The sequence below is a fragment of the Musa acuminata genome, chromosome BXJ1-8 (genome assembly GCF_036884655.1).
Source record: "Musa acuminata AAA Group cultivar baxijiao chromosome BXJ1-8, Cavendish_Baxijiao_AAA, whole genome shotgun sequence".
In the NCBI taxonomy this organism is placed as follows: Eukaryota; Viridiplantae; Streptophyta; class Magnoliopsida; order Zingiberales; family Musaceae; genus Musa; species Musa acuminata.
Window position 1 is genome coordinate 18701576 of NC_088334.1, and position 72089 is coordinate 18773664.

Consider the following 72089-nt stretch of genomic DNA (forward strand, 5'->3'; position numbering starts at 1 on the left):
GCACTAATTCACCCCCCCCCCCTCTTAGTGCTCTCGATCCTAACAATTGGTATCAGAGCCCGGTTAACTCTCAAAAGGATTAAAACCCAAGAGAGATGGCTTACGCCGGAAACCAAGAGGGCCATTCTATTACACGTCCACCCATGTTTAATGGGACGGACTACACCTACTGGAAAACCCGAATGAGGATCTTTCTTATTTCTATGGATTTTGAATTATGGAATCTTGTCGAGAATGGTTTTTCAAAGTCTTCTCTTCCAATGATCGATTGGAATGATTTGGAGAAGAAGGCTTTCGCTCTAATGCAAAGGCTATGAATGCCTTATTTTGTGCACTCGATAAAAACGAGTTTAACCGTGTTTCAACTTGTGAAACTGCATTTGATATTTGGCACACACTCGAAGTGACCCATGAGGGCACAAGTAGAGTAAAAGAGTCAAAAATCAATTTGCTGTTACACTCTTTCGAACTCTTTCGGATGAAACCGAGTGAAACCATTGGCGACATGTTTACCCGTTTCACGGATGTCGTCAACGGTCTAAAAGGACTCGGAAAGAGCTTTTCGGATTTTGAGCTTGTTAATAAGATACTAAGATCCCTTCCTAAGAGTTGGGATCCTAAAGTCACCGCTATTCAAGAGGCAAAAGATCTGCGAAATTTCCCTCTTGAAGAACTAATCGGGTCACTAATGACCTATGAAATGACTTGTAAAGCTCATGAAGAGCAAGAAGACATCCTTCCAAAGAACAGGAAGGATATGGCACTCAAAACGTCAGAATGCCACTTGAGAGAAAACTCAAGTGATGAGGACTGTGATGATGACTTGGCACTTCTAACAAGAAAGTTTAAAAAGTTCTTTAAAAGAAACAAGTTTAAGAATGATGCAAAAAATAAACTTGAACCCAAAAAGGACCAAGTGATCTGCTATGAATGCAAAAAGCCGGGACACTACAAAAGTGATTGTCCCCAAGTCAAGAAAAGAACAACAAAGAAGAAGGCGCTCCAAGCAACATGGGATGATTCGAGCGCATCTGAGGAAGAGGAGTCCAACACCGAGCAAGTTGCTCATTACGCCTTAATGGCCATCGAAGACGAGGTAACAAATTCAATAGATGCTGATTTATCTTTCGATGAATTATTAAATGCTTTCAATGACTTATTTGACGAATGCAAGAGTATAAGTAGAAAATATAAATTGCTGAAAAAGATGCATGATAGTCTTACTTGTGAGTTTGATAAGTTAAAAGTCGAACATCATGATAGTTTAAATTCATGTATCAAATGTCATGATTTAGAAACTATGCAAAAAGAAAACCTGCTACTCAAGGACACCTTGAAGAAATCCGAGGTTGGTAGCAAGTCATTAAACATGATCCTTGCAAACAAGAGTCACATTCCAAAAAGGAGCGGGATTGGATTTGTGAGAAATCCTCACCAAAATCCAACCACCTTCATAAAAGGCTCCATCTTACATGTTCAACACCAAACCAAGTGCAACTTTTGTTGCAAATCTGGACACAAGACACATTGTTGTCCATTCAAGAAAATAAGTCCAAACAAATTAATTTGGTTTCCTAAAGGAACCATGATAAACTCTATGCAACATGATAGAAAATGTAGATCTATTTATGAGGCACCCAAAAGCAAATGGGTACCTAAACATCATCCTTTCTTGTAGAAAACTAAACAATCGCAAGCTAGGAGCAAGAAATGGTACCTTGATAGTGGATGCTCAAGGCATATGACCGGAGATCCATCTCAATTCTCTAAGCTCACTAGCATAGACGAAGGATATGTCACCTTCGGAGACAACAACAAGGGTAAAATCATTGGCAAAGGAACCATAGGTAACAAATCCAACCTCTCTATTGAAGATGTTTTACTAGTTGATGGTTTAAAACATAACCTCTTGAGCATTAGTCAATTATGTGATAAAGGATATATTATAAGATTTGAATCTAATGCTTGCATCATTGAAAAACCACACAAAAATATATCTATGATTGCATTAAAACAAAACAACGTATACACTATTGACATCAATGACTTATGTGATGAAATGTGCCTTGCCGTTATGAATGAGGATGCTTGGCTATGACATAGAAGATTAGGTCATGCTAGCATGAAACTAATCACTCAAGTATCATCTAGAGAACTTGTAAGAGGAATTCCTCATATCAAGTTCATCAAAGATAATGTATGTGATGCTTGCCAATTAGGTAAGCAAATTAAGGGTAGCTTCAAAGCTAAGAATCAAATAAGCACCTCTAGACCCTTGCAATTGATCCATATGGACTTGTTCGGACCAATCTCTACATCGAGTCTAGGAGGTAGCAAATACGCCTTTGTCATTATTGATGACTATAGCAGATATACATGGACCTACTTCTTAAAACAGAAAAATGAATGCTTTAGATATTTTACCAAGTTTTGTAAACTTGTTCAAAATGAAAAGGGATCTATGATTTCGTCAATTAGAAGTGATCATGGTGGAGAATTTCAAAACCATGACTTCCAAGAATTCTGTGAACTCAACGGATATAACCATAATTTCTCTACTCCAAGAAATCCTCAACAAAATGGGGTAGTAGAAAGAAAAAATCGAAATTTACAAGAAATGGCAAGAACAATGTTGAATGAACATAGCCTACCCAAATATTTTTGGGCCGAAGCTGTAAACACTGCATGCTATATTTTAAATAGAGTCCTAGTAAGACCCTTACTCACCAAAACTCCTTATGAGTTATGGAATAACAAAAAACCCAATGTCTCATATTTCAAAGTCTTTGGGTGTAAGTGTTTTATCTTGAATGAAAAGGATAACTTAGGAAAATTCGATGCTAAATCTGATGAAGGAATCTTTCTTGGTTATTCTTCGGTTTCTAAAGCTTTTCGCATCTTCAATAAAAGAACCTTAATTATTGAAGAATCCATCCATGTTGTTTTCAATGAGATTTCAGAAATTAAGAAAAATGATCTTGATGATGATTTTGATTCCTTGAATTTAAACGAAACCCCGTCTCCAACTAGCAACTTGGATGCATCCACTTCCGAAACATCCTTACCCAAGGATTGGAAGTATATAGATGCTCATCTTAAGGAGCTAATCCTAGGAGACACATCAAAGGGGGTTCAAACACGATCTTCTTTTAAAAACTTTTGTGCCAACGCCGCCTTTCTCTCCCAAATTGAACCCAAATGTGTTGATGAAGCCATGAAAGATGATTCATGGATTATCGCAATGCAAGATGAATTAAATCAATTTGAGAGAAATGAGGTGTGGACGCTTGTTCCTAGGCCAAATGACCATTTAGTTATTGGTACTAAATGGGTCTTTAGAAACAAGCAAGATGAAAATGGTATCGTGGTTAGAAACAAGGCTAGATTAGTGGCCAAAGGTTTCAACCAAGAAGAAGGTATCGATTACGAAGAAACCTTCGCACTTGTGGCTCGATTGGAAGCCATAAGGATGCTCCTTGCCTACGCCAGTTGCAATAATTTTAAGTTATTTCAAATGGATGTTAAAAGCGCTTTTCTAAATGGTTTCATTTCCGAAGAAGTTTATGTTGAACAACCCCCTGGATTTGAAAATAATGGCTACCCTAATCATGTGTTTAGACTAACTAAAGCTCTCTATGGTTTAAAACAAGCCCCAAGGGCTTGGTATGAGAGACTTAGTTCTTTTCTCATTGAAAATAATTTCATAAAAGGCAAGGTTGATACTACATTGTTTATCAAGAATTTTGAAAATAATTTTCTCATTGTTCAGATTTATGTTGATGATATCATCTTTGGCTCTACAAATGAATCTCTTTGTGAATCGTTTGGTAAAACTATGAGTCTTGAATTCGAAATGAGCTTAATGGGAGAATTAACATTCTTCTTAGGTTTACAAATCAAACAACTAAGCAATGGCATCTTTATTAGTCAAACTAAATATGCCATGAATTTATTAAAAAGGTTTAACATGAACAACTCAAAGGCCAGTAACACTCCTATGAGCACCTCCACTAAATTAGAAATTGATGAAAGTGGAGAAAGCTTTGATCAAAAAACTTATAGGGGTATGATAGGAAGTTTACTTTACCTCACTGCAACCAGACCAGACATCATGTTCAGTGTAGGACTTTGTGCTAGATTTCAATCAAACCCTAAGATGTCTCATCTCAAAGCAGTTAAAAGAATATTTAGATATCTTAATGGTACCACAAATCTAGGATTATGGTACCCAAAATCAGAAAATTTTGAGTTAATTGCTTATGCTGATGCTGACTTTGCTGGGTGTAGATTAGATAGAAAAAGCACATCAGGATCATGTCAATTTTTAGGACATGCCCTTGTTTCCTGGTCATCAAAGAAACAAAACTCAGTTGCACTATCAACAACCGAAGCTGAATATATTGCAGCAAGTGCATGCTGTGCATAAGTTGTATGGATGAAAAATACCTTAGAAGATTATAAAGTTCATCTCAAAAATATTCCAATTAAATGTGATAACACAAGTGCAATATGCTTAACCAAAAATCCTATACAACACTCAAGAACAAAACATATTGATATTAGACATCACTTTATACGAGATCATGTCACCAATCATGACGTAACCATAGAATTCATTGATACTAAACATCAACTAGCTGACATTTTTACAAAACCTCTAAGTGAAGAACAATTTGATTTCATTAGAAGAGAGTTAGGAATACTCATGTGTCTGAATAAATAAACTTGTTAGAATTATTTTTCGGACTATATTGAATGATCAGATCACATGAATGCCATTTTCTATGATTATATCTGTAACAAAATCTTGTCCAAATGCATCTTAGTTGTTCGAATGCTATAAAACAGATTTATTCGTACACTTTCATGAAAAATGAGTTTTTTGAAATAAATCTGATAAAGTGATTCCTGAATATGTATGTCATTCTGTAATATCTTTACGGGTAAAATGAATTATAACAAAAGGGGGAAGAAGTTTTCAAAGCAATCTATGTAAAATCCCTCTATAAGCTTTCGTCTAAATTGGTCTTCCTTGTATAACAATGCTTTTTGTTGATGACAAAGGGGGAGAAATATATGAATTGATAAACACTGTGATTAGAAATACCTTGAGTGATGCTATAAATAATGTTTGCACAATGCCATCCTTGCATCACCAAGAGATATATGAAACATGTGCTATAGTTTGCATTATGTCTTGAGTTGATATCCTATTTTGTGAAGTAAATGCAAACTTGCTAGAATGATAATATGTGTGCATCATGTAATAGTCCTTCGAGCTTTAAATGATAATGTTCAATTACATGATGAATAGTCACAAACACTATCATACAAACTTGATGATGAATGTCAAGCTTTGACATCATCCTTGAAGAGATACATCATGATAGGTATCATGATGGGAGTATTGATATGTTTAACTGATCTAACTTATCAATACGTCACTTGAATTCTTAGGTCTTGAATTCAAGGTTGACTTATCTCAACTATGGCATATAGACAGGGGGAGTTAAGGATAACTCCATTATCAATTGATTGTCATCATCAAAAAGGGGGAGATTGTTGAATCTCGGATTTTGATGATGAAGTCAATTGTCATTTGTTGTCTAATCTATGTGTTGAGATAAGTGTGCAGGATTAACTACGATGAAAGATAGACAAGCAGCAGGAGTTGCGCCGGAGTCAAGTTCATGATCACGTTGGGAGTTCGAGAGTTCGACGGAAGTACGGACGGTCGTCGGAGGTTCTGCGGGAACAGATCCGAGAAGTCCAGAAGCTTGCCAAGCGAAGCTCGTCGGAACTCGCCAAGTGGATCGTCGCAAAGTCCAGGAGTTTGCCGGAAGTCCGCAGAAGCATCACCGAGGGTTCATCGGATGATCGACGGAAGTTCGCCGGAAACTCGCCGGAAAAAGCAATTGACGTACCGAAGCAAAGCTGCAGAAATTGTCTTAGATTTAATCGTAGTTAGCACGGTGATTAAGTTAGAAATGGGAGGTGATCCCATTAGCTTAATCCTGGGGCAATTGGGCCCCTGAAGAACTCAAGTTGGGTCGAATGGTTCAACCCATTCGAACCCAAGAAGCTGTGGGAGGTGCAACCGCCCAGGCAGGGAGGTGCCACCGCCCAGGCTAAGTCTCCCAGCGAGACTGGGAGGTGCAACCGCTCCAGCCAGGCGGTGCAACCGCCCAGGGCTCAGTCTCCAAGCGAGACTGGGCGGTGCAACCTCCTCTGTCAAGCGGTAGCACCGCCTGAGCTCAAGTTTCGAGCTCTGCCTGGTGATGCAATCACCGAGCTCAGTCTTCGAGCTCTGGAAGAGAAGTACGACCTCTCTGGCCAGGAGATGCACAGCCTAAGCTCAGTCTTCGAGCTCTGGCAGAGAGGTGCAACCACCTCTGGCAGAGAGGTGCAACCACCTCTGGCAGAAAGGGGCGATCACCTCTGGCAGAGAAGAGAAACTTCTCTGGTCAGGAGATGCACCGCCTGAGCTCGGTCTTCGAGCTCTGGCAGGAAGGTGCAACCACCCCTGACAGAGAAGGTGCAACCGTCTGAGCTCAGTCTTCGAGCTCTGCCAGGCGGTGCCACCTCTCCAGTCGAGAGGTGCAACCGCCTGAGCTCAGACTTCGAGCTCTGCCAGGCGGTGCCACCTCTCCAGTCAAGAGGTGCAACCGCCTGATCCCGGAATTTCGGGATTTGATCGTTTTGAGCTCGAAATTTGAATTGGGTTGGGGCCTATAAATACCCCACCCATTCAGCACTGAAAAGAAACAGACCCACACCGAAATCTTGATCTTTTCTGTGATTCTAAGAGCTCAAAAGTGTTGTAAAGCCTTTAAGTCTCCTCCTTCTGTTCTTCAAGTTTTCAGTTGTAAAGTGAGGAGAGAAAGGTCTGTAAAGGTTGTCTCCTGAGCCTGTTAAAAGGAGAGAAACTGTAAAAGGGCAGTTTGGCCTTCGCCCATTGAAGGAAGGCCCCTAGTTGACGTCGGCAACCTCGTCGGTGGAGGAAGCCAAAAGTGGAGTAGGTCAAGGCTGACCGAACCACTCTAAATCTCTGGTTTGCGTTTATTTTTGAGCACTTTATCATTACTGCAAACCTCCTCCATTACTACTGCTCTCTGCGCTTTCACGAACAAGTTCTAAGTGCTGTTCTTCCGAATCTGCATTCAGACGTAAATTCGTATTTTCGTACATTACAGTTTACGTTTACGTTTGATTCTGTAGAACTGTCTTCGGTGCTTTTACGAAAGAGTTTCTTTGCAGTTTACACTTACATTTTGATCCTATTGATAACTGCAAACTGTCCTCTACAATTTTACGAACGAGTTTCAACATTTAGACGTAAAACTGCATTTAGACGTAAATCGGCTTTCCTCTCACAATCATCAGTTCTCAGTTCACGTTTACGTCTTGATTTCAACTGCATACTCCTTTCTGCGAGTATACAAACGAGTTTCAAAGTTTAGACGTAAATCTGCGTCTAGACGTAAAACAGCGTTTAGACGTAAATCTGAGTTTAGACGTAAAACTGCGTTTAGACGTAAATCTGAGTTTAGACGTAAACTGCGCTTAGACGTAAAACTGCGCTTAGACGCAAACTGTGTTTAGACGCAAACTGCGCTTAGACGCAAACTGTGTTTAGACGTAAACTGCGCTTAGACGCAATCTGCGCTTAGACGCAAACTGCACTTAGATACAAACTGAGAATTAGCTTTTGCATCATAATAGTTTTTTTTTTATTGAACGAACGCAGCTTTTGGTTTTTAATCGCTGTAAGATTTCCGCTGCACTAATTCACCCCCCCCCCCTCTTAGTGCTCTCGATCCTAACAGTTATTTGTTGGGTCACTGTTTGGGCCTTTCATTGGGCCCAACACAGTCCATACATGGGCCCAATTGGTCCATAATTAGGTTGGCCCAATTCAAACCTAATTATGTGTTAACTACGAAATTTAAGGCATACAATAAGCTAAATAAGTCTATATGTCTAGGTTTCTTCCGGTGAACTTTCGATGATCTCTCGACAATATTCCAGCGGACTCCCAGCAAGTTCATGGACTTCACAACAATCTTCTTGGTGAGTTCCGATGAGCTTCTCTGGCAAGCTCTTGGACTTCTCGGTCAATTCCGATAGAACTTTTGACGAACGTTCGGACTTTCGACGAACTCTCGAACTCCCAATGAAATCTCATTCTTGACTCCGGGGCTTCATTTGGCTTTATGCCTTAATCACTATCGTAGTTAATCCTACACAAGTAAAATATACTTCGATCTAAACAATTATTATAACGCTTGAATTATATTATCCGGCATGTCATTGGTTCATCGACGCTTTGTTTGATTCTTCGGTGCATCGTCCTCTCTTGCGGTCTATTGTCCAATCGGCCAGTTGACCTCTGTAACTCAGATTTTCTTGGCACAATTTTCGTTCTTCTTGGCCCGATGCTCGAACCCATGGCCCGAAGACTTCTACCGATATGTCGACCGATCCTCCAGCTCGACGTCTAATCTTCTGACATGTTCTATTCCGGCCCAACATGATTCTTCATGCTTTTAATTGTCTTTCCTTGATCGAAACTAATCTTACGTCACTTAAATACAATTAAATCATAAACACTATCAATTAGTTTTATCATCAAAATCCGAAATTCAATACTTTCGCATATAAGTATGAACTACATCGAGCTAATCAAGATGCCAACGATATTTTTTTTCTAACAAACTTATTAATTTGAAACTTTATAAATATAAAAACTAAAGATTTAAACTAGATCAAGGAGAGAGTCAAGCCATCTTAAACTTATTCTCAGGCATCATTGTGGGAAGTACACAACCGTAAAGAGTAAAAATAAAGAATAGGACTATATGGAAAAATTAAAAAACTGAAGCTCTATGCGGAAGTCTCCCTAAAAAATTATTAAATTTAATATACTTTATAAAGCTTATCGTGTAGAGGATAAACGGATAAGCAATCTATTTATAAGGTGTAATTTATAAATAAATTATTGAATTCTTTAAAAAAAAAGACCACTTTTTTTTCCTGCATTAACCATAAGAGAGCGATTAACAGAAGATTAAAAAAATGTAAAAAGAGAGTAATCATTGGGAAAGAAAATGACCACTTTCTTTCTTGCATTAACCATAATATCAAGATTGTTGTATATCTCCTTCAAATAAATAATAAAAAAGATATAAGTTAAGAGCATTTAAATAACTTTAGCTATATTATAAAACTAGATTGGGTTATCCAAAAATGGGGTTGGACAATAAGTTTATTTCAATTTTTTTAAAATAACCGATCAAGTAAGTGAGTTTATTTCATATCAATCGCTAGTTTGATTCCTAATTTTTCAATCCGATCATTCCACTCAATCTAACTTTGATAACTAATTTAAGATTCTCCACATATATTATTGTAGTTAACTTTCATAAAAAAAAGAGAATAAGTTAATCTATTCTAATCAAGATTAATAATAGTTTGTTTGAGTTAAAAGATGTATATAAAAATATAATAAGATGCTTAAAGAACCATCAATATTTTAGCATCAATAGAGTCTTTAATGGTTAAAAAAATGGTATCAAAGTAAATTAGAGTTTTAGCTAACATTTAATTTGCAGTAGTTAGAAGGTTAACTATATAGTAAATATATGAGTGCTGTTCTTACACAAGCAATTATTTACACAATATATATGTATGTATGTATAAAAAAGAAAAATCAGCAGATTCAACACACGATATAGTGAATTTTGTTATGCATACATTTGAAACATTTGGACTCAAATCAATGATTTATTTTTCCTTGATCAAAACATTGAAACAGAACATGAGTGCTGTTTTCACTCTTATTTTCAGTTGACCCAATAAAAATATAATTGAATTTAAGATCGCGTGCATTTTATTTTGAAACACTAAGTAGGAGACATCAGCCCGGCCCGACCCAATCTACTGCTTTTTAGGGGATTAACCCAGCTTGCCCACGGCCAGGGATGACTTGATATAAGGGAAAGGCTAAAACCTAAAGACGAGGGAGAGAGACGACGGAGGCAACGCAGACCTCGTACGATCCTAGCTTTACAATCAGCGACATTCGAATTCCATGTCACGAGCCGTGAGTTTGGAGATGCTGTATCTGAATGCATAGAGATGCAAGTGGCGGCCTTGAAGAACGTGCTCAGGTCACGGGAATGGAGTTCCCTCTCGCCGCCAATCGCTTCCGCGCTGTTCCACTCATCTCCGGTCTCCCTCGCCAAACGCAGCTCCAATTTGGGCCGCGAGGTGGGTGCCCGAATCCCCCTTGTTTCCCTTTCTCCCCTCTCTTTTGTTCTTTCGTCTTTGTTCGCTCGACCTAGAACTGGCATTTCTCTTTTCTTGGTCGGTTGTTGTTGCGGTTACTTCTGGAGATTCACCTGTGGGTTCTTTTTTTATACTTTAGACTATTTTTTTTGTTTGGGTAGGAAAATTGTTGCCTTTTGCCATCATTTCTTTCGTACTTATGGGATAATACAAGATACAAATTTTCACGTCTTTCAATGCTGTTTGATACACGAGGATTTCTTCTCGATGATAGAGTCACGTAAGCAATTGCAGGGGTAGATATGTTTACACCGGTCAGGAGATTTTTTTATGTGCTTATAGTTAAGGAGTAAATTCTGTGATACAATAGTCTTTTTTAATTGCATATGTACCATCTCTTCAGATATTCACCAGGTGATTATATTGATATTTTTTGTGGACTCCTAAAATTATTTACCAGCTTTGCTTCAGTTGCTTCAGTTGCTTTTCTTTTGGGTGTCTTAGGCATATTCATGTGAAATCTGCTAGTTCGATAATTGAAAGAGAAGCATAGCCTACTATGAGAAGCATAACTGACTATATTATCTTCTTAAATTATACAAGTTGGAAGAGAAGCATGACTGACTCCGTGTTATCAAATCTTGTTTCAGAAAAACAAAAAAAGAAAAAGAAAAAGTGTTCTGCTCACTTTGAGTTGGATGGCTACTTTCTTAACATTTATGAGTAAATATGTTGCCTTTTTGTCTCCTCATGAATTGACCATAACTTCTGTGATCAAATTATTTCAGGATGAAAGAAGACATGAAGAACCATCAAAGGTGCGATAAATCTGAACCATCCGTACTTTTCTAATTAACTACGTTGCTCCATTTTCTAGGTCTTTTGTTTTCATATATCATGCCAATGTAAATATCTTTGTTCATTAGTCATGAACATTCATGAGGCCAGGTTGTGTAAATTACAATTTTTTTGAGAGGGATGGTGGAGAAACACCAGCATTCTACATGTTTGCTCATCAGATACAAATCAGTGTACCACGGATTTCAAATGCTTCTTTGTTGACTGCTATATACTTCCTTTTTCCTGCAGGGCTGGTTTCTAAGGAACATAGAATACTGACATGCCGATAGCCATTAGAACAAAGGTCTATATGACACATTATTGAGGGTTAATATCAGAACAGTCAAAACAATGAATAAAAGAGAAATGCCAGGCTTTGAAAAAGAGGAAGGAAAGGAAAGCATGAGGAAATTATTAAGTTTGATTCTAGTTATTGTTGAGTATTTTTGGGTTCGTGGTACTTTCGAAACTGTGCTTTCCTTAACAAAAATGCTGCTGTGATTCACTACCAAGATTCTTCCCTGGGTGATTCCTCTCTCCCAAACATGATGTGTGGGGCCCATATGATTCACCCACCCCCTAAATAGCAGCACACTTTTTGTAAAGGCTCCTTATCGACAATTCAATTAGCATGTAACTATTTTCATATTTGTAAATGCCATATTTACCCAATATGTTGTGACTTTTTAAAAGACTTGATTCATACTAAAAAAAAGGGAAAAGAAAAAAGGTATAATTCATGATGCTTAGTGATGACATATGGTACTATTGTCTGTCTATACAATCTGCTTGCATTCTGTTTGGCATGAGATTACATATTTGTCTTTGGTTGAGTTGGATGTTCGGAGGTAACATTATGTCTAACATCAGATAAGGATTGTCTTTTTGATTGGCACCGGGCTGAAATCTACCATGCCAGCAAGGTATTTGTACAAGATACGTTGATCTATGCTGTGCTGTTCTGTAGCTAGATGGCTTTTGTCCTATGCTGGTTGATACAGTGGCATACCAACTAGCATGATTAACCAATTGTGTTTAGCTAGAAAGGTCCCCTTCCGTGAATCAACAATTCCTGTAATTAAATGAGGATTTGATTGAGGTGAATTTTGGGTTTGTAAAGGAGCAGCAAGCTGGAAAAAGAAAGAAAAAGGAAAAGACTAACTCTAGCATGTTGCCCTCTTTGAGTTTGAATCCTTGGATTAAACTTGGCCTAATACGATTTTCTGTAAAGTAGGGTATTTAATTTGGCTTGGACTTGTACTGGACAGTAGATTGTCTCATTCCTCGTAAACACATTGATTATATTCTCATGGTCAGAACTTTTTCTTTTGACTTCAAGTGCTTCTATCCGAATCCTTGGTCTGCTTCCTTTCCATTTGATATGAAACTTCCTTTGTCTCTTTTTTACCTGTTTTATGTGTGTTGAGCTCGGGAGAGGATGAAAATTTTGTAATTTGATACAAAATGACTTTTTTTCTAGCTTATTCACTTTTTTATGTTTATTCTCTTATACCTGTAATTTTGCTACACTCCGAGTCTCATCACTTTCATTTGGTTTATTAATATCACAAATTTGTTAATAGTTAACAACAGAAAAGGAAAATTAAAATAATGTCACACATTTACATGGAATAGTCCTTGCTGCCTAATGTGCCTGCCATGCAAATCCGAAATTTGTTTTTAAAAAATGCTGAGTCCATCTATAGTTGCCCAATTGTTGATCCTTGGTAACTGTATGTGCTTATTGGAATATGTCTATCTTGGAAAAGCAATGATCCAATTCATGCAATGAATCTGCAGTAATTGGTTGATTGATTGTTTAGCAGTAGTTTAATGATTTATCTTACATTTGCTTGTCTACTTTATGAACAGAATTACATCAGATATTCAGTTCATCAAAAGCGAGCAGATGCAAGGGGTGCTCTTAAAAATATTCTTTTCAATGGAACACACTCCAAGCAGTATTTTCAGGTACAGTTTTCAGTACTTTGTGCCCGATATGCATTATGCATCTCTTTAGTGATTTTTTGGGGCCAGCTTTATAACTGCCATTGTCACCTTTTCTCCTAGCATGTTGAGAGCCACAGGGTATCCTATTGGTACTCACTGAATTTCTCTTGTAAATACAGTTCTATCCTTTGAATATATGTTATTCTTTCTTCGTAAATTCTTGCATTTTTTCCGGGTGCAATTAGTCAAACTTACCTATATTGTGCATGATATTGCTAGGATGAAGATATTACATGGCGTGCTGATAGAAAAAGCAGTACAAATTTCAAAGTAGAAGATAGTTCACATGAATCGGACAAACATCAACGACCAAAATATACGGGTACACCAAAGCATCAGAGAACATCAAACCATCGAAAAAGCAAATGTGGCAGAATCCAACGTGAGTCACTTTTTTACCTTGTTCTTCGTTTAATAGACATTTTAACAACAGTGTCGTTGTGGGATCCATATTATAATAGTTAAATTGTGAGGTGTAGTATGTACAATCACAAGACTCGGTAGACTAATTAGTTTTCTGGAACTACCATGCTACTGCTATTCAGAACAAGGATTTTAATTTCAAATAATACTGCCTATATCGGGTGGTACGTATCGGTCCGTCAGCAGACCGGTACCCGTCGATTGGGGCTATTTCCACCTCGTTACCGTCCTAAATCGGGCGGTGACTGAGGGAGAAGAAAGAAGAGGGAGAAGGGTGGTATTAACCGAGGAAGAAAGAAAACGGAGAAGAAGAGAAGAACTTGGAGATCGGCGCCGCTCTCCCTCCTCGTTTGTCGGTGACTTCTCCTCATCCATGCGAGGAGAAGAATCCTCGGCATCATGGAGAGAAGAGAGGCGACATCGCGGGCAGAAAATAGGAGACGTCGCCTCGGTGAAAACGTTGTTTTCTTCACTTATATATATATATATATATATATATATATATATATATATATATAAAGACGATGTCGCCTCGTTTTCTGCTCGTTTGGGGAGAAGAACCTGAGGTTTCTTTTTCCTATGCGCCAAAAAGGGTGACGAGGCAATTGTCCCTTTTTTTTTACTTATATATATATATACATATATATATATATATGTATATGTATATATGTATATGTATGTATACATACATATACATATATACATATATATATATATATGTATGTATACATACATATATACATATATATTTACATATATATACATACATATACATACATATATATATATATATATATACATATATATATATATATATCGAGCGGGGAGAAGAAACTTTCTTCTTCCTACGTGCCAAAAAGGGCGACAAGGTAGTCGACCTTTTTTTTTTTTTTTTTTAACTTTATATATATATATATATATATATATATATATATATATATATACATACATACATACATACTTTCTTTTCTTCTTGGTGTTGACTAATTAAGTATTAGCAACCTGGCATTTTAGAAAATGTAAAATAATTTACTTAGAGCAATAAAGTTTACAACTATGGTATAGAATGCTTTCAAATAAAGAAAATTAAAGAAAATCAAATAAGGTTGAGGGAGATGAGACTTCCAAGTACCATGTTACTGGTATTTACAATTATCAATGGCATAAGATTCTCTTGTCTCAATCTTATATGGCCTTCTTTATTGTATCAAATGCTAGTGGAGAAATTAAATGTAAAAGTAAGTCTAAGAAAAGTCATATTTAAACTACTAAGTAGTAATTTAAAAATTGCTAGGTGCCAAGGTCTCAAAATACTCGAGGCGCTAGGCGCTTGCTCGGGCATAGTGAGATGCTTTAAATATTGAAATATAAAAAATATATAATTGATAAATATGATTATATAAATAAAATTATGATATCAAATTAAAAAAATCTAGAGTACCAAGTCACATTATCCATCTTCTAATAACAAAAATGCTAGAAGATTCAAAACAATAAAGTTATTACTAAATATACATCAAATTTAATTATCATCATAATTAACATCGTCATTCCTAAATATATCATCTTTTTCTTCCTCTCGTCTATCTTCATCAAAATATGTTAACTCCTCTTCGACAATGGCAAGAGATGAGCTTGAGGCTTTTGCACTTATTTTTTCTTTCATCATTTGTCCTGTATATGCTTATAATTCTCCAATACCTAAGGCTCTTGCCATATCTCCTCATGTCAACTTGTCATCTTCAATTACAAGGTTATCTTTGGCATCTTGTAAGTTCACACTTATTTCCCCCACTAACCACTTATTTGAATCATCAATATCTTGTAATGAGATTAGATTAATATTATTTCGTAAATTATGATGAGTCTTCAATACTTGATTATACTTTATATAAATAAGATCATATAATTGTTGATGCTATAATCGATTTCTTCTCTTTGTATAAATCTGTCATGCTATATAATTTAAAAATATATTAATACATGCATCTAAGAACAATAGGTCAATTGAAACAAAAATATTATGTGATCCTTATATACTCAAAGACACTTCAGTTATGCTCATAACCCGTAAAACTACATGTCAAATTAAGAATTTTGATAGTCATAAGTTTCAAATAGATTTTATCATTTAGTTGCAAAATTTACTTGATTATTAGTAATAATATATTATACATAAAATTAATAATATAAATTTAGTAAAACTTGGGGATGTAGTTGTCCTAGATCGAACTGTCATTGGAATTCCAAAAAGAGCATCAGCATTTTTGTATAAAGATAATTCACGTATGATCTTATCTTGCATCTCAAGGTTTAGAACTAATTTTGCAATGCATTAATATATCCTATTTATAATTTTTGCATCAAACTCAATGGATGTATTTCTATAAAAGAATTCTGGGTTCAAATAATATCTTGCTGTATGTAATGGACGATGAAGTTGACAATTCTATCTTTCGTTAATGATTGTAAATATTTTTTAATACATTTCTTCATTTTCATCAAAAGACTTTTGAATCGTTTCCTTTGCTTTATCCATAGCGGCATAAGTTTATTTCATTGCAAGCTTATTTTCATTATCTACCAACCGAAGGACTCGAATAAGAGGGCCTATTACTTTTAATATATAAATTATAAGATTATAAAAGGATGACATTAAGATGATATCATCGGCCCTCTTGTCTTTCGCGTCTTTTGCTTATATGTTTATAACCCATTTTTTCGAGGTAAACATGTTTCTTAGGTTATGTTTTTGACGATGCACGCTCTGTAATGTTAAGAAGTAGCAAATCGGGTGACACCATATCTCACTAATTCCTTGTTGCCTGTGAATTCTCCCATCATATTCAAAACCCCAATATGATTATAGAGAATCCAACGATAAATATTGCCCTTTTCAAAGTTTTTTTTTATTTTAGAAATCTTTCCAATATCCTTTAACATTAAATCAATATAATTTGCCGCACATAAAGTCCAATATAAGTGTTGCCTTTTTACTTCAAGTAATTTACTCAAGACAAAGGATAATAAAATTGATAAGACAGTCACATTGTTCTTCCATTCAAATTGGAGACATAGAGTAATTAAAAGATTAAAAAATTCAAAAGATAAATCTTACTAACTAACACATAGTTACTTTCATTGTCAGTTATAACTTGGACGATATTTTGTTCCCCAATTTCTTCCACAAACTTGTCAAGCAACTCATATATCTTTTCTATAGATTTTATAAAAGATGATGCATCTATTGACTTACAAACATGATTTCTAAATAACAATTGACCATAAAATTAATTATACTCCTATGTCTCTTGGCGGTTCAAGCATGTGACATAATAGAGCAATTATGCTTTACCTATGATTTTGACATTTAATAAGTTATTTGTATAATCTAACTCTTTTTCTAATAATAGAACTCGCAACTCATAATAATTTGGAGGTTTTAATTTTCCATAATATCTTCCAATAGCTTCAATTATCTCCTTAAAACTATAAACTATATAAACGACGAGTACTAAGGGGAAGGCTAGCTTAATAGAAGAAGCAAGTAATGTGCTGAATTGTTCTCCTTCTTATTTTCTTATCACAACCATTACTTATATTTATTTGTCTTAATTTTGCTCCTACTTGCTCTTGTTGCTTTTGTAATCCTTGAAACTTCTATAAGTCTATCGGTCCCTTTTTACCCTTTTTAATAGCTATGATATTTTTCCTTTTCTGTCCCTTTTTACTCTTTTTTTACTTGAATTGACACCTTCAGAATAATCTTTTTTTTCATCATCTCTAATATGTTTGACATTATCCTTAGGTAAACTTCTATAAGATTCATTCCTTTGCATCTTTTTTTAAGTCATATAAGCCAACGACTCTTCTTTTACATCAGGTGGACACCTTGCATACTGATACATTCTTGAAATTTTTTACTTGATGCTGCTTTGCATGAAAAATATCACCTCTACGAGTCTTATCACAAAAGATATAAGTAACTGTATTAGGATCTTTAGAATCCTTTAGATAATTATATTTCCAAGCAGGATCCTTCTTGAATTTTTTGAAGAATCTTCTGAATTGCTTTGTATACTTGTCATTAATCCTGAAACCTTAGTAATAGTTCTAAACAAATAGAGATTAGCAGTTTAAAGTCTAAATAGTATATTACTAATCTAAATAGAGATTGCTTTGTACAGTAGTTAATAATTTACTATTAACAGTATATTATTTACTACTAACAATAATTAGAGGGGGAGAACAAAACTATTAATAGTAGTTAGAGAGGGAGAAAAGAGTCACCGACAATGGAAAGTGGAGAAGGAGAGGGCAGTGATTGTGGAGGAACTTTCAGATGACGGCGGCGGAGGCAGAGGCAGAGGCGGAGGAAGCTTTGGATGACAATAGAGGCCGCAGAGGAAGTTACAGACACTAGTAGCGGCGACGGAAGTTGTGGACGGTGACGTCGTGGGTGGAGGAAGCTTGAGAGATATCCGTCGATGGTGGATGAAGTTGCAATCCTCTCCCTCGACGGTGGAAGGAGCTGCATACAGAAACAACGACAATAGAAGAAATTGTGCAAGAAAGCTAGATCGTTGGACTCGTCCGTTGACGATAAAGGAAGCCTTGGTCCTATGCATCAGTGACAGAGGCAGTAGCAGAGAAAGCGTCAATGACGGAGGTAGAAGCTATGCTAGGGTTTATGGCTCGGGGTCATGCAGGGGTGCAAGGGGTGGGTTTTGCGGGTACGGTAAAAGAAAGTAGCTAGTTGGTTCAATCAAACCAACTAGCTACTGTTCAATTGAGCCATATTGAAAACTTTGGTTCGGTTGCTTCGTTTGAATCGGACGCTTACTTGAAGCACCCGACGCTTGGGTTTAGGCAAGTGCCCAGGCGATGCTTCACTGAAGTGCGTTGCCTGGTTGAAACTTGAGGTGCTCGGCCCTCGCCTCGCCTTACCTCACGCGAGCTCCTAGGCAAGCGCCTAGGTGCTTATTTAAACCACTGCAACTTAGTAGATTAAGGAAAAAAGAACAATTCAAGGTGCAGCAGTTTTTCTAACTACAAGTTCTACCAGCGCCGATAGGCATATTCAACAAGGATTTGTTCTATATTGTTTTTCATAGTTTGTGCTGTTACTGTAGATAATTGCTTTGAGTCTCATTTCACAAACATAACATCTTTGTTTAGGTAGAAAAAATGGGCAAAGCTTTGATGATGAGGATGATGACTGTGGGCATCCTAAGACAAAATTCTCAGCTAGCTTTGGCGGACAAAGATGTTTTACATGGTCTTTTAATTCTCAGGACAGACTTCATTTTGAGAATTTTACTAATGGATTTGAGTGGAGAGATCATTCACAGCAGGCTAAAGCTAGGACACGAGTGTGGAGCGAAAGCGATATTGAAGAGGAAGATGAATCAAATGATATTGGCCTGCAATCCCATAGATTTGCTCTTGGACTGCCACTCGTGGGTCCCCTAAAATTAGATGATGTGAAATGCGCGTAAGTTATTTTTTGTAGCTGTATGAAAGTTAATGTTATCCTGGACAGCTCAGCTTCAAGATATAATGCTTCTAGCTTTCTAATTTCTTGTTCATCTCTGATTTATTTACCAGTTTCCGCTCATCTGCTTTAAAGTGGCACCCTGACAAGCATGAAGGAACTTCACAGGTCTGCTTTAAACTTTTCTCATTATCTTGTGCTGGTATGTTGAGCTATCATCTCTATAAAATGGGATAGTAAGAGGCCTACTTGATCAAGACTTCATTCACCAGCCATTGGAGAACAAATAAGCAAGTTAATTATTTACTGCAAAAGTCAGGAATGTCCAAGATCAGTTATTGTAGTGGAGAAAATTCTTTCTTGCTTGAACATTATTATAATATACAATCTTTATCCTTTGATTAGGGTTGCAAAAACTGTTTGCAAAACAGCTTGTTTTTTGGCTCGTTAAAGCCTCTCTCAAGCTTGTTTGCCAAAGTTAGTACACCATTTTTTATTCTGACTCAAATTCATTTGTTAAATGAGTGAAGCTAGAGCAAGGCAAACCTTACACATTTAGGCTTAGTAAGCTCGTGAACCAAGGTCTTCAATTCAAATTTATATTTATATTTATATATAAATATAAATAAATATATATATATATATTATAAAAGGTGACGTTGGTCGCCTTTCCCTTCTCCCACATGGGGCGATATCATCTTTTATAAAAATATTTATATATAAATATATATAAGATTTTTTTAATTATATATATATATATATATATATATATATATATATATATATATATATATATATGCGACGTTGCGGAGGCGATGTTGCCTCATTTTTCTACGACGTCGCTTCGGTGGGGAGAAGAGAGGCGACGTCGTCGAATTTTTATTTTATATATATATATATATATATATATATATATATATATATATATATATATATATATATATATATATATATATATATATATATATATATCGAACGGTATATCGCTCGGTATACAGTATCGTACCATACTATACCGTACTGAGCGACAGTCGAAACTCCGGTATGGTACGATATTTCAATCCTTGTCGTGAACAATCCCACTTATTGATTCTTGAACGAGCTTATTTGTTAATGAAAAATTTCAAGGACAAGTTCATAACTTCCAATCATGGGTAGATGAGTGATCATAAGAATACTCTTTTACAATCTGAGACTAAAAATTGACTCCATTAAGTATCAAAGTAGATGAATCCAATACTCTTAAAAAATGAGACTAAAATTAATTTTGTGAAAACTAAACTTGTAACATCTAGGTTAAGGTTTATTTTAGCTCCTGTGGTTTTAGTCGTGGACCTCTTAAGCTCTTATGGTTTGCTCGTGTCTAAAATAACCTTTACGTTTTTAAAAACGTAGTATATAAACCCCTCCCGTCAAGTTTGAGTTAACATATGTTAGAGTTTGCTTACGTAGTATGCTAATTCATAATAAACCATTAATATAATGACACGTGTAATTTATGGTTAAGGTCCATTTTAGCCCTTGTGGTTTTGGTCATGGACCTCTTAAGCCCTTATGGTTTACTTGTGTCTAAAATAATCTATACATTTTAAAAAATATAGCATATTAGCTCCTCCCGTCAAATTTGAGTTAATAGATGTTAGAGTCTACTTACGTGGTATGCTGACTCACAATAAATTATTAATATAATAACACGTGTAATTTAAGTTAAAAAAAAACTGAGACCTTTATCAATGGCGGGAGGAGGCATCATCGTGAAAGCAACCACCAGTAGTAGCACCAAGCTACTGTTGCCTCGTAGGGCGTTGTATGCATGCAGCCTCTCTCGCGCTGATGATGAGCTCAGGAGCTTCTGGTCTTGCCTAAAGTGGATGTGCGTCGATCAATCCGACGCTAAGCACACAGTGGTCTCTTGGTCCCTCTTCCTCCTGGGCATTTTTGTCCCCACCACCTCCCACTTCGGCCTCTCCTGCGCCCCCACCCGCCACCGTGCCTATGATATGGTGGTCCAACTCTCCCTCACCTCTGCTTTCGATCTCTCTTACCTATGCCTCTCCGCCTTCGTCCATCGCTACGACCTTCGTCGCTTTTGCTTCCTCGACAAGCTGGTCAGGGAGAGCGAGCGGGAGCGGGAGGGCTTCATGGACCAGCTCAACCCTTTCGCATGCTCTCTATCTTCGTGATGCCATGTTTCGCAAGGGAGGTGGCTTACAAGGTATGGTGGTACTCATTGGGATCAGAGCAGGTGTTGTTCGCGATGGCGGGCAGCGTCGTGGTGGCATGCGCCCTGGAGCTGGCGAGTGACATTCGGAAACTCCTAAGCTCAACGCGGGAGAGGCTGTGTGCGTATGACGCCTTGCTAGGCAGCAGCGGCTCAGTGCTGTTGCTGGTGGTCGCTTTTATGATGACGTCTCCTCCCGTCATTGATAGATGTCTTAATTTTTTAAAAAACTTAAATTACACGTGTAATATTAATGATTTTTTGTAAGTCAGCATGTCACGTAAGCAAACTCTAACGTCTGTTAACTCAATCTTGATAGGAGGGGCTTATATATTATGTTTTCGAAAATGTAAGAGTTATTTTAGACACGAGTAAACCATAAGGGTTTAAAAGGTCTATAGTCAAAACCATGGGGTCTAAAATGGACCTACAGGGTCTAAAATGGACTTTAATCCTAAATTACATGTGTCATTATATTAATAATTTATTGTGAGTTAGTATGTCATGTAAGTAGATTCTAACGTCTGTTAACTCAAACTTAATAGGAGGGGCTTATATGTTATATTTTTGAAAATATAAGGATTATTTTAGACACGAGTAAACCATAAGGGCTTAAGAAGTCCATGACCAAAACCATAGAGGTTAAAATGAACCTTAACCCTAACATCTAACATGTAAACCTTCTGCCTTGTTAAATAAATTTGTGGTGAACTGAACTTAAACCAAGCTTGAGCCTATAAACACTATAGTTGTCAAGCTCGAACATTATTTCTAGCTTGACTCAAGTATGGAGCTGAGCTTGAGCTCCCCTAATATAAATCTAGTCAAGCTTGTAGAAAGCAAAGCTCGATTTGGCCCAATTGTGACCATCTTTGAATTAGTATATCTACTATCTTGGCCCACTATATCTTCTCCTTGGGTTTGATTTTCTTCTGTGGTTTGTTTCCTTTACCAATTTACTTATCCGCTCAATACCCAAAAGGAAGGACTGGAACCTATTTCTTGTATTGAATTTTGGTTGCCAACTAATGGCTTTGCTGTGTTCTGAGGTGTATGCCCAATTCATGTCCTTTATACCTGTACTCATGAGGTAGATTTTGTTGAATCTCGTATTTTGATGATGAAACCACTTGATATATGTTTATGATTTAATCTGCGTTTTGAGTAACGCAGGATACTTCGATCAGGATGAGACAATTAAAGCAGGAAAATCATGTTGTGCTGGAGGAACATGTCAGAAGATTGGACGTCGGGCCGGTGGATCGATCGACGTATCGACAGAAGGCTTCGGGCCGTGGACTCGGGCATCGGGCCAAGAAGAGCGAGTATTGTGCCAAGGATATCGGAGTTGCAGAGTCAACTGGCCGATTGGGCAATAGGCTGCAGGAAAGGACGATGCGCCGAAGAATCAGACGAAGCGTCGAGGGACCAATGACATGCCGGACAACTTGGTTAATTGCTTAGGATTAATTGTCTCGATCGAAGTTTTTGTTTTAAGTGTGCAGGATTAACTACGATGAAAGTAAGACATGCAGCAGGAGTTGCGCGGGAGTCATGACAATGATCACGTTAGGAGTTCGAGAGCTCGACGGAAGTTCGGACAGTCGTCGGAGGTTCTGCGGGAACAAATCCGAGAAGTCCAGAAGCTTGCCAAAGGAGCTTGTCGGAACTTGCCAAGTGGATCGTCGCAGTCCAGGAGTTTGCCGGAAGTCCGCAAGAGCATCACCGAGGGTTCATCGGATGATCGACGGAAGTTCGCCGGAAGAAGCGAGTGACGCATCGAAGCAAGCTGCAGAATATGTCTTAGGAAATAATCGTAGTTAGCACTTTGATTAAGTTAGAAATGGGAGTTGATCCCATTAGCTTAATCCTGGGGCAATTGGGCCCCTGAAGAACTCAAATTGGGTCGAATGGTTCAACCCATTCGGACCCAGGTTGCTGTGGGAGGTGCAACCGCCCAGGCAGGGAGGTAGCACCGCCCAGGCTATGTCTCCCAGCGAGACTGGGCGGTGCAACCGCCCAGGGCTCAGTCTCCGAGTGAGACTGGGCGGTGCAACCTCCTCTGTCAGGAGGTAGCACCGCCAGAGCTCAAGTTTCGAGCTCTGCCAGGCGGTGCAACCTCTCCAGTCAGGCGGTGCAACCGCCTGAGCTCGGTCTTCGAGCTCTGGCAGAGAGGTGCAACCGCCCCTGACAGAGGTAGCACCGCCCAAAGGCTCAGTCTTCGAGCTCTGCCAGGCGGTGCAACCGCCCCAGTCAGGAGGTGCAACCGCCTGATCCCGGAATTCCGGGATTTGATCGTTTTGAGCTCCAAATTTGAACTGGGTTAGGGCCTATAAATACCCCACCCATTCAGCACTGAAAAGATACAGACCTACACCGAATTCTTGATCTTCTGTGATTCTAAGAGCTCAAATTTGTGTAAAGTCCAAAAGTTCTCCTCTTTTTGTTCTTCAAGTCTTGAGTTGTAAAGAGAGGAGAGAAAGGTTCTGTAAGGGTTGTCTCCTGAGCCCGTCAAAAGGAGTGAAACTGTAAAAGGGCAGTTGGCCTTCGCCTATTGAAGGAAGGCCTCTAGTTGACGTCGGTGACCTCGTCGGTGGAGGAAGCCAAAAGTGGAGTAGGTCAAGACTGACCGAACCACTCTAAATCTCTGGTTTGCTTTTATTTTGAGCACTTTATCATTACTGCAAACCTCCTACATAGCTACTGCTCTTTGCGTTTTTACGAACAAGTTTCTAAGTTCTGATCTTTCCGAATCTGCATTCAGACGTAAATCAGTGTTTTCGTACGATCTTTACATTGCAGTTTACATTTACGTTTTGATTCTATTTATAACTGCAAACTGTGTTTAGACGCAAACTGCGCTTAGATGCAATCTGCGCTTAGAAGCAAACTGCGCTTAGACGCAAACTGCGCTTAGACGCAATCTGAGCTTAGACGCAAACTGCGCTTAGATGCAAACTGCGCTTAGACGCAATCTGCATTTAGACGCAAACTGCATTTAGACGCAAATTGCGTAAACTGCGCTTAGACGCAAACTGTGTTTAGACGTAAACTGCACTTAATCATAAGTAATCTTAGAATCGACTTTTGCATCAAAATAGTTTTTATCGAACGAACGCAGCTTTCGTTTTTAATCACTGAAAGATTTCCGCTGCACTAATTCACCCCCCCCCCTCTTAGTGCTCTCGATCCTAACAATTGGTATCATAGCCCGGTATTTCTCATTTCGGACTTACACCCGAGAGAAATGGCTCTTCATAGCTTTAAAGAGGGCTTTTCGGTCTTTCGTCCACCGTTCTTTAACGGATTGGACTACATTTATTGGAAAACTCGAATGAGAGTTTTCTTGATTTCTCTGAATCTGGATTTATGGAATATCGTTTAAAACGGTTTTCAACTTCCCTCTAAACCGATGAACGAGTGGTCGGATTTGGAGAAGAAGTATTTTTCTTTAAACGCAAAGGCTATGAATGCCTTATTTTGCGCTTTGGACAAAAATGAGTTCAATTGGGTTTCTTTGTGCGAAACGGCTTTCGATATTTGGCGCACTCTTGAAATCACGCATGAGGGAACTAGTAGAGTCAAAGACTCGAAAGTTAATATTTTACTACATGATTTCGAGCTTTTTTATATGAAACCAAGCGAAACCGTTGTTGACATGTACACCCGTTTTACGGATGTCGTCAATGGTTTAAAATCACGTGGTAAAAGCTTTTCGGATTTTGAACTCGTTAACAAAGTTTTGCGCTCACTTTCTAAAACTTGGGATTCAAAAGTAACTGCTATTCAAGAATCGAAAAACTTGAACCAATTTCCACTTGAAGAACTAATTGGTTCATTGATCACATATGAAATGACGTGCAATGCACGTGAAGAACTTGAGAACCACCTTCCAAAGAACAGGAAGGATTTGGGACATAGAACATTTGAAGACCACTCGAGCATAAGCTCAAGTGATAGTGAACTTAAACTACAAATGAAACAAAAATTAAAAAGTAAAAAGAACGGAACTACTTGCTTTGAACGCAAGAAGAAGAAAAAAAATTGGGATGAATCGAGCTCCTTTGAAGACGAGGAGAAAATCAACAAAGGCGAGGTGGCAAACTACGCCTTTACGCCTTTCGACGCTGAGGTAATCAAAATGCCTTTAATTTACTTCGAAATTACATGATGTTTTTCATGATGCATTTTTTTTTTCTTTAAATTTTCTTCAAAATTACATTTTTAATAATTTAATAATGAAAATGCAAAAATATGATCATGCTTGTAATTTTGAAAATGATAATGAAAATTGCATGTCTTATGTTAATGCAAGATAGAAATCTAATGATTGTACACCTAGTGAGATTAAATCTTATTTATGTGCTTGAGAAGCAAGAATGTATATTTTGATGATTTTCATATTGCTTTTCAGTGACGATACATGGCTTTTGTCTGGAAGGCTTGATATTTTTCATTGTCTTTGTTTGTTAAATATGATGTATGGTTTTGACATAAGAATAAAGATTTGAGCATGCTATTATAAAGTCAATCATATAAATTAAAACTAAAGAAGTTTTAGGCATTTATAAGAATAATTCAAAATTATGTTCAATGAAACCTTGCTTAATGTTGCAATGAAAATATTAAAGTTTTGATACTAGGATTTGACGATTTTATGCATGAGATTTTAAAGTTATACATGATGATTTTTGTGATTGATGGTTTTATGATGAAATTCATTTTACGATCCTAAACGTTGATGCATGTTTTCATTTGACATAAATGAAAAGGCATGCTAACATGAAATCGATCACTTAAGATGAAACACTTAAAAAAGGGGAGAAAAATATGAATTGATATGGTTGCTATTACTAATGTTATGATTAGGCCATACCTGCTATCACTGATAATGATATGGTTGCTATTACTGATGTTGATATGGTTGCTATCACTGATGCTATGATTAGGCCATACTTGCATCACCAAGAAATATATGATTGCCATATGCCCTGTATCAAGATATCAAACAAAAATTTGCATCGTACGAACTGATATCTTACCATGTGATGCAATGCTACACTTGCTAAAATATTCGAAATGTGTACATCATGTAATGATAACAAAATCTTGCTTCACAGTTTTACGCATTGATATCTTACCATATGATGAAATGCTACAATTGATGAACACTTAAAATGTAATCCTCTATCTTATTGATTTTTCAATAAATCTATACTTGTCATACATGAATTTATTGAATGTAATTTTGAGGATGATTTCAGATTTGACAAATGCTTGATTCGTATTTACGACATAAGATACACTTTAAATATGAATCATGCTTCAATCATGTTAAATGCTTCAATCATTTTCTATCTCTAGAGTTCTCGATTTTGATGAAATACAAGTGATAAATTCATTTATGATATCTTGTAAATCACTTGAATTATGAATGAGTTTTTTATGATGTGTTAAAAGAATCACTTAAAAAGAAAATGCTTTTCCCATCTTATCGAGATTAATGATTTCATGATATTGTGTGAATCTTGAAATTGATTTTGATGAAATAGTAATAACGTTATTCATGTTATGAATCTTAAAAATGATAATATGCTTCATGTGATAATATGAATACATGAAACACTTATGATATTCCGTGTATTCATAAAATATTTATCTCATCATCCAATAACTCTTCTTGATATTCCTTATGAGATGAAATGAAATAATACATGAAATACAAATGAGGAGTTAATGATCATGCATAATAGGATGTAATGAATTCTGACATTTAGATACCATCGTTTGAATATCTATGATCATGTTGCCAAAATGATATATCATGAATGCTTGAATATCATGGTTGATATGCTCATGATGATGATTGATTTTTCGGTATCAAATGTAATGTTAATGAATTTGTGCATTGAAACTATAATGATGCACAAATAAGAATGATTACTTACCTTTGTCATGATTTAGAAATTGATGTAAAGGGTTTTTCCCTTCTTTTTGACAATGACAAAGGGGGAGATAGATTGCTAGCACAATTCAAGAAAAAGGCAAAAATTACAAAAGAGAAGAAATTGCTATCTTGAACATCACCGATAATTGCTAGCTTGAAATGTCAAGAAAATGCAAAAACTTGTTTATTTTCTTGCACATCTAAAGAGAAGATGCAAATGTAACACTTGCCAAATTGTTTGCTTGCCTCATGTAAAACATTATCTCTTGCTAGTTTGGCATTTTGCTAGCTTGCACTTTGCAAAGAAAGCAAAAATGACACTTCTCAAAAGAGAAGAAAGAGCTTGTTATCTTGAACATCACAAGCTTGCCAAACAAAAATTGCAAAAGTGCTATCTTGCCTATCTCAAGAAGCAAAACTTGCATATCGTAAAAATTTGCTAGCTTGCAATTTGCATATTTCAAGAAGCAAGAGTTGCCTTCTTGAACATCTCTAAATTGCTAGCTTGCAAGTTCTAAAATGTTGCAACATTGCTAGCTTGCATGTTATAAAAGTGCTATCTTGTATGCTGTAAAACTTACATATCTAAAACTTGATAGCTTGAATGTTCTAAGCATGATATAACATTTGCTAAATTTTCTGGCTTCAAAACTGCATGATGATAAAACTTGATATTATGTTTTTCATGCAATGAGTTGAACCAATATCATAAACACTTGATTGTGGTACTTCTCCTTTTTGTTGATGACAAAGGGGGAGAAGTATGTTGATGACATGTTGCTTAGATTTTTGAATCTAAGAGTTTCTATCAATATGGCATATTGATAGGGGGAGTTTGTTTAAACTTCGGGAGTTAAGGTTAACTCCGTCATCAAGTGGTTGTCATCATCAAAAAGGGGGAGATTGTTGAATCTCGTATTTTGATAATGAAACCACTTGATATATGTTTATGATTTAATCTGCGTTTTGAGTAACGCAGGATACTTCGATCAAGATGAGACAATTAAAGCAGGAAAATCATGTTGTGCTGGAGGAACATGTCAGAAGATTGGACGTTGGGCCCGTGGATCGGTCGACGTATCGACAGAAGGCTTCGGGCCGTGGACTCGGGCATCGGGCCAAGAAGAGCGGGTATTGTGCCAAGGATATCGGAGTTGCAGAGTCAACTGGCCGATTGGGCAATAGGCTGCAGGAAAGGACGATGCGCCGAAGAATCGGACGAAGCGTCGAGGGACCAATGACATGCCGGACAACTTGGTTAATTGCTTAGGATTAATTGTCTCGATCGAAGTTTTTGTTTTAAGTGTGCAGGATTAACTACGATGAAAGTAAGACATGCAGCAGGAGTTGCGCCGGAGTCATGACAATGATCACGTTGGGAGTTCGAGAGCTCGACGGAAGTTCGGACAGTCGTCGGAGGTTCTGCGGGAACAAATCCGAGAAGTCCAGAAGCTTGCCAAAGGAGCTCGTCGGAACTTGCCAAGTGGATCGTCACAGTCCAGGAGTTTGCCGGAAGTCCGTAGGAGCATCACCGAGGGTTCATCGGATGATCGACGGAAGTTCGCCGGAAACTCGCCGGAGGAAGCGAGTGACGCACCGAAGCAAGCTGCAGAATATGTCTTAGGAAATAATCGTAGTTAGCACTTTGATTAAGTTAGAAATGGGAGGTGATCCCATTAGCTTAATCCTGGGGCAATTGGGCCCCTGAAGAACTCAAATTGGGTCGAATGGTTCAACCCATTCGGACCCAGGTTGCTGTGGGAGGTGCAACCGCCCAGGCAGGGAGGTAGCACCGCCCAGGCTATGTCTCCCAGCGAGACTGGGCGGTGCAACCGCCCCAGCCAAGAGGTGCAACCGCCTAGGGCTCAGTCTCTGAGCGAGACTGGGCAGTGCAACCTCCTCTGTCAGGAGGTAGCATCGCCAGAGCTCAAGTTTCGAGCTCTGCCAGGCGGTGCAACCTCTCCAGTCAGGCGGTGCAACCGCCTGAGCTCGGTCTTCGAGCTCTGGCAGAGAGGTGCAACCGCCCCTGACAGAGGTAGCACCGCCCAAAGGCTCAGTCTTCGAGCTCTGCTAGGCGGTGCAACCGCCCCAGTCAGGAGGTGCAACCGCCTGATCCCGGAATTCCGGGATTTGATCGTTTTGAGCTCCAAATTTGAACTGGGTTGGGGCCTATAAATACCCCACTCATTCAGCACTGAAAAGATACAGACCTACACCGAATTCTTGATCTTTTCTGTGATTCTAAGAGCTCAAATTTGTGTAAAGTCCAAAAGTTCTCCTCTTTCTGTTCTTCAAGTTTTGAGTTGTAAAGAGAGGAGAGAAAGGTTCTGTAAGGGTTGTCTCCTGAGCCCGTCAAAAGGAGTGAAACTGTAAAAGGGCAGTTGGCCTTCGCCTATTGAAGGAAGGCCTCTAGTTGACGTCGGTGACCTCGTCGGTGGAGGAAGCCAAAAGTGGAGTAGGTCAAGACTGACCGAACCACTCTAAATCTCTGGTTTGCTTTTATTTTGAGCACTTTATCATTACTGCAAACCTCCTACATAGCTACTGCTCTCTGCGCTTTTACGAACAAGTTTCTAAGTTCTGATCTTTCCGAATCTGCATTCAGACGTAAATCAGTGTTTTCGTACGATCTTTACATTGCAGTTTACATTTACGTTTTGATTCTATTTATAACTGCAAACTGTGTTTAGACGCAAACTGCGCTTAGAAGCAAACTGCACTTAGACGCAAACTGCGCTTAGACGCAATCTGAGCTTAGACGCAAACTGCGCTTAGATGCAAACTGCGCTTAGACGCAATCTGCATTTAGATGCAAACTGCATTTAGACGCAAACTGCGTAAACTGCGCTTAGACGCAAACTGTGTTTAGACGTAAACTGCACTTAATCATAAGTAATCTTAGAATCGGCTTTTGCATCAAAATAGTTTTTATCGAACGAACGCAGCTTTCGTTTTTAATCGCTGAAAGATTTCCGCTGCACTAATTCACCCCCCCCCCCCCCCCCCCCCCCCTCTTAGTGCTTCAATAGCAAGATTTCCAAGTCTTACTCTACAATTTAGTGCTAATGACAGAGAGAAAAAGTGAACCCAGTTTGACATGGTGTCACACTTAATCCTGCTGCAACCATGCAACAGTCTTGAATTTGCCTTTTGAATTGAGGAGGGAGAGTTTTCTATCTGAGTTAATGTTTGAAGGAGCGGATTATTAATGTGCTTTAGCCAAGCAGCTGATGTCCATTCTAGGCTTGATATGTTTCCTCCATAAAGTTCTTTTAACGTCTTATTTGTGCAATGGCATGTCATGCTGCACCTGCTCGGCTGTGTAACTGGCCATTTTTCTTGACATCACATGTTTAATAAGCATCTTCTTTTACTGCAGGCAGTAGCAGAGGAAAAATTCAAGCTCTGCGTGGAAGCATACAAAACACTCTGCAAGAGCCTGAAGTCAAGCTAGGGTGTCTACTAGACGAGTCAATTAGGACTAGTATTGGAAATTATACAGAGAAATTTGATGACATTGCGAGTTCTACAAAAAACATGCATTTGTTGATTTATCTGTTCGTTATATGCGTTGTATTCCTTGAAAGATGGGTCTCATTTGTTACCGTCGGAATTCGATTGTCTGAATGCTGAAGGATTTAAAACCTTCAGCATTATAATACAACCTTGAGATCCATATGCTGCAGCTATTAATTTCTGATTACTACCTTTGAAGGATGAACTGAAAATTTTGAATCCTCCAACTTTCATTATTTCTAGTGATTAAGCAATATATGTATATGTATATGTACATATACGTAGGGGGAAGATTGCGTTTGTCAAACATTTCTTCTTCTTCAACCTTTTAACTCAATTTGTGGTTACACTGCTGTGATTAATAGGAATCATATGCTAAAGCATTAATGGGTTGTATAAAGCATCAAGCGAGGAACAAGCATGCTCACGTAGCTTAGGCTCTACCCATAACCTCATTCAATCGAAGATTTAGTACTAACTTAAAAAAGAAAATTACTTTAGATGATCAAATCTTCGTACAAAGAATTTGGAGGCGAATTGCCTCTCCAAAAAAACATTGAAAGATTATTGTCTTACAAAGTTTGTTTAAATTATTTTTTTATAAAGGATAAATGATAAAAATGATATTTGAGTCTCGAACCTTCCGATAAACTATCAAGATCTTATTAAGTTAATTGACACATTAAATACTAACTCTTATAAGTTAACTAACACGCTTAAGAGTAACATAAGTTGTCCCAAATACTAACTCTTATATAGGTTGGGGCTTAAGGCTTTAGTTAACTAGGAAAAATAGGAAGCAGATCTCTTATCTAATGAGATCTCAATATGAAATCCATATCATAAAAAAAAAGGGATTGATTTCAGCCAAACTAAATGGATATACTATTTTCACATCAACTGTAGAAGAACTCAAAAATAAGAATCAATAAATATAATAAGTTCCTACTAATATGGGTCTGCATAAGGTCACAATATAGACAACTTTGACACATGCAAAGGACCAAAACAATTGTTTTTTTTAATTTGAAAAGGAACAATCTAACCATGAGATCAAGTTTCAATCTTACTGGCCTGAGACTTGTCTATCGTCAATGGTACTTTCTAACTTTGCCATCTCAGCTGATACTCCTGTGGATGGTCATTCGCCATCATTTTAATTCATCAAATATTTAACCAGGGATATACTTCTATCACATAAGTTGTATTTTTGCCTTTCCCTATTATATGTGTTAAAACTAAAATTTTCCCCCATTTAATTTAATCACAAACATCTACAACATCAGGCCAAAATCCTGCTAGTTGATACTTGGGAATTTAAAGACTTGAGAAGTCAAACAAATATATTGAAGAATAAATATATAATAAGACCTAACTTATCAAAGTATGATGAGAAAACACAAGTCAGTTTAAAAAAAAAATACAATAAATGCTTTAAATTGGATCTTGGACAACTATGAGAACTTAGGTTCCAATCTACTATATGATAAAAATATTAAAATGATAAGAAATGCTTGGAGCACCATGAACAAACAAACACAATAGCCCTCAAATAAGTCAGAAAAGAAGAATCAAGTTTTAAGCAAGAAGAGCTCATTCAGCTTACGGTCAATTATTATAAATTGACACAAAATTCACCGAACCAAAAGTGAGAGACATTCACATTACTGTTTACTTGATAACTCATTCGGAAAAAAAAAAAACATTTCTGGCGCCTCATACTCAACCTGTGTTTCTGTTATTAACATATCACTCTAAACAATTCTGATGTGTATGTAAACTTTCAAAAAATAAAATTTTTTTTTTGGCAAAAGGGTAAGAAAAAATAAAAAATGTCAATTGAGGTTTTAAACTTCCAGCCTTTGGCAAGTGAATCTGACACCACCACCACCAGACACAGGCCAATGTTTAAAGAGTAACTTTCAAAATATGATTATGCAGTTCCTCTTAGTGAACACAAATACTTTTGCACCTGCACTAGAAGAGAAAATCATCTTCAACAGAAACCATATCATACTTATAATAGTCAAGAACTGGCAACCCTGAGAAAAGCTACCGATCATCTTTACAAGGAAAAGGAGACAGAGAAAAAGAATGAGTCATAAACTCATTCGATCTCCAGGACTGCAGTAACCATTGACTAGCAAAGCTTATCATTAGCTACTTCCTCGAATCAGCAAAGCTTACCATACTGATACTTCCATGGCTTCCTTCAAATAATCTTGCATCACAGTGTTTTCCTTGAAGTAAGATCCAACTCCATTTCCTTCTGCCTTAATTCAAGGGATAGGCGTTCATTCTCAATCTTCATTCGTTCATTTTCCATTCTCATCATATTTAGTTCTCTGTCTTTCTTCTTACTAAACCTTTGCCACTTGTAGCGTTGTTTTTCGAGCTCCAGCATCTGAGCCTGAATATGCAATTTCTTCTCCTCAAGCTGAAGCAGATAATTAACCCAGTGCTGCTGTATCAGTGTTGATTTAGATCCTTCTGAAAATACTTGGTTCATATCTAAGGTTAAGCCTTGAGGTTGAAGGCTTCTAGTAGAATTTTGTAAAGCAGATGTGTCACCAAAAACCGCTTCTTCATGGTTCACCCCATGCCTCATCCTTTTTGGGAAGCATGATGCCACCATATTCCCGTGCACATTATGCTCTTCAGCATCACCTTCCTCGTCATCACCGTCAGCACTTTGATCATCTTCATCAACATCTTCATGTGAGCCTCTCCTTCTGTCATGCTCATCTCTACTTCCGAGTGCCAACTGCAACGATCGTTGAAGAGCTGGGTCAGCAGGTAGATTCAACCGGTTACAATTATGATAGGAGCACATCTCCTCATAGAAAAGATGTTTTGAGCTCAAAATCTTCCTCACATCATCCTTCATCTTTTCTGAGAGATTACTCATACGGTCCAAAAGTGCCGGATTCTCAACCACCTTGCAAGATGTACCCCTACCAAGGATATCGGTGAGCCTCTTGTATCTCTTATTAAGATCATTGAATTTATCTTCACATTGTTGAGGTGACACATAACATCTCCTCTCGGCCATAACTTTTGATATGGCCTTCCACTTCCCCTTTTTCTGCAATATTGCATACTTCCTCCTCCCACCACACTCAGAAGGAGCATCTTCTCCTACGTAAGAGACCGCAGTTATCAAAAGCCTAACCATTGCATCAGTCCACTTCATTCGCTGCCACGGACAGCCCTTCTTCTCTCTGCCAGCCTCATTTTGAGCATCAACTCCATCCTCGGTCAAGATTGGCTCATCGTCATCGCTCATTGAGGTCCTGCCACGCTCTCCTTTATGGTAATCCATGATGGAAACACCTTCTCGGTGATCAGATTCCTGCAAGTGGCTGCCTGATACACCGAAGGCGTCACACACCGGTGGGTGATGGATCATCGAGCCCTGATGCATGTACATGTTTCCTTGCAAAGCCAGCACACCATACGAAGCTCCCGACATCATGCTTCCAGCATTTAAGTTTCCCTCCATGTCGCATCATTCAGAAGCGAAGTCCCCAATCAATTTTGTCCAATTCGGTCCTCGTTAGACTTAACACTTATCAGTAATTCCACAAAACATTCAGAAGCCAAAGGGAATCACATAAAGATTCCACATTTCTTGCAGCTCCTACTGGCTTCTTCACACCAATCCAACCAACCATCTGAAACATAACCAACCCTCTTGTCCTTCAAATGTTTATACTTGGAAGCCAAAATCCAAACCCTAGCGCTCAGCAATCACAGGAAAATCACAAAAAGAACAAAACTTTATGCAAAACCAGACAAGAAATCGATCACAATGACCAGAAAATCTCCTTCCTTGAGCACAGAATCCCCTGGGCCTGACCCCAGATCACGGCACTAAGAAAACCAAGCAACCGGAGGGAAGACGAACTAATCTGGATCGCAAGGAGCCATGTCCACGCCCTTTTGCGAAGCGAGAGAGTCCGGTTGCCTGCGAGGATCCCAAGAATCGTCGACACCCGCGGATCGTGAAAGGAGGAGCGCTTCTTTTATTGGAATGACAGGCGGCGAAAAGGGGGCTCGTTTGGAAGGGGATGGCATTAGTGCGTGAGCGCACGGCCGGCGTTCGGGGAAAATGATCCCCCACGCACAACATTTACGTGCGCAGAGAACCAATCGATGAGGGTGGGACCCCAGCAAGGCAAAATGATGAAACGTGGACCCGTGCGTAACGTCGACGAGTATCAAAGCCATGTAGGGGGATGGCATCATTGGGGGTATCGAAAAAGTAACTTTGATTTCCATTGACCTTTGAGTATAGCTTCTTGATTCAACGATTGATGTGTTCAGCAGGCTTTTAATTGATGACCTGTTTGTAAAATACATCCCGAGAGAAATATTATAAAAAAAAAAATTACACAATATGCAAATACTGACTTTATCTGCTAGAATATCTCCTCAGATATTATTATTAATTATAATACTTGAATATATCTATAATATTATTAAAAAATAATCTATAAAAATATTTGAATAGTTTATTGAAAAAACTTTCATCATTGATTTTTTATCGGATGATCTCATAATTATTTTAGTTATGAGTATTTTTTTTTCTTATTTGGATGAAAACAATCACACTATTTATGTTGAATGATATTAGAATCAAGATAGATAGATATTATAGTCTTTTTTATTTTTATTTTCTGTTGAAATAGTCTAATCTAATTTAAATCATAATGGTGGAGGAAAAGAAGGAGAGGGAGGGCAGAGTAAGTGAAGGAGGGTTTATAGATTTGATCCGAATCGATTCAAAAATTTTGAAAGGATAAAATTGATATTAAAAAAAATACCTCAGGTAAGAATAATTATGAAGCCTATATGATAAAAAAAAATTATGGTGAGCTTTATTTAGTAAATTACTTAAAATATTTTCAATAATCAAATAAAAAAAATCTGGATGCTTCGTTGTACTTAAAACGATTTAATCATGAGAATAAAATATGTCCCCAAACATTAATGAAATGAAACATAATACACATATACATCTCCTATCTTAACCATCATATTTTATTGATTATACTATTTGGCTACACACCAATTTTTTTTTTCCCTATTCTCTTTGCTAGAAATTGGTTTGTAAGCATATGATCTTAATGAATTAGTTGTCTAACTTTTTATTGTTAGGATATACTAAGAGGGAAGGATAAATTAGTGCTATTGTAAATTTTTAATAATTTTAAAATATTACATTCGATAAGACCCGTAACAAAAATACGTTTAAACTTAAAAATGTTCGTAAGAATGCATGCAAAATTAGTAGATAGTTACGTAAAATGGTAATGAAAGTAAACAACAAAAGAAAAAAACACATTAAATTTATAGTGATTCGATCGTTATGACCAATATCCACTCTCGGTTCTTCCTCCGTTGAGGCCACCGGCTTCTACCATCGATCTTCTTTCAATAAACGAAGATCAACTACCCTCTTACAACATTTTTTCCTTTTCATAGGTTTAAGAGATAACCTTTACAAGTCTCATATCTCTCTTAGAATGATCACAAATCTTATGAAAGATGATGATACCTAGCATTTTTTCAAGACTTTTACAATTCAGAATCTCAAAGCTTTTTATTCACTTTTCATGCTTTGTCAAGCAGGAAAGTGTTGGATATTTATAGGTCCTAAATGGCTTAAAAAATAGAAGGTATCTCAATCCCGGATTTCTAGGGTATTGGTGGTACCACCGCTAGTACTAGACGGTACCACCGCTTTATCCCTTGATAACTGGTGGTACTACCGTTAGTATTGGACGATACCATCGCCTGCTCCCTTGACAACTAGTGGTACTACCACCAGTTTGAGCGGTACGACCACTTGATAGAACCTCGGAGACTAGGCTTTGGCAGTATCACCGCTTGACAACATTAACTATCGATGGTACCACCGCCTAGTTTGGGCGGTACCATAGCTTAGACAAGTTCTGGGAGACCGATTCTTAAGCGGTTCCATTGCTAGCCCTAGCGGTGCCACCGCTTGATGTAGCTCCAGGTCGCTAAATAAGTCAAACAGTAGGCCCAATTGGCCCCTATTTGAGTTAGTAGGATTACTCTCAAAACTAACTCAAATTGAAACCTAACTATGATAATTAAGGTTTAAACAATTACAATATAAGCAATCCCAATTGTTTGGTATGTCATTTGTTCATTCGAACTCCCGACGAACTTCTGGTGAACTTCTTACAAACTTCTGATGCATTATCCGAACCTTCGGCGTATCACCCAAGCCATCGACATGTTGATTCCCGTAACATCCGATCTTAGTGCAATGTTTGATTCTTCCGACCCAATGCTTGTTTTCTGACTCTAGCCCAACGTCTGGTTCTTCTTGCTTTAATTGTTTTGTCTTTTCATGGATGTGGTTAGTCCTGTATCACTTTTTTTAAAATATGGATTATATCATAAGCTTATTAATTGATTTCATCATCAAAATTGATTTAACAATCTTCCCTTTTCTTATAATGACAACTAATTGATAATGGAGTTAACCTTAACTCCTCCTATCTATATGCTATATCAAAATAAAGCAAACTTGAATTTAAAAGAAATAATAACCTTTGAATTCAAGTGAAACAATTTTGATCATATGTAACATATCATATCAAAATTTCATACTTTGTGCATCATCATTTAAACATAATTTCAAGTCATAAAAGTATAACATGCATAATTCTAAACCATTACAAATCATCATCACTTTGGGCATGATACCAAAACAATAAATTTTCAAATCATCATTACTTCTCTCCCTTTGTCATCAACAAAAAGGAGAAAAGTGCAACTAGCATGTTTTTGAAATATAATTTCAAATCATTGCATATATCATTGCATAATTTTAAGTTTTTGAAACATCAATGCATATATCATCACTTTAGAATATGCAAACTAGCAAGTTTTAGAGATATGAATGTTAGCAATATTTGCTTCTACTTGAAATGTGCAAGCTAGTAATTCTCTTTCGCGATGTGTAAGTTTGCAAGTTTTGCTTCTTGAGATTGGCAACCTAACACTTTGCTTCTCTTGAGATATGTGAGATAGCACTTCTTTTTCTCCCATTTGTCATTATATAAAAAAAAGAAGAGGGGAAGAATTAAATGGTATAAAAATTTCAATGATTACATGAACAAATGGAAGATCAAGTCATAAATTCGAAAGATCATGAATTAAAGCTTTACTTTTGCAAATAGAAAGAGGAAGGATTCATGATCACCACACGAAAAATAAAAGATCAAATTGTGAATACCAAAAGTTCATGAATAAAATCTCTTCTTTTGTAAATAGCAAAAAGAAGGAATGATAGGAAACGATCTCGATTTAAAAAGAAAACTCTAAGTTATGAAAAATCGAGAAATCCGAAAAATATATAAGTGGAATTCATGCATTAGGAAGATTTAACATGCCTAATTATCTTCTGATAAAATCAAATTATTTCTCATTCAATGATTTTATAAAAAATCAACTAATTGATATTTTGTATCAATAAATTCTAGAGATATATCATAGTTATTAATATGATTTCTAATAAAATGATGCTTAAAATCAATATGTTTAGTTCTCGAGTATTGAATGAAATTTTTTGTTAAACAAATAACATTAGTATTATCATATTTTAAGGAATATTTTTTAAATAAATTTCATAATCTTCTAAAATAATTTTCATCAAAATAACTTATGCACAAAATGCACCTACTGCTACATAATCAGTCTCGGTTGTAGATAATGCAATCGAATTTTATTTCTTGGAAGATCAAGAAACAAGTGAATGGCCTAAGAGTTGATATGTTCCAGATGTAGATTTTCTATTTATTCTACATCCACCAAAGTTCGACATGAGTAATTAATTAAAAAATTTTACATTTTGGATACCATAATCCTAGATTAGGAGTTCCTTTTAGGTATCTAAAAATCATTTTAACAACTTTAAAGTGAGATTACTCGGGATTAGATTGAAATCTAGCATAAACTCTAACACTAAATATAATATCAAGTCTAGTTGTTGTGAGGTATAGTAAACTACTTATCATACCCCTATAAATTTTTTGATCAAAACATTCTCCATCAGTGTCCATATCTAATTTTATAGAAGTGCTTATTGGTGTATTAATAGCCTTATCATAAGTAATAAACTACTTATCATACCCCTATAAATTTTTTGATCAAAACATTCTCCATCAGTGTCCATATCTAATTTTATAGAAGTGCTTATTGGTGTATTAATAGCCTTAGCACTATCTATATTAAATCATTCTAATAGATCTAAAACATACTTAGTTTGATTAATAAAGGCTTCATCACTAAGTTGCTTAATTTATAATCCTAAGAAAAAAAGTTAATTTATCCATTAAACTCATTTCAAATTATTGGCTCATACTATTAGCAAAAGATTCACACAAAGACTCATATATAGAACCAAAAATAATATCATCAATATAAATTTAAATAATAATAAAATTATTTTTAAAATATTTAATAAACAATGTGGTATCGACCTTACCTTTCAAGAAATTATTTTTAATTAGAAAAGAACTAAGTCTCTTATATCAAACCCTTGAGGCTTGTTTCATGGTCACTAGGTCTAAGAACATACTTTCGTACCACATTTCTCTCAAATTGATTTAACTCCTCATGTATTACAAAAACTCATGATTCATCTTTTAGAACATCGGCAATGCATTTTGATTCAATTTGAGACAAAAAGGCTACATTCACATAAAATTTTTTAAAAGAAGAACGAGTTTGAACACCTTTTGATGTAACCTAAATGATTAACTCCTTAGGATAAGCATCTACATACTTTTATTCCTTAAGTAAGAATTCTTTGGAGGTAGATGCATCCAAATTGCTAGGAAGAGGAGAATTTTTATTCAAATTCAAAGTATTAAAATCAAAATTATTATCAAAATTATTTTTTTAAATTTAAAAATCTCATTAAAAATAACATGGATGAATTCCTCAATAACTAATGTTCTTTTATAGAAAACATGAAAACATTTAGAAATTAAGAAATATTTAAGAAAGATACCTTCGGATTTTTCATCAAATTTTTCTAGGGCATCATTTTCATTTAGAATAAAGGATTTACAACCCAAAACTTTGAAATATAAAATATTAAGTCATTTATTATTCCACAATTCATAGGAAGTTTTAGATAGGAGAGGTCTTATAAGAGCCCTATTCATGACATAGCATGCAGTTAATGGCTGTGGCCTAAAAATATTTTGGTAGGCTATGTTCGTTTAATATGATTCTTACCATCTCTTGCAATCTCCTATTTTTTCTCTCAATAACTCCATTTTATTATAAGTTTCTTGGAATAAAGAAGTTATGGTTATACCTATTTAAATCATAAAAATTTTAAAAGTCATAGTTTTAAAATTCAACACCATGATCACTTCGAATAGAAGAAATCATAAAACCCCTTTCATTTTGAACTAGTTTACAAAATTTCAAAAAATATTTAAAGCAATCAAAATATATCCAAGTATATATATTATAATCATCAACTATTATAAAAACGTATTTACTAACTACTAGACTTGTGATATCAATTGTTCCAAATAAATCCATATTGATTAATTGTAGTAGTCTAAAGGTGCTTATTTGATTTTTAGATTTAAAGCTATTTTTTATTTATTTATCTAGTTATCATACATCACAAGCTTTGTCTTTGATAAATTTGATACTAGGCATTCCTCTTACAAGTTTTCTAGTTGAAATATGTAAGATTAGTTTCATGCTAGCATAACCTAGTCTTCTATGCCAAAATCATGCATCATCATTTAAAATCGAAAAACACGTTTCATCACAAAAATCATCTATATCAATAGTATATATATTATTATTTCTTAAGATAATCACAAATCTATTTTTGTGTGATACTTCTATTATGCAAGCATTAGATTAAAATTTGATGATATATCCTTTATCACACAATTGACTAATGCTTAGTAGATTATGTTTTAAACCATCTACTAACATATCTTCAATCATGAGGTTTGATGTATTACCTATGATTCATTTGCTAATAATTTTTTCTTGTTGTTGTTTCCGAAGGTGACATATTCTTCGTTTTGGCTAATGAGTTTAGAGAAATGTGTTGGATCTCCGATCATGTGCCTTGAGTATCCACTATTAAGGTACTATCTCTTGCTTTTACCTTTTGATTGTAAACACATCTATAAGAAAATATATTTTCTTTTAGGTACCCATTTAACTTTGGGTCCCTCATAAATAGATCTACCTATCTTGACTATTGGCATTGGGTTATTTATGATTTCTTTAGGAACCTAAACTAATTTGTGTGAGCTATATTTTTTAATTAAACATTTATAGGCAAAATGTCTATATCTATGATAAAAATTATATTTATTTTTATGAGAAACATGTAACGTGGGTCCTTTAACAAATAAAGTTGGTTTTTGTTGAGTGTTGCTACTTACAAAACTGATTCCTACTTTTCTATGTATATGATATTTGTTAGTAAGGATCATGTTTAAAGATTTGTTTCCAATTTCAAATTTTCTAATATTTATTGTAATACTATATTTTTCTTTTTAAGTGAATCTAACTCTTCACATTTAGTGCAAGGAGTTAACAAGCATTTATCATGCTCATTTTTTAAAATTTTAAATTTATTAGAAAGAGAAGTATAATCTTTTTTTAATAAGTTATATTTTTTACCAATTAATTTATATTTATCAAATAAATCATGAAAAGTATTAAATAATTTATTGTAAGGTAAATGAGTTTGGTTAAGTCATATACCTTATTATTGAGAGCCATTAGTGTGCAATTTGCCACCTCGTCTTCATTGGTTTGCTCCTCGTCTTCAGATGAGTTTGATTCATCCTAAGTTACCTTGAGTACTTTCTTCTTCTTTAGTAGCTTCTTCTTCTTTAATTGAGGATATTCATTTTTAAAATGTCCCAACTTCTTGTATGTAGATGATTGTGTCCTTTTTTAGTTTGCTTTTGTCCTTAGTATCTTATTTTATAAAATTTGTTTTGTATCTTCTTATAATTTTTTTAAATTTTCTTGTTAGAAGTGCCAAGTCTTCATCATCACTTAAGCTTTCGCTCGAGTGGTCTTCTTTAGTTCGGAGTGTCAATTCCTTCCTGTTCTTTGGAAGGGTGTTTTCATGTTCATCATGTGCCTTGCATGTCATTTCATAGGTCATTAAAGACTCGATAAGTTCTTTAAGTGGAAAATTGTTGAAGTTCTTTGCGTCTTGTATTGCCATTATCTTTAGATCCCAATATTTTGGAAGAGATCTTAGTATTTTATTTATAAGTTCAAGGTTAGAAAAGCTTTTACCAAGTGTTTTTAAACCATTGATGATATCCATAAAATGGGTATACATATATCCAATGGTTTCGCTTGGTTTCATTCGAAACAACTCAAAACTATATACCAAAAGATTAATTTTTAACTCTTTAACTCTACTTATGCCTTCGTGTGTGACTTCGAGTATGTGTCAAATATCATTTATAGTTTTGCATATAGAAACACGATTAAATTCATTTTTATCTAAAGCACAAAACAAAGCATTTATCGCTTTAGCATTAAAAAAAAAAAGTCTTCTTCTCCAAATCATTCTATTCGTTCATTGGTTTAGAAGACTTTTGAAAACCACTTTTAACGATATTCCATAAATCAAAATTCATATAAAGCAAAAAAATTCTCATACAAGTTTTTCAATATGTATAGTCCATCCCATTGAACATAGCAGGACGAGTGATAGAGAGACCCTTTTGATTGCTAGTAAAAGCTGTCTCTCTTGAATGTTAAGCCAAACGAATATAAACTTGGCTATGATATGAATTGTTAGGATCATGAATGACACTAAGAGAGGGGGGTGAATTAGTGCTATTGCAAACTTTCGACAATTTTAAAAAATTATGTTCGATAAGGCCCATAAAGAAAATATGTTTAAACTTGAAAATATTTATAAGAGTGCATGCAAAAGTAGAAGATAGTTAAATAAGAAGGCAATGAAGGCAAACAATAAAAGAAAAGAGCATACTGTATTTATAGTGGTTCTATCGGCATGACCTACATCTACTCTCAATTCCTCCTCCGTCAAGGCCACCGGCTTCTACTATCGATATTCTTTCAATGGGCGAAGATCAATTACCCTCTTACAACTCTTTCTCCTTTTCACAAGTTTAGGAGATAACCTTTACAAGTCTCACACATCTCTTAGAATGATCATAAATCTTAAGGAAGAGGAGGAGGACACCTAGCACTTTTTTAACTTTTTTACAACTTAGAATCTCAAAGCTTTTTGTTTACTTTTCATGCTTTGTTAAGTAGAAAAGTGTGAGATATTTATAGGCCCCAAATGACTTAAAACATAAAGCCAAAAAGAGAATCATCCCAGATTTCTAGGGTACTAACAGCACCATTGTCTAGTACTAGTGGTGGTATTGTCGCCTGCTCCCCAAACAACTAGTAGTACTACGATCAGTTTAAGCAGTATGACCGCCTAACAAAGCCTCGGAGACTAGGCTTTGGCGGTACCATCGCCTGACAAGGTGGTACCACTACTTGATAAGGTGGTACCATTGTTTGATAACATTAACTACCAATGGTACCACTGCCCAAACAAGTTCTGAGAGGCTGAGCCTAGGCGGTTCCACTGCCAGTCCTAGCGGTGCCACCACCTGATATGGCTCCAGATCATTGAATAGGCCAAACAGCAAGCCCAATTCAACCCTAATTAAGGCCTAATTGGTCCCTATTTAAGTTAATAGGATTACTCACAAACCTAACTTAAATTAAGACCTAACTATGATAATTAAGGTTTAAACAATTATAATATAAGCAATCTCAGTTGTTTGACGTATTATTTGTTTATCCGAACTCCCGACGAACTTTCGATGCATCATCCGAACCTTTAGTGTATCGCCCAATTCATCGGCATGTTAACTCCTATAATATACGATCTTAGTGCAACATCTAATTCTTTCGACCCGATGCCTGTTTTCTGACTCTAGCCCAACATATGATTCTTTTTTACTTTAATTGATTTACCTTTTTATGATCGTGGTTAGTCCTATATCACTTTTCTCAAAACATGAATTAGATTATAAACTCATTAATTAATTTCATCATTAAAATTTGATATTCAACCCCTCAACTATATCAGTCGAGGATGAAATCTGTGTACATGTAAATAATAAGATATTGAGATCAAATTCCATTTTTCTTACAAGTGGAATCCAACTCAAAAAACATATATTGCAATCCGGACTAATGTAATAATCGTTCAAAATCTATTATAAACGATGTCAGAATATATTATTTATTATGAGAAATTTTATAGAGATTAAGTTTTCTCATTTTTTTAGGAAAGACAACCAGACTATAAATTAATTAGCTTTTTATGTGACAACACTAACCTTATGTGAATCAAGTTCGGTTCGAATTAGAATCGAACCAGATTGAAGTGGGAATCGAATACATCTGATAATCAAATCATAATTTACGATTTCAATTCCAAACTAATAGTTCTAATTCTAAACTAGCTAAATATGGAAAAATAAAAAGAAAACATAAATAAAGTCTTTAGTGTAGCAGTTAACTAATTTAGTTGATAAAAATTTTAATAGTTTATACTTGGCTTTAATTCCATCTTCACCGTTTATGCTTAAAAAACATAGTTTAGATTGATATAGTAGTTTTATTTTTTCAATTGAGAGTAGTGAGTCAAATCAAAATTAGAACTAAATGGATGGTTTTTTAATTTTTGTACTACTATTAAAATGGATTTTAACGATCCCACAGGTGGAAAGGATTTGATCCAACTAAGTCTATTTCTGCAATTGTTGTAAGTAGGTATCTTTCGAATTAAGAATTCGGGTGATGATCCTACAAAATTACATCATAAGCATACTTGACAGAGGCCTGATACTTAATTTAGAGGGGATACTGAGTATTCGAAAATATACTGAAAGAGCTTGGACATAGTTCCTTTCTAGGATATACTAGAGGGAATTTATAGTATGTCACCGTGATAGTTGAACTAATTTAGTGATTAATGCTGAGGATGGTTACACAAGTTACTTGGCTCTTGTTGAGTCATGGGATTATGTGTTAAACCATCCAGACTATGGTTATGAGGTAGTAATTTATCTTGGTATCGAGACTATCAATTGTTGTCTCGAATAGATTGCCTTAATAAAATAGAGTTAGTATCCTTGTCGATACCATGTTGTTAATCTTGTAGGGATTTTATTCACGTATCAACTAGATGATTGCAACTTATCATGAGATAATCTATACGTTATACTCCTGTAAAAAAGAATGATAATTTTCCTTTTTCTCTATAAACAAAGATAAATTAAGTCAAGAATGTAAGTATAAAAAATTATAATTATGCTATTATTATTAAGATTGTAAAGACACTTTCGAGGGTGAATTAGTACTTTCCAAAAGTTGAAACGATTCAAAAAATTTTATTCGATCAAACCCGTATTAGAAATATGTTTAACTTAAAATATGAATAAAAATAATGAACAACTAAATCAGTAAGCAATAAGAATAAAAAGCATAAAGGAAATACAAACCGATTTATAGTAGTTCGATCGTCCCGACCTATGTCTACTCTCGATTCCTTTTCACTCGAGGCTATCGACTTTCACTACCGATCTTCTTTTCAATAGATGAAGATCAACTCTTTCTCCTTTTCATAGGCTCGGGAGAGAAATTTTACCCCTCTCTTTTACAAAAGACCTCACTCCTCCTTTATAAGACTATTAACTCTAGGCGGAAGAGACTTAATAATTCAAGATATATTGTAATACTTTTATCCTCAAGAATTCTTTTTTTCTTTCTACTTTTTTTCTTGTTATCCCAAACAAAAATGATTGGGGTATCTATAGGCCCTAAATAACTTAAGAAAAGGAGCTAAAAATTTAAATCCCAGAGTTTTTGGGATATTGACGGTACCACTGTCTGCACTAGGTGATACCACCACTTGCCACCCAATGCACTAGTAGTACCATCATCCAATCTAGGTGGCACCACCACCTGATATAGTTTGGGAGATTGTATTTGGGTGGTACTATCTCCAGTGTGGATGGTACCATCGCCTAACACTAGGCGGTAACATCGTTGACCCCAGCGGTACCATCGTCAAGTTTTATGAAAAAGTACATTTCGTACTTTCCAACTCGCAGGTGGTTCTACTGCTTAGTCTGGTGGTATCGTCGCTTGGCCCAATTTCAGGTTATTGAATTGACTTTCCAATAGGCCTAATTCAGTCATAATTCAGGCCCAATAAACCCCTAATCAAGTTGGCATGATCACACCCAAAACTAACTTAATTAAATCCTAAACTACTTCAATCAAGATATAACTAATTACAAATATGAATCCTATATTGTTCGGCATGGAATTGGTTCATCCGACACTTAATCTGAACCTTCGATGCATCGTCCTCTCTTTCAATGTATTGTCCAATCCATCGGCATGTTGACCTCCCGTAATATCTAATCTTCTTGGTATAATATCCGATCCTTTTGGCTCAGTGCTTAGACTCATGCCACGAAGTATATCTTCCGGTATGACATCCAATTTTCTAATATGATGCTCTCTGGCCCAACATCTGATTCTCCTGCTTCAATCGATTTGTCTTTCCATGATTAAAGTTAGTCCTATATCACTCAAACACTTATTAAATCATAACTTTATCAATTGATTTCATCATCAAAATCCGATATTCAACAATCTCCCTCTTTTTGATGATGATAACCAATTAATAATGAAGTTTTAGCTATAACTCTCCTTGTCTATATGATATATTGAAATAAACTTGAATTCCGAAAATGATATCTTTTGAGTTCAAGTCGAAACATTTTCAATGATAATGACTTTCACGTCATAGTTAAAATATCATTGCATACATCATAAAATCATGAGTATTACATACATAATTTAAAATCATCAAAATTTTAAAATATCAAAGTATATGCATCATTCTAAAATATTAAAATTTTAAATCATCATTACTTCTCAAATCATCATAACTTCTCCTACTTTGTTATCAACAAAAGGGTAAGTCATTTACTTCTCTTTAAAGTATGCAAGCTAGTAAGTTTTTGTCTCTCTTTGAGATATATGTAAGCTAATAAGTTATTGCTTCTCTTGAGATATGTAAGTTTGTAAGTTTTTGCTTCTTTTTGAAATGTACAAGCTAGTAAATTTTGCTTCCCTTTTGAGATGTGTACGCTAGCAAGTTTTGCTTCTCTTTGAAATATGCAAGCTAGCAAATTTTTTACTTCTCTTTTAAGATATGCAAGCTAGCAATTCTTTCTCTCCCTTTGTCATTGCCAAAAAGATAGAAAGGATATAATGGTGAAAAATTTACATTAATGTTCTAATCATCACATGAAAGATATCAAAGATAAGTTTAAATCATGAAAGATCAATTTGATAATGAGGTATAAATGTCATAAACATAAAGGGGTCATATGAAATAAACAAATCTCAAGTTATAAATATCGAAAGATTGTGACTCATTTTGATAAGTGTCCTCTTTAGTAAAAAAAAAAAAAAATCATACGAGAACAAATATTAAGAAATCTGGGTTCATATAAAAAATCTCGAGTTATAATTTCAAGAAATTAAAAGAAAAATCATGATTCATTTAGATAATTCTCCTTTTTAATAAATAGCAAAAAGAATCATTGGAGATTAAATAGTAAAATATAAGAAACCAGTCTTGAATACTGAGAAATCAAGAAAAAGATCATGATGTATTTAGATAAATCTCATTCAAATTTAATTTGTCAAATCATCAAAATTACTTTCTTAGCTCAAGAGATTAAAAAAATAACATAAATAGATTCATCACTAAGGATCTCTACGATAAAAACTCAATAAGCTTTAGAGATAGAATTTTTTAAAAACATATATATATTCCTTTTTAGTTTCAATTTATGTGATTGATTTCATACTAGCATTCCCTACTCTTCTATACTAGAGTCATGCCATTTAAAACCAAAAAACGAGTTTCGTCATAATAAAGATCAATAGTATAACACATTAAATAATAAAATATCTTCAATCAAAGATTTGATTTTTACTAATAATTCTAATTCTAATGATCTTTTCGTTATTATTATTATTTCAACTAGTGAGCTTTGTGAAGTGTGTTGGATCTTCAGTCATATATCTTAGCATCCATTATCAAAACATTATCTTTTGCTCATAGCTTTTGATTGTAGACATTTCTACAAGAAAAATAAGTTTATTCTAGGTACCCATTTAATTTTAGGTCCTTCATTATTAGATCTACCTTAACTTTTGGCATAAAGACATTTATGGTTTCTTTAGGAACTCAAACTAATTTATGACAGCTATACTTTTTAAATATATATATATATATATATATATATATATGTATATATCTATATATATATGTACATATGTATATATATATATATATATTGTGACCACATCTACTATAAAAATTATGTTTATCTTTAGAGGAAACATGTAATATATGTCCTTTAACAAATGTAGTTGGCTTTTGTTACTCACAAAGCTGATTCATTATATATGACCTTTATTAGCAAGAATCATGATTAATGATTTACTACTAATTTTAATTTTTTCTAATGTTTGTTGTAATAACAAATATTCCTTTTTGCATGACTCTAACTCTTCACATTTAGTACAAGGTATTAATAAGCATTTATCATACTCATTTTTTAATTTATTAAATTCATTGGAGAGACATATATCATCATTTTTTAGCAATTTATATTTTTATTAATTAATTTAAATTTATCATATAAATCATGAAATATATTAAGTAATTCATTATAAGGTAAAGGGGTTTCGGTTGAGTCATATGCCTCGTCGTTGAGAGCCATCAAAGCATAATTTGTCACCTCATCTTCAATGGTTTGCTCTTCATCTTTTGATACACTTAATTCGTCCCAAGTCATATTGAGTGCTTTCTTCTTCTTTTATACTAGCATCTTTTTTTTTTAGTCATGGACACTCACTTTTAAAATGTCCTGGCCTTTTGCATTTATAGCAGGTTATTATGTCTTTTTTAAGTTCATTTTTATTCTTAGATTTTTATTTTATGAACTCTTTAAATTTTCTTATAAGGAGTTCAAAGTTATCATCATCACTTGAGCTTTCACTCGAGTAGTCTTCTTTGGTTTTAAGTGTTATATGCTTACTGTTCTTTGGAAGATTGTTCTCATGTTCATCATGTGTCATGTAAATCATTTCGTAAATCATTAATAACCCTATGGGTTCTTCAAGAGGAAAATTGTTCAAGTTCTTTGCTTCTTCAATAGTAGTTACCTTTGGATCCCAATTTTTTATAAGAGATCATAAAATTTTATTAATAAGTTTAAGATTAATAAAACATTTACCAAGAGCTTTCAAAATATTGATAACATCTATAAAATGGGTGTACATGTCATCAATGGTTTCATTTGGCTTCATTCGAAATAATCCAAAACTATATACTAAAATATTAATCTTAGATTCTTTAACTCTATTTATGTCTTTATGAGTAATTTCAAATATGTGCCAAATATCATATGTAGTTTCATAAGTCGAAATACAATTAACCTCATTTTTGTCCAAAGCACAAAATAAAGCATTCATAACTTTAGCATTTAACAAAAATATTTTCTTCTCAAAATTATTCCATTCATTCATTGGTTTAGAGGGTTTTTGAAAATTAAATTCAATGATATTTCATAAATTAAAATCTATAAAAATTTAAAAAATCCTCATTCGTGTTTTTTAATACATGTAGTTCGTCTTATTGAATATAGGAGGACGAGTGATAGAGTGACCCTCTTGATTAATGGAAAAAGTCATATAATATCTCTTAGGTGTTAGACTAATTGAGAGAGCTTGACTTTGATACCAACTGTTAGGATTGTAAAGGCACTAGAGGGGGGTAAATTAGTGCTTTTGAAAAGTTAAAATGATTTAAAAAATTTTGTTTGATCAAACCTATATTGGAAATATGTTTAACTTGGAATATGAGTAAAGGTATAAAAAAAATCAGTAAGCAATAAGAATGAAAAGTATAAAAAAAATACAAATTGATTTATAGTAATTCGGTCGTTCCGACCTACGTCCACTCCCGATTCATCTTCACTTGAGGTCACTGGCTTTTACTACCGATCTTCGTTTTAACAGGCAAAGATCAACTACTCGTGTTACAACTCTTTCTTCTTTTCATAGGCTCAGGAGAGAATCTTTATATCTCACTCCTCTCTTAGAAGACTTCTGACTTTAGGAGGAAGAGACTCAATAATTCAAGAAAGATTACTGCTAGTCATAGGTGCCCTATAAGCCAATCATGTGAGTGATGACATATGTGACATGACATATACTCTTTTTTATTTATTATATTATTTGGTATTTTATCACTTTATATTGCTTGTTGCATGAATATATTGTGATGTTCATAGATCTATGCAATGGGAATCGGATCGTGATGAGATCACGATAACGAGACCGATTCACCTTTAAACAAAGACCCTAAATAATCATAGCCATAGATTACTCGAGAGGGACATATGCTAGTCATAGGTGCTCTGCAAGCCAATCATATGAGTAATGGCACATGTGACATGACATGCATTCTTTTTTCTTATTATTATTATGGTATTTTCTTACTTTATATTGCTTGATGTATAAATATATTATGATGTCCATAGATCTATGCAATGGGTTACTTGAGAGATACCTCGAGATAACCAAACAGACTAATATGTTATATACCCATCCATATGATGGAGGCGACTGGTCTCATAGCTGCTCATATAGGGATACTAGGGCTATAGTGCAGGTGCTCATTATAGAATGAGTTCATTGATTGATCTGCTCATGGAATTCTAGATAGTTGATGATATCTCATTGTCAGATAGTGATTTCATCATTTCAGTGGTGTACATGGTCCTTCAATTTGAGACACAATAATGTCCTATATGAGTACTACGTTCTTTAATACTAGACTTATAGGTTTGGAAGTTTCAGATTTAGCACAACCGATCATCGGGAGCGACAACTAATCTTATGAGGGTTATTAAGTATCGAAAGAGGATCATCTGCTCTCGGTATCATGAGAGAAATATCCTATATATTCTTGCTCAAACAAATCCTTAACCAAGGTCATTCGGATTGAGAGAGAAAGAGTTCTATGGGAGAATTCGATTAGAGCGAGACTCGAGGAGAAACTATATGGACTTGATAGCACCATGTCTAGTATACGGTCTCTAAGATATTAGATGGATAAGGGACTATAGGTACATGATAACTAAGGATAGATGAGTCCAAATGATTAGATTCCCCCATATCATCTGGGGACTACGACGTAGTGGCCTAGTATATCTCTAGTCAATGAATCGAGTGAATTATTATGGAGATAATAATTCATTGAGCCAGAAGGAGTTCCAATAGGTATAACTAATAGCCAACTCGATATTTGACCTAAAGGGTCACACATATATGGTAAGTATTGCGACAAATAGAAGTTCAAATATGATATATCCGTCGGAGCCCCTATCGTATTGGATATCCATTAAGCCTTTGAATTATTGGATCCTATATATGAGATCCAATAAGAGCTAATAAGAGATTATTGGGTAGAGACTCGCTATGTTAGGATCAAGAGCGGCACTAAGGAGGAAGGGGGGGGGGGGGGGGGGGGGTGAATTAGTGCAGCGGAAAAATCATCAGTTTTGTAAATTTTTCGTTCATTGAAAATCGATCTCGAAAAGTGCTTGACTTTAAAATAAATGAACTAGCAATTAACTTAGAAAGTAATGACAGTAATAAAAGGTAGAAGGGAAATGAGCACACCAAAATTTATAGTCGTTCAGTCGTTGTGATCTACATCCACTTCTGATTCTTCCTCCGTCGAGGTTACCGTCATCCACTAATAGTCTTCCTTCAATAGGCGAAGACCAACCACCTCTTTATAGTACTTTCTCCTTTTCAAAGGTTTAGGAGATAACCCTTACGAGCCTCATACCTCTCTTGAATGATCACAACACTTAGAAAGGGAGGAGGAGGATTCTTTTCAATTTTACAACACATTTAAGATCCTAAGATTTCAAGATATTATTCACACTTTCGTGCCCTTTCATGTAGAAATGGATGGAGTATTTATAACCCCCAATAGCTTCAAAATTTCACATCCCCAGATTTCAAGGTATTGATAGTACCACCGTTATTACTGGGCTATACTATAGCCTGCAGATTGACATTAGGCAGTACTATCGCTCAGTCTGGGCGATACCACCGCTTAACAAAGCTTCGGAGACCGAGCTCTAACGGTACCACCACCTGACAACATTAACTACCGGCGGTACCACCACCCAGACCACCTGAGAGATTGTATCCTAAGTAGTGCCACCGTTGGCCATTACTTCAAGTGCTGAATGGGCTTGTTCAACCGACCCAATTCAACCCTTTTAAAGGCCTAGTTGACCCCTAATTGAGTTAGTAGGATTACCTCTTAATCCTAACTCATCTTAAGGTCTAACTATGATAATTAAGATATTTAACAAAGCATTCTTGGTCCAGTATGTCAATTGTTCTTCCAACAAGCTTCTGGTGATCTTCCAACGAACTTCCGATGATCTCTCGTTAATATTCCAGCGGACTTCCAACAAGCTCCTGGACTTCACAATGATCTTCTTGGTGAATTCCGACAAGCTTCTCTGGCAAGCTCCTAGACTTCATGATGATCTTCTTGGTGAGTTCCGACGAACTTCTTTGGCAAGCTCTTGGACTTCTCGGTTAATTCCGGCAGAACTTCCGATGAACGTCTGGACTTTCGACGAACTCTCGAACTCCCAACGAAATCTTGATCTTGACTCTGGCATAATATTTGCTTTATGTCTTACTGCTATCGTAGGTAATCCTGTATACTTTTCTCAACATATAGATTATATCAAACAATTTACCAATTGATTTCATCATCAAAATTCGAGATTCAACAATCTCCCCCTTTTTGATGATGACAATCAATTGATGATGGAGTTAACTTTAACTCCCCCTATCTATATGCCATACTTGAGAAAAGATATTTTTTGAATTCAAGGCTTTTGAATTCAAGCATCAACACGATAAATTATATTCATTTAAACTTATTAACATGCATATCATGATATCAATCATGATTTACCATCTCAAAATACGAAATCACATATTTATCAATAATGATGCCAAGGCATAATATACATTTTCAAGTCCAATGATGATAGACAATCATCATTTTCAAATATGATGCAAATTTCAAATATAAAATTTAGCAAGATTTAAGTTTCAATAAAAATGATGATTCATCAATCCACGACATGATTCCATTTGTAAATACGAAATAAAGCATAGTAATTTAGATACTTCATTATAATGATATACATTTATCATTTTGATACGAAATCAAGCATGATACTAAAATATTTACAAGTAATCATACCACATTCTGATACGTTTCAAGCAAACATCTTTATATTTTTTCAAGTATGTATTTGATGTTACCAATCATATTTACTCATATTTTAAGTATTTGTAAGACATTCAAGCATTTACATACATTTATCTAAGACATCAATACATTTTATGCATTTATCTAAGATATTCATTTTGTCATCAAATTGTCACATTTCTCCCCCTTTGTCATCAAGAAAAAGGAGAACAATTTGACAATTCAAGTGTGGTAAAAATTCAAGCAAGTTTCACACCAATGTATCCAAGCAATAAATGAAGGTAAGCAAAAACTTTGCATGATAACTTCTAATATTTTTACTCAAGAGCTTTTTTATTTTTTTTTAAATGTGCAAGTTTCTTTCTTCCTTTATCATAAGAATAAGAAGAGGAAGAAGGGTAAGGAAAGAATCCATGAAGATCCAAATTTATGAAAGGATTTGAACCAAGTCAAATTTAAAATAATAAATGAGTTTCATTAAATCATGCTTTAATTTTAATAAGGAGACGAGATTCATGAAGAGGATCAAGATATCCATACGAAATCAAATCCTCATTCTTGCAAGTGATCATCACACACTAAAAATTCATAAAAATTCTTCTTTCATGAGAAGAGTAAGGAAGAATTCATGAGAAAGGATAAAGAGAAATCCATGAATAAAACTTCATAAATCAAATCTGTTTCTCATTAAAAATTCACAAGAGTGAAATATGTGAGAGATGTATTTGTCGATAAAATCCATGAGTGAAGTGATTAAGTATATCAAAAATCATTAAGTAATGGAGCAAGAGTACAAAGTAAATTTGATACCAAGTAGATTGATATTCCAGATTTCATGAAAGCCTTATAAAAAAAAATTTCATGAAAGGTTAAAAATAAATCGAGAAAGTCTAAAAAAGATATACATCAAATTCATGCATTCAGACAATTTAACATCCCTAATCCCTTCTAATAAAATCAAATTGTTCTTCATTTAAAGGTTTTATAAAGATATCGGCTAATTGATGTTTGGTATCAATAAACTCTAAGGATATGTCATGGTTATTAACATGATCTCTTATGAAATGATGCCTAATGTCAATATGTTTAGTTCTAGAGTGTTGAATAGGATTTTTTATTAAACATATTATACTTGTATTATCATTTTTTATGGGAATATTCTTAAGATAAATTCTATAATCTTCCAATATATTTTTCATCCATACAACTTGTGTATAACATGCACTAGCCACTATGTATTCAGCTTCGATCGTAGATAGTGCAACCGAATTTTGTTTCTTGGAAGACTAAGAGACAAGTGCATGACCTAAGAATTGACAAGTTCTGGATATGCTTTTTCTATCTATTCTATATCCACCAAAATCCACATCAGCATGAGCAATTAATTCAAAGTTTTCAGATTTTAGATACCATAATCCTAGATTAGTGGTTCCTTTAAGATATCTAAGAATTCTTTTAACTGCTTTAAAGTGAGATAGCTTTGGATTAGATTGAAACCTAGCATAAAGTCCTACGCTAAACATGATGTCTGGTCCAATTACGGTGAGATATAATAAACTATCTATCATACCTCTATAAGCTTTTTGATTAAAGCTTTCTCCACTTTAGTCAATGTCTAACTTAATTGAGGTACTCATAGGAGTATTGATAGCCTTTGAACTATCTATATTAAACCGTTTTAGCAAGTCTAATGCATATTTTATTTGACTAAGAAAAATATCATCACTAATTTATTTAATTTGTAAGCTTAAAAAGAAAGTTAGTTCACCCATTAAGCTCATCTCAAACTCTTGGCTCATACACTTGGCAAACGATTCGCATAAGGATTCATTTGTAGAACCAAAAATAATATCATCAAAATAAATTTGAAAACCAAAAAAATTATTTTTAATTTTTTAATAAATAATATAATATTGAACTTGCCTTTAGAGAAATTATTTTAGATAAGAAAGGAGTTAAATCTCTCATATCAAGCCCTTGGGGCTTGTTTTAATCCATAGAGAGCTTTAGTCAATTTAAACACTTGATTCAAAAAATTATCATTCACAAATCCGAAAGGTTATTCAACATAAACTTCTTCGAAAATAAAGTCATTAAGAAAAGCACTTTTAACATCCATTTGAAATAGCTTAAAATTATTATAATTAGCATAGGCAAGGAGCATCCTTATGGCTTCTAATCTTGCCATAGGAGCGAAGGTGTCTTTATAATCTATACCTTCTTCTTGGTTGAAACCCTTGGCTACTAATCTAGCCTTATTTCTAACCATGATATTAAATTCATCTTGCTTGTTTCTAAAGACTCATTTAGTACCAATAACTAAATGGTCATTTGGCCTCGGAACAAGATTCCACACCTCGTTTCTCTTAAATTGGTTCAACTCTTCTTGCATTGTGATAACCCATGAATTATCTTTTAAGGCTTTGTCAATGCATTTTGGTTCAATTTGAGAAAGAAAAGCAGTATTGACACAAAAATTCTTAAGAGATGAACGAGTTTAAACCTCTTTTGATGTGTCTTCTATGATTAGCTCCTTAGGATGAGTATCTATATACTTTCATTCCTTGGGTAAGGATGTTTCAGAAGAAGATGTATCCAAGTTGCTAGTTGAAGGAGAAGGTTCATTTAAATTTAAAGCATCACAATTAAGATCATCAACAAACTCATTTTTTTTTAATTCGAAGACTTCATTAAAGACAACATGAATAGACTCTTCTAGGACTAAGGTTCTTTTAATAAAGACATAAAATGCTTTTGAAATAAAAGAATAACCAAGAAAAATGCCTTCATCGGGTTTTGCATCAAACTTTTTTAGGGCATCTTTTTCATTCAAAATAAAGTATTTATAACCGAAAACTTTAAAGTATGAAACATTAGATTTTTTATCATTCTATAATTTATAAGGAGTTTTGGAAAGTAATAATCTTACTGGAATCCTATTCATGACATAACATGTCGTATTAACAGCTTTGGCCCAAAAATATTTGGGTAGGCTATGTTCGTTTAACATGGTTCTTATCATTTCTTGTAAATTTTTATTTTTTTCTTTCTACTACTCTATTTTGTTGAGGATTTCTTGGAGTAAAGAAATTATGGTTATATCCATTAGATTCACAAAAATTTTAAAAATTATGATTTTGAAATTTGCCACCGTGATCACTCCGAATTAATGAAATCATAAAGTCTTTTTCATTTTGAACAAGTTTACAAAACTTAGAAAAATACCTAAAGCAAGCACTTTTGTGTGCCAATAAGTATATTCAAGTGTATCTACTATAATCATCCACAATGACAAAGGCGTATTTGCTACCTCCTAGGCTTGATATATCAATTAGTCCAAATAAATCCATATAGATTAATTACAATGGTCTAGAGGTTCTTATTTGATTCTTTGGTTTGAAACTACCTTTTATTTGTTTTCCTAATTGACATGCATCACACACATTATCTTTAATAAATTTAATGTAATGAATACCTCTTACAAGTTCTTTGGATGAGATTTGAGAGATTAGTTTCATGATAGCATGACCTAATCTCCTATGCCAAAGCCAAGCATCGTTATTCAAAACTGAAAATCACATTTCATCACAAAGATCATCAATATCAATGGTGTATATATTATTTTGTTTTAGGGCAATCATAGAGATGTTTTTGTGTGGTTGTTCAATAATACAAGTATTGGATTCAAATCTAATGATTGTGCATTAAGCCATCAACCAATAATATAACTTTATCACATAATTGACTAATACTCAAAAGATTATGCTTTAAGCCATTAACCAATAATACATCTTTAATTAAAAAGTTGGATTTGTTACCTATTGTTCCTTTGCCAATGATTTTACCCTCGTTGTTGCCTTCGAATGTGATATACCTTTCGTCTAGGCTAGTGAGCTTAGAGAATTTGGATGAATCTCCAGTCATATGCCTTGAGCATCCACTATCAAGGTATCATCTCTTGCTCCTAGCTTGTAATGGTAAAAATTTCTACAAAAGAGGGTGATTTTTAGGTAACCATTTGACCTTAGGTACCTTAAAAATCGATCTACTCAACTTATCGTTTTGCAAAGAGTTCTTTATGATTCCTTTAGGAACCCAAATCAATTTGCATAAACTATATCTCTTAAGTAGATATTTATAGGAAACATGTCTAAGTTTGTAACAAAAGCTACATTTGGTGTGAGGTGATATATGCAAGGTAGGGCCTTTAACAAAGGTGGTTGGATTTTGGTAATAGCTACTTACAAATCCGATTCTGCCTTTTCTATGAATATGACCCTTATTGGCAAGGATCATGTTCAAGGACTTGCTACCAACCTCAAATTTTTCTAAGATTTCTTTGAGTAGCAATTTTTCCTTCTTAAGTGCCTCTAAGTGTTCACACTTAGTACATGGAGGCAAAGAAGGATTATTATGCTTAAGTTTTTCAAATTCAACATTTAAAATTACATGCTCCTATTTCAAAGAGTTATAATTTTTACTCAAAGTTCTACATTCATTAAACAATTCATGAAACGTACTTAAAAGCTTATCGAAAGATAAATTTACATCTAATGAACTACTTATCTCATCTCCGATAGCCATTATTGTGCAGACGACGATCTCCTTATTGCTATGTTCTTTACCTTCAGAATCGCTCGAGTCATCCCATATTGCTTTGAATGCTTTCTTTTTCTTTGATTGCTTCTTCTTTACTTGGGGACGTTCGATTTTGAAATGTCCTGACTTCTTACATTTGTAGCATATGACTTATTCTTTCTTGGGTTTAATTTTATTTTAATATCATTTTTAAATTTATTTTTTTATGAATTTTTTAAACTTTCTTGTCAAGAGTGCCAAGTCATTATCATAGTCCTCATCACTTGAATTTTCTTTCAAGTGGTCTTCATGAGTTCTCAGTGCTATATCCTTCTTGTTCTTTGAAAGGTTATTTTCAAGCTCTTCATGAGTATTACAAGTCATATTATAGGTCATTAGTGATCTGATAAGTTCTTCGAGAGGGAAGTTATTCAAATCCTTGGCCTCTTGAATGGTCGTTACTTTAGGGTCCCAACTCTTTGGAAGGGATCTCAAAATTTTATTAACAAATTTAAAGTTCAAAAAATATTTGCTAAGAGTTTTTAAACTATTGACGACATCCGTAAAACGGGTGTACATGTCAACAATAGTTTCGCTTGGCTTTATCCGAAATAATTCATAAGTATAAACTAAAAGATTTATCTTCGTCTCCTTTACTCTACTAGTGCCTTCGTGAGTGATTTTGAGCTTATGTCAAATATCAAAAGCCATTTCACAAATAGATATTTGATTGAACTCATTTTTATCTAATGCACAAAACAAGGCATTCATAGCCTTAACATTTAAAGCGAAAGTCTTCTTCTCTAACTCATTCCAATCATTCATTAGATGAGAAGACTTTTGAAAATTATTTTCTACAATATTCCATAGCTCAAAATCTATAGAAATTAGAAAGATCCTCATTCTAGTCATCCAATAGGTATAATCCGTCCTATTGAATATGGGTGAATGTGTAATTGAGTGACTCTCTTGGTTGCTAACAAATATCATCTCTCTTGGGTTTCAAACTAAACAAGAGTGACCTTTCTCTTATATCAATTGTTAGGATCAAGAGTGGCACTACGAGGGGGGGGGGAACGGTGAATTAGTGTAGTAGAAAAATCATCGATTTTGTAAATTTTTTGTTTGTTAAAAATCGATATTGGAAAGTACTTGACTTTAAAGTAAATGAACTAGCAATTAACTTAGAAAGTAATGGCAGTAATGAAAAGCATAATGGAAATGAGCATACCGGAATTTATAGTGGTTCGGTCGTTGTAACCTATATTTACTTCTGATTTCTCCTCCGTCGAGGTCACCGATATCCACTAATGTTCTTCCTTCAATAAGCGAAGACCAACCACCTCTTTACAATGCTTTCTCCTTTTTACGGGTTTAGGAGATAACCCTTACAAGCCTTACACCTCTCTTGAATGATCACAACACTTAGAAAGGGAGGAGGAGGAGGAATCTTTTCACTTTTATAACACTTTTAACACCCCAAGATTTCAAGATATTGTTTATACTTTCGTGCCCTTTCATGCAAAAAAATGTGGGGTATTTATAGGCCCCAATGACTTTAGAATTGAAGCCAAAAAATATCATATCTTTAGATTTCGGGGTACTGATGGTACCACCCTCATTATTGGGTACCACTACCGCTTGCAAACTGATACTGGGTGGTACCATCACTTAGTCTAGGTGGTACCATCGCTTGACAGAGCTTTGGAGACCAAGCTTTGATAGTACCACCGCTTGATAGGGCAGTACCACCGCTTGGTAGCATTAATTGCCGATGGTACCACCGCCTAGACCACCTGGGATACTGCGCCCTAGGCGGTGCCACCACTGGCCATGATTTCAAGTGCTGAATGGGCTTGTTCAACCGGCCCAATTCAGCCCTATTAAGGGCCTAATTGCCCCCTAATTGAGTTAATAGGATTGCCTCTCAATCCTAACTCATATTAAGGTCTAACTATGATAATTAAGATATTTAACAAAGCATTCTTAGTCCAGTATATCAATTGTTCTTCCGGTGAGCTTCCGGCGATCTTCCGGCGAACTTCTGACAATCTCTCGGCAATGTTCTGGTGGTCTTCCGGCAAGCTCCTAGACTTCACGACGATCTTCTTGGCAAGTTCCGACAAGCTTCTTTAGCAAGCTCTTAGACTTCTCGGTTAATTTCGGTAGAACTTCCGATGAACGTCTGGACTTTCGACGAACTCTCGAACTCCCAACGAAATCTCGATCTTGACTCTGGCATAATATTTTCTTTATGTCTTACCGCTATTGTAGGTAATCCTGCACACTTTTCTTAACATATATATTAAATCAAACAATTTACCAATTGATTTCATCATCAAAATCTGAGATTCAACACACTAGTCAAAGAGGGGCCTCTATAAATAAGAGGAAAGTTAACAAGGGGCCTCTATAAATAAGAGGGAACCAAAGAGCCATAGAGTAGGTTCTTTTTTGTTTCTATCTCCTATTCTCCTCTCTCCCTCTCCTCTTTAATATATAACCCCTATTTGAGGCATGTGGATAGCAAGAAGGGGCACCCCCTTCTTGATTGTGTGGTACGCGTTGCGAGGAGGATTGTATAATGATTTGGGAGCGTCTTCACAGCCCCTACTATATGGATCACCACTAGAGAGGATAACACTTGACCTCCTTCATCCTCTTATATAGATCTACAGAAATTCAGATATATATGATCTTTCTCGATAACACAATCTCTTATATACGCGTAGTTTTTCGATTTCGCGGATTTTTACGTACCAATCTTCGCATGAAAATAAGAAACCTTTTTTTGTGGGAAATCTATGTTTTATTTTTTCTATTCTTCCACTACGTATATGATATCACCATATATTTTTCAACAACATCGAGATAAACGGACAAATAGGTGTACTATATCCCCATCCATATGATGGAGGCGGTTGGTCTCATATCTGCTTGTGTGGAGACACTAAAGATATAATACATGTGCTCATTGTAGAATAAGTTTACTAATTGATCTGCTCATGGAATGCTAGATAGTTGATTATGTCTTTTATTAGATAGTGATTCCATCATCCCAATGGTATATCTGGTTCTTAGACTTGAGAAAATAAAGATGTCGTGTATTAGTACTTCACTTTTTGATACCGGACTTATAGGCCTAAAAATTCCAGATCTAGCACAACATGTCAATGGGAGTGGCAACTAACCTTATGAGGGCTATTGAGTGTCAATAGAGGATCATCTACTCTCGGTGTCATGAGAGGAATATCTTATGTGTTCTTGCTCAAACAAATCCTTGGTCAAGGTCATTCGGATTGAGAGAGAAAGAGTTCTCTGGGAGAATCTGATTAAAGCGAGACTCATGTAGAAACCGTACAGGTGATAGCACAATGCCCAGTATATGGTCTTTGAGATATTAGATAAATTAGGGACTATAGATACACGATAAGTAAGGGTGGACATGTATAATAGATTATATTCCCCTATATCGTCTGGCGACTACAATGTAGTGGCCTAGTACGTTCATAGTCGATAAGTCGAGTGAATTATTATGGAGATAATAATTCACAGAGCTAGAAGAAGTTCTGACAAGTATGACTTATGACTAACTCAATATTAGGCTCAAAGGGTCACACATATATAGTATGTATTGTGATGAGTAGAGGTTCGGATATGAGATATCCATTAGAGTCCTTATCTTATTAGATATCTAATAAGCCCCTGAATTATTGGATCTAATGGATGAGATCTAATAAGAGCCAGTGAGATATTATTAGATAAAGACCCACTAATCTAAGAGGCTTGGGTAGTTGGATGGAGATCCAGTACCCAATATGGGAGGATCTATTAGGGTTTAGTTGATAGGGGCCTCTATAAATAGGAGGGAATCAAAGGCCATGTGTAGGAAAATCTGGGGTGACATCACATGCATAGCAAAAGAATAGAAAATAAAAATCCCCAATTTTCCCAATGATGTATTCATCGTCGTGTAAAGATTGGTGCGTAAAATCTTCAAAATTGAAAACTAAGTATATAAAATATTGTGTTTTACTTAGGGAGATTATATATCTCTGAATCCCTGTAGATCTGTATGAGAGGATGAAGGAGGTCAAGCATCCTCTCCAATAATGATCCACATAATAGGGCTATGATGATGCTCCTTAAATCGCTGCCCAAATCTCCTCAACTGCTATCTAAGGAGGAGAATAGAATGTGGCAACCAAGAAAACCTCTAGCCTATGGGTGTTTGGTTCCCTCCTATTTATAGAGGCCCCCTATCAACTTAACCCTAATGGATCCTATCCTATTAAGTATTGGATCTCCATCCAACTATCCAAGCTACTTAGATTAATGGATCTCTATCCAATAATCTCTCATTGGCTCTTATTGGATCTCATCCATAAGATCCAATAATTCAGGGGCTTATTGGATGTCCAATAAAATAGGGGCTCTAACGGATATCTCATATCTAATTCTCTACTCGTCGCAATGCCTACAATATGTGTAGACCCTCTAGGCCCAATATTGAACTAGCTATGAGTTATACCTATCAGAACTCCTTTTGGCTCAATGAATTATTATTTTTATAATAATTCACTCGACACATCGACTACGAACGTACTAGGCCACTACGCCGTAGTCCCTAGACGATACAAGGGAATCCAATCCTTTGGACCTATCTATCCTTATTTATTATATACCTATAGTCCCTCATCAATCTAATATTCCAGAGATCATATATCGGGTATGGTACTGTCAAACCCATACAATTTCTACTCGAGTCTCACTCTAATCGGATTCTCCTGAAGAACTCTTTCTCTCTCAATCTGAATGACTCTGGCCAGGGATTTATCTAAGCAAGAATACATATGATATTTCTCTCATGATATCATAAGTAGATGATCTTCTCTTGATACTCAATAGTCCTTGTAAGGTTGACTGCCACTCTCGATGACCGATTGTGCTAGATCTGAAACTTCCAAGCCTATAAGTCTGGTATCAAAGAGTAGAGTACTCATATAGGATATCCTTGGTGTCTCAAGTCTAAGGACTAGGTATACCATTGGGACAACGGAATCGCTATCTGACAATGAGGCATTAACTATCTAGCATTCCGTGAGCGGATCAATCAGTGAACTCATTCTCCAATGAGCACCTACACTATAGCCCTAGTGTCCCCACACAAGCAACTATGAGACCAACTGCCTTCATTATATGGATGGGTATACAACACATTAGTCTATCCGGTTATCTCGATATCCCTTTCGAGTAACCTATAACCAGGATTATGTAAGATCTGTGTTTAAAAGTAAATTGATCTCATTATCGTGATCTTATCATGATCTGATTCTCATTGCATAGATCCATGTACATCATAATATATATGCAAATATGCAATAAGCAATATAAAGTGATAAAATATCAAAATATAATAAGCAAAAAGAATACGTATCATGTCACACGTGTCATCACTCACGTGATTGGCTTGTAGGGCACCTATGACTAGCACCACATGCTAGTTTCTTTCTTGATATCACCTTTTATTCTCCTCTCTTCCTCTCCTCCTCAACCTATAGCCCTTATTTGGGGCATACGGATAGTAAGAAGGGGCATTCCCTTTTTTATTATATGTTGCGCATAGCGAGGAGGATTGTGCAGTTATTTGTAGAGCATTTTCGTAGCCATTGCCATGTGGATCACTACTAAAGAGGAGGATAGTTAACCTCCTTTATCCTCACCCATAGATATATAAAAATTCAGGGATATACGATCTCCCTAGGTAACACAATCTCCTATGTATGCATAGTTTTTTGATTTTACGGGTATTTGCGTACCAATCCTTGCACAACGATGAAACCTTATTTTTTATAAGAAATTCTAGGATTTTTTTTTTCTATTCTTCTGTTGCATATGTGATGTCACTCTAAATTTTCCAATAGTGATATCGAAGCTAGGTTGCTCTTCTAAAAGATTGGTTTTTAAACTGTGTTATGTTCAATCACGTAGAATTATTTTACGCAATTGCTGCGATATTTTTGTTGTAGTATTGAAATCTATACTACACTTTTTTCTTGCTATTAAAGAGGTAGTTTAGAGAGAGCTTTTGACGTTAAAAATTGTTGATGTAAAAAGGGGAGAAAGGATAGTAATTGTTGCTGCCCTACAATTTGGCTAAAGGCTACTTGCAGCATTGGCCGAGAGAATATCTCATTGGAGAATGAGTTCACTTATTGATCCGCTCATAGAATGCTGGATTGTTGATAATACTTTATTGTTAGACATTGATTCCATCATCCTAATGGTATATCTGGTCCTTAGACCTAAGATACTAAAAATGTCCTATATGAGTACTCCACTTTTTAATACCGGACTTATAAGCCTGGAAGTTCCAAATCTAACACAGTCGGTCATCATGAGTGGTAGCTAATCTTTTGAGTGCTATTGAGTGTCGATAGATGATCATCCACTTTTGGTGTTATGAGAGGAATATCACATATGTTCTTGCTCAAACAAGTCCCTGACCAGGGTTATTCAGATTGAGAGAGAAAGAGTTCTCTAGGAGAATCTGATTAGAGTGAGACTTGAGTAGAAACCATATGGGCTTGATAGCACCATGCCCAGTATATGGTCTTTGAGATATTAGATGGATGAGGGACTATAGATACATGGTAACTGAGGAAAGACAAGTCCAATGGATTGGATTCCCCTATATCGTTTGGGACTATGACGTAGTAGCCTAGTACGTCCAAAGTCGATGAGTCAAGTGAATTATTATGGAGATAATAATTCATTAAGCTAGAAAGAGTTTTGATAGGTATGATGTTGGAAAATCTTGGGGGTGACATCACATGCGCAGTAGAAGAACAGAAAACAAAATCCTTAATTTTCTAAAGATTTGTTCGTCATCGTGCGAAGATTGGTGCGTAAAATCCGCAAAACAGAAAATTACATATAGTAAAGATTGTGTTACCTAGGGAGATCGTATATCTATGTTTCCCTGCATATCTCTAGGAGATGGTGAAGAAAGTCAAGCGCCCTCCTCTCTAGCGGTGATCCACATAGTAGGGCTACGACAACGCTCCTCAAAACTCCAGGCATGCTCTGAGGTGGAGAGGGGGAGGAGAATAGGAGAGACAAGCAAAATCTCTAGCCTATGAACCACTGAATCCCTCCTATTTATAGAGGTCCCCGGTCAACTTAACCCTAATGGATCCTCCCCTATTGGGTATTGGATCTTCATTTAACTACCCAAGCATATTATATTAGTGGATTGATAGAACCCTTGCAGATTCTAAACTTGGGATTGATCTCTTTAGGAGATCAGCCTCCTTAGAACTCTATAGGGGTTCCTCCCTCCAAGTTGCTGCTCAAAAGCTGCAGAAAAGATTTATCTTTTGTTTATGAAAAGAGGAGGAATACATGGCTATTTATAGGGCTTCTAAACCCTAACTCCTAATAAGACTCCTACTCAAGACTCCTACTTCTAACTAACTCCTAATAGGACTCCTACTCAAGACTCCTATTCCTTTACAACTTATAATTCTTTTCTAAGAAACAACCTCCTAACCCTAGCCAGCCTCTTCGACTCTTTAATAGGGGTCGGCTTAGGTAGATTTTATATGAATGTCCCTCTCAATTAGGACTCTCTTAGCTAGAGTCCTAATAGACCCGCCCTCTTCAAATCAGTCTTGTCCTTGAGGCTGACGATTCATGAATTCTGAAAATTTGATCTTCAAGTCGTCATAATTCTCCCAAGTGGCATCTTCTGCTGGTAGGTTCGTCCACTGTATTAGCACTTCAATAGTGGATCATCGTCGTTGAGTCACAATCTGTCGATCAATAATGGCACTTGGCTGGGTCTGGAGTTCTCCTTGGGTAGTCATATTTGGTGGGTGGCTTTGGGTTGTCTCTAAGCACCTATTTATAACTTTCGTCTGGCTGTCGGTTTGTGGGTGATATGTTGTACACCTTTTCAATTTAGTACCTTGCATATAGAATATCTTTCTCCAAAATCTACTCGTGAAAATGCAAGTAGAATTTATCACAAGCACAATGCGTCCCTTATAGTGTAATTCTTTCGAGTCCTAATTGTAATGAGCCACGGAGCTTGGTGCTTCCTCCAATTTTTTTTTTTTATGAACTTACTGGTCTTTGAATCTTCCTGTCATTCCATCTTAATATCCTCAAGGAAGTCGCTGGTCAGAAGTGAAACGATCGAAAATTCAGCTTGCTTGGGTAGTTGCGAAAGCACATCTGCAACAACATTCTCTTTCCCCTTTTTGTAAGTTATTTCATAATCAAATCCATAAAGTTTTATTACCTATTTTTGCTACTCAGGGGATGATATATTTTGCTCCAAAAAGTACTTGAGGCTTTTATGGTTGATTTTAATTTGAAATCATCGATCGATCAAGTAAGGTCTCCGCCTCGTTGCTGCGTACACAATGGCGAGCATCTCCTTATCATATGTTGACATATTTTGATGGGAGAGAGACAATGTCTTATGATAGAACCCTTGCAGATTCTAAACTTGGGGTTGATCTCTTTAGGGGATCGGCCTCCTTGGAACTCTATAGGGGTTCCTCCCTCCAAGTTACTGCTCAAAGGCTGTAGAAAAGATTCATCTATTGCTTATCAAAAGAGGAGGAATATATTACTATTTATAGGGTTTCTAAACCCTAACTCCTAATAGGACTCCTACTCAAGACTCCTACTTCTAACCAACTCCTAATAGGACTTCTACTCAAAACTCCTATTCCTTTACAACTCCTAATTCTTCTTTAAGAAACAACCTCCTATCCCTAACCGGCCTCTTCACCTCTTTAATAGGGGTCGGCTTAGGTAGGTTTTACATGAATGTCCCTCTCAATTAGGACTCTGTTAGAACCCTTGTAGATTCTAAACTTGGGGTTGATCTCTTTAGGGGATCGGCCTCCTTGGAACTCTATAGGGGTTCCTCCCTCCAAGTTGCTGCTCAAAGGCTGCAGAAAAGATTCATCTATTCCTTTACAACTCCTAATTCTTCTCTAAGAAAACACCTCTTACATGAATGCCCCTCTCAATTAGGACTCTCCTAGCTAGAGTCCTAACAGAATGTCCCTCTCAATTAGGACTCTCCTAGCTAGAGTCCTAACAGTTTTACATGAATGTCCCTCTCAATTAGGACTCTCCAAGCTAGAGTCCTAATAGACCCGCCCTCTTCAAATCAGCCTTGTCCTCGAGGCTGATGATTCGTGAATTCTGGGAATTTGATCTTCAAGTCGTCATACTTCTCCCAAGTGGCATCTTCTATTGGTAGGTTCGCCCACTGTATTAGCACTTCATTAGTGGGTCATCGTTGTCGAGTCACGATCCATCGATCAATAATGGCACTTGGCTGGGTCTGGAGTTCTCTTTGGGTAGTCATATTTGGTGGGTGGCTTTGGGCTGTCTCCAAGCACCTATTTAAAACTTTCATCTGGACGTCGGTTTGTGGGTGATATGCCATACTCCTTTTCAATTTAGTACCCTGCATATGGAATAACTTTGTCCAAAATCTGCTCGTGAAGATGCAAATAGAATTTATCGTAAGCACAATACGTCCCTTATAGTGTAATTCTTTTGAGTCCCAATTGTAATGAGCCATTGGGCTTGGTGCTTCCTCCAATTTTTTTATAATCTTACTAGTCTCTGAATCTTCCTGCCATTTCATCTTAATATCCTTAAGAAAGTCACTGGTCGGAAGTGAAACGGCCGAAACTTCAACTTGCTCGGGTAGCTGCGAAAGCGCATCTGCAAGAACATTCTCTTTCCCCTTTTTGTAAGTTATTTCATAATCAAATCCAAGAAGTTTTATTACCCTTTTTTGCTGCTCAGGGGATGATATTTTTCGCTCCAAAAAGTACTTGAGGCTTTTATGGTAAGTTTTAATTTGAAATCGTCGGCCAATCAAGTAGGGTCTCCACCTCGTTGCTGCGCGCACAATGGCGAGCATCTCCTTATCATATGTTGACTTATTTTGATGGGAGGGAGATAATGCCTTGCTAGTGTATATGAGTGGTCGACCATCTTGCATGAGAATGGCTCCAATTCCGACTCCAGATGCTTCGGCCTCAATAATGAAGGGTCGGTTGAAATCTGTTAGTGTTAGCACCGGCGTCGTCGTCATGGCTGCCTTAAGTTTGTCGAAGGCAGCGGAGGCTCTGTCCGACCATTGGAAGACATCTTTTTTAGTAAGGAAGTAAGTGGTGCACTGATCTCTCCATAGTTTTTCATGAACTTGTAGTAGTAGCCTGTTAAACCTAGAAAGCCATGTAGCAATTTTATGTTCCTCGAGGTCAGCCAGTTTTGCATTGCTCCAATTTTGAAGGGGTCTACTGCCATACCTTCCTCTGATATGATATGCCCAAGATATTCCACCTTCTTATGAAGAAAGCAAAAATTCATAGTGGTTGTTGTGTGTTCAAAAGGTGGTTTTCGGTATGTCTTCTTCGCATACTCGTATTTGATGATACCCGGATCGAAGGTCCAACTTTGTGAAGATTTGTGCTCCTTAGCAACTCATCTACTACTGGAATAGGGTATTTATCCTTGATGGTTATGCCATTGAGAGCTCGGTAATCAACACATAATCGCCATATTCCATCCTTCTTTCGTATGAGGAGCACTAGTGAAGAGTAGGGGCTGCAACATGGCCGAATAACTCCTGTTTTGAGCATTTTCTTTACAATCCTTTCTATTTCATCCTTCTGGAGATGTGGATATTGATATGGCTGAGCATTTGCCGGAGATTTGCTTGGAAGAATCATTATACAATGATCATGCCGACGGGTAAGAGGTAGGTTGCACGGTTCATCAAATATATCTGAAAATTCAGCAAGCAAAGAAAGTAGATTTGGATCTTCAAATTTTGTTGGCTCTCCCTTAGTTTGTTGCTCAAGTTGTACCAAAAAGCCGCTGCATGCTTTATACAAAACCTTCTCCATTTGTTGTGTGCAAATCGTCGTTACGTCACCCTCACGTTTCCCATGCAGTATCACCTGTTTCTCCTTATTGTAAAATTTTATAATTAGTTGCATAAAATTCCAAGAAATATCACCTAATGTCATCAACCATTTAATTCTGAGTATGGCCTCATGATCATCAAGAGGGAGAAGGAAGAAATCTGCAATTATCTCTTGGTCCTGCAACAATAGTTTCACTTGCGGGCACCTATGATCACACTTCAAAATCCGTCCGTTGGCGACCTTAACGACAAACCTACTGCAATTCTCAATAGGTAAGTTCATATAGACAGCAACTTTACTATTTAGGAAGTTATTAGTGCTGCCCGTGTTGATGAGAACAGTGATCGGTTGTTGTTTGAGAAAGCCTCCAACTTTTATCGTTTATGGGATTGAGTAGCCAACTAGTGTATGTACCGTAACTTTGGTCGGTTGTGGATCTTCTTCTGCATCTTCTTCTTTATGTTCAAGGCTCTCTTTTGGATGTTCAATGACCTCTTCTTCTATCGGTTCAATCATAAGAAGTCCCCCTTTACTACAATGATGCTCACGGCTCCACGGCTCGTCACAATGCCAACATAACCCCTTCGTATATCGCTCCCGAAGATCTTCTCTTGTTAACCTCTTTGGTGTAGGGACTTGGTCGACAGTAGGGGGGGCTAAGGGCTTCAATATTACTGGTTGAGGAGCGACCCTAGTCCTTCGAGCTTCATGGTTCAATTGCTCCTCTTGATGTCGTGCGAAAGAGATGGCTGCCATCAGCGTATACGGTTGTCGCGCTTTAACTTCTCCTCGGATCTCCGGCTTCAAGCCCTCAATGAAGGTCCTCAATAGCTGTTTTTGAGACCAATCACGAGTTTGATTAGATAACCTTTCAAACATAGTTTGGTACTCCTGAATGGTGGATGTTTGTTGGATCTTTGCTAGTTGTCCGTCAATATTCTCGTAATCGGTTGGTCTGAAGCGGATTAGCAGTCCTTCTTTGAATTGTCGCCATGAAAGAACTCCATAAGTATGTTCAAACCAGTCAAACCACTGTATAGCATCCCCTTCAAGATGTATAGCTGCAATTTTCACCATAGATGCATCCGCGGTTTTGTGGTACTGAAAATATCGCTCCGCGCGCGAGATCCAACCAATCGGGTCTCCTTCTTCCCATCTAGGGAAGTCCACTCTCATGCATGGATAGTTGGGGTCAGTCATAGAGCTTCCCCTCTCTTGGAAGTCATATCTTTGGGTTTGGTGCGATTGGGCATAGCTCTCTCCTTGATGTGATTTCTTCGTGCTTAGTGGTCGGCCCAACCTGAGTTCGGTAAAGAGCGTCCGAATCTTATCCTCCATTCGCGCCTCGAAGGCTTCGAATTTAGCATTGATTACCTCCTCAGATGCCATAGTATATGCCGCCAAATCTGTGATGATAAAATCTCTCTTTTGTTGTCGGGTTAAAGGCATGTATTGGTTGAGAGAGGTGATGGTCGAAAGGGTTGGTAGATCGGTGGATGTATGCTACAGTTTAGGCTTGTTTTGTGGCTATTTTGGGTGCAGTTTGAGGGTGTGGTTTGGTTAAGTTTTAGGGTTGTGGATGAAAGTTTTGGATCTGTGGTAGATGGTAGCAAAGGTTTGATAGAAATCCGTGGAAGTTGCAGCAAGTATGTACTGTCTTGTAAGAGTAGAATTGTAATTGAAGAAACAACGGTTTCTCGACGTAATTTCCACCAAAAACTTGAGAGAATTGAGGAGGGAATTGATAGCAAAATCACAGTTTATATGACAGCAAGGATATCTAATTTAATCAAGAAAATTTCGGTAGTATAATAGCAAGGAAATTGGTACAAGTTTCGATTGCAGAATTCTCGTCGAGAAATTTCAGCGGGTTACGACGAAAATTTGTAGCAACATAAAATCATTTTTAGAGATAAATTTCTTAATAGATCAATCTTAGATGGAAGCTAAGATAATCTATGAAGTGTATAAGAAATTTTATTCAAAAAAGATTGTAAATAGATGGGTTAAGGCAACAATATGCAACTGAAATTTTCTGCAGCATAGATTTTCAAGTACAGCAGATTGGACATAAAAGATCAGTAGTTTATATTGAGAATTTTTCGATGAAACTAAAGGGAAATCCACTGTTAGGAAGTATCAAAGATGTCATAAAAATTTCGTAGAAATTTGGATAGAAAAAGAACAGTAGCAAGATCAAATAGATGGTGCTATGCGGCTTGAATTCTGCAATTCAAGTGCAGTAGATTGGACATAAAAGATCAGTAGTTTATATTGAGAATTTTTTGATGAAACCAAAGGGAAATCCACTGTTAGGAAGTGTCAAAGATGTCATAAAAATTTCGTAGAAATTTGGATAGAAAAAGCATAGTAGCAAGATCAAACAGATGGTGCTATGCGGCTGGAATTCTGCAATGTATCTTTCGTCGTAGAGATGAAAACTTTGTGACGAAAAGTTTATGCAGCAATATAGGAACAATTTTTTTTTTTTGGATTTTCGAATAAGGATAACTAAATTGCAGCAGCAGTAAGGTAGGAAACCAGAACCTGTTGCAATTCACGGGGAGATCAAAGGATGATCCGCGGTAGTGGAGATGATGGCGAAATTCGGTGACGATCTTTGAAGCAATTGTGGGAATTGCTTTGGATGGTTGTGGAGGGTTGATAGATAGCTGTGGAAGGGCAGCGAGATGCCAAGAATGCTGCTCTGATACCAGGTGTTAGAACCCTTGTAGATTCTAAACTTGGGGTTGATATCTTTAGGGGATCGGCCTCTTTGGAACTCTATAGGGGTTCCTCCCTCCAAGTTGCTGCTCAAAGGCTGCAGAAAAGATTCATCTATTCCTTTACAACTCCTAATTCTTCTCTAAGAAAACACCTCTTACATGAATGCCCCTCTCAATTAGGACTCTCCTAGCTAGAGTCCTAACAGTTTTACATGAATGTCCCTCTCAATTAGGACTCTCCAAGCTAGAGTCCTAACAGACTCTCCTAGCTAGAGTCCTAACAGACCCTCCCTCTTCAAATCAGCCTTGTCCTCGAGGCTGACGATTCATGAATTTTTAGAATTTGATCTTCAAGTCGTCATAGTTCTCCCAAATGGCATATTCTATTGGTAGGTTCACCCATTGTATTAGCACTTTAGTAGTGGGTCGTCGTCATCGAGTCACGATCCGTCGATCAATAATGGCACTTGGCTGGGTTTGAAGTTCTCCTTGGATAGTCATATTTGGTGGGTGGCTTTGGGTTGTCTCCAAGCACCTATTTACAACTTTTGTCTGGCCATCGAT

At 36.0% G+C, this 72089-nt stretch overlaps 2 protein-coding genes across 2 annotated transcripts; one reads left to right on the forward strand and one right to left on the reverse strand.

The window, feature by feature from the left end:
- The first annotated feature begins 9978 nt into the window (after positions 1-9978).
- On the forward strand, positions 9979-30907 carry LOC135587654 (uncharacterized). Its single transcript, XM_065079286.1, has 7 exons — positions 9979-10269; positions 11076-11105; positions 13000-13098; positions 13357-13519; positions 18739-19054; positions 19168-19222; positions 30602-30907. The coding sequence occupies exons 1-7, from the start codon at positions 10138-10140 to the stop codon at positions 30674-30676; spliced, it is 870 nt and encodes a 289-aa protein (XP_064935358.1). The 5' UTR covers positions 9979-10137; the 3' UTR covers positions 30677-30907.
- A 1809-nt stretch (positions 30908-32716) lies between these two features.
- On the reverse strand, positions 32717-34844 carry LOC103994824 (uncharacterized). The gene has a single exon (XM_009415263.3). The coding sequence runs from the start codon at positions 34238-34240 to the stop codon at positions 32966-32968; it is 1275 nt and encodes a 424-aa protein (XP_009413538.2). The 5' UTR covers positions 34241-34844; the 3' UTR covers positions 32717-32965.
- Positions 34845-72089: the final 37245 nt, after the last annotated feature.

Coding starts and splice junctions, on each gene's coding strand:
- LOC135587654 (XM_065079286.1), top strand. CDS start 10,138: ATGCAAGTGGCGGCCTTGAAGAACGTGCTCAGGTCACGGGAATGGAGT. Junction 13,099..13,356: donor ACTCCAAGCAGTATTTTCAG/GTACAGTTTTCA, acceptor TGATATTGCTAG/GATGAAGATATTACATGGCG. Junction 19,055..19,167: donor TTAGATGATGTGAAATGCGC/GTAAGTTATTTT, acceptor TTTATTTACCAG/TTTCCGCTCATCTGCTTTAA.
- LOC103994824 (XM_009415263.3), bottom strand. CDS start 34,240: ATGGAGGGAAACTTAAATGCTGGAAGCATGATGTCGGGAGCTTCGTAT.